At 40.2% G+C, this 72,089-nt stretch overlaps 1 protein-coding gene across 1 annotated transcript; it reads right to left on the minus strand.

Annotated features, from left to right (window-relative positions):
• Nucleotides 1-525: 525 nt before the first annotated feature.
• On the minus strand, nt 526-49,337 carry tp53bp2a (tumor protein p53 binding protein, 2a). Its single transcript, XM_080848468.1, has 20 exons — nt 49,051-49,337; nt 48,744-48,838; nt 40,754-40,901; nt 37,794-37,907; nt 30,777-30,847; nt 28,019-28,120; nt 21,019-21,193; nt 20,169-20,350; nt 19,369-19,533; nt 18,563-18,610; nt 13,544-13,736; nt 10,544-10,651; nt 10,259-10,410; nt 9,015-9,423; nt 7,677-8,491; nt 7,377-7,514; nt 3,672-3,805; nt 3,383-3,549; nt 2,952-3,151; nt 526-1,346 (listed from the first exon to the last, which is right to left on the minus strand). The coding sequence occupies exons 2-20, from the start codon at nt 48,750-48,752 to the stop codon at nt 1,305-1,307; spliced, it is 3,372 nt and encodes a 1,123-aa protein (XP_080704594.1). The 5' UTR covers nt 48,753-48,838; nt 49,051-49,337; the 3' UTR covers nt 526-1,304.
• Nucleotides 49,338-72,089: the final 22,752 nt, after the last annotated feature.

Here is a 72,089-nt window from a genome sequence, read left to right on the forward strand (position 1 = left end):
TCTCTTTTAATCTGTGTTGCCCAACCCTTTTCCTAAGGATGTCTCTGTTCTTAATTGACTAATTAAGCACCCAAATGTGTTTCACCAAATCTGTTACCTACTTGACTTTACCAATGCAGCTGGGGGTTCACTAACTTTTGCACATACACTAATGGCATGTTTCATGTAGTGTTTTGGCTACTCACAAAATTCCTTCTAAACAAGTATATGCAATTGATAAAGATAAACCTGACATTTCATATATGGAAAACTGGTGATGATAAAATAGAAAAATCATGGTAAAACAGAAAAACTTTAACTGCTCGAGGGGTTCACATACTTTCAAGCAGCACAGTCTATCATATATAGATACCATAAACTATGGATGTCCAATGAAGGACTAACTGATGAAATTTTGGTCAGAGTTAGTAGATAGCCAAACATCCACATGTAATTTTTTTTTAATTATAAAATACTAAACACTGAGATCATACAGACAAAATGTCACATGGTAATATCACAAGAAAGAAATGGACGATGGTAGTGTATGAATGTCCTTGGAACAACACAAATTGATGTCCTCAGATCTGTTTGTGTATTTTTTGTATATGAACAAAAACAAAAGTGAATTATTAAGCTTTCACCATCGTTACTCATCCTTCCACTGACCTACTGAGAATGTCAAGGAAATAGATGGACAGAGATATGGTGTCGCAATGATGATTTCATAATTACTTGGCAGTCTAGTGATTTAATCCTTTCCATATTATACAATATACTACATTCAATTATCAGTAACAGAAAACTGAATATAGTGTTGGCTATGCTGATATGCCGTTTCTGAGTATTACAAATGTGCACATGGACACTGCAGAATCAACACAGAAGAATTGAAGTATGGATATGACATAATGCAAAGGCACCAAATGTTAAACAGTAATCAATTCAGGTCAATACACAGGTCTTATATACTGATTGTTCTATTTCTATCCAAAGATCAGCTCTAATAAATGACATACCATAGAAGCTCAGATTAAAAAAATATATACATCCACAACAATGATGATACATTTCTTTATAAAATGTACACATTTGTCATATGCAAAAATACTTTGGATGAGTCCAAAGAGTTTGATTACAAAATCTTGATCCTTCATATATTTTGGTACTGTTATATTCTGACGGAAATGTCCTTTTAATAAGTTCTACTTCAATCCACAGACGAGCACCGCGTGATCCTCCAGTGGGTTAGGGTTAACCCTAGATGTTATCCTCAGTAGGCCCTGTGACCTGTTGTCATTGCCATTGGTCAGTGTCCTCTTCTTTTAGGCCAGACTCCTCTGCCGTGGCTTAATTCTGGGATATAACTGTAGAGTGAAAGGTTACAGATGGTGAGATAATGGTCTTTCCAACAGTTATGTCCATTTCCTTCTGAAGAGGTTTACCATTCTATGATGAGCACATTTGCAGGTCCATGTTTAGGAACACGTACATGATTATTATGGCTTGACCACAGAAGGGTTAAATACGTTCATCTGACACCCATTTTGTAGGCATACCATTACTAGTTAGGCATCAGGGATCTGGGACATTGTGAGCAGATTGATCAATTTAAGGTGGTTTAATGGAATAGGTACTGACAAAAGGCAGCTTTCCATGAACCTCCACTATGTGTAATTTGAAAAGGGCGAACTAAAAAACTAAACATGAATTTCAAAAACAAGTCAAATATTACAAACATTTGTACACTCACATGAGTCGGTTTTTCACACGGGTCGACAAAGCACATTACCCAAAAATTAAAATGGAAAAATGTATTTTCTGCATTTAAATTAGTCACATGACAATACACATTCAAAAGCATGGCACTTTTTGTGAGGTCTGGTGAGGAGACATAAAGAAATACAATTTTTGTTTTCGAGATAAAGAAAGATTTGGCCACTGCCAAGTATAAAGGGGTTTGCCATTCCGTTATTCTTTGCAATTGAAATAAAAGCGCCAAGACTCTTTTTCGTGAACCTTATCACAATGTTACTCGCACACATTCACCGTATCTAGTAGGGGTGGGAATCTCTTGGCACCTCACGATTCGATTCGAAATCGATTCAGAGGTCAACGATTCGATTTAAAATCGATTATCGATTATCGATTTAAAATCGATTTTGTAATTTAAAAAAAAAAAATTTTTTTTTTTTTTTTTTTACACATCCATTTTATGTTGAAATGCAAGCTGCATCGACTATTGCATTGCTCATAGAAAGTCAAAATTGTGACCATTAAAAGCTTTTACTCTAATAAAGCAAATAGCGAAGGTAATTCATCTGTTGATTTTCTTCAATTTAGACTCTGAGTTGCAAACTCAAATGATTCAATAGTCAAAATGCATCGATAATCGTTTTATCGGTTTCGAATTGATATTCGATAATCAATCGATAATTGCATTTCAACATGAAATGGATGTGTAAAAAAAACAATCATCAATTTTAAACCGATAAAACTATTATCAATCCATTTCGACTTTTAAAACATTTGAGTTTGCTACTTAGAGTCTTTGCTACACTTCCTACTTTGTGTTTGATAATTAAAGAAAATCAACAGATGAATTACCTTCTCTATTTTTTATGAGAGAAAAAGCTTTTCCTTGTCACAATTTTGACTTTCTATGAACAATCCAATAATCGATGCAGCTTGCATTTCAACATAAAATGGATGTGTAAAAAAAAAAAAAAAAAAAAAAAAAAAAAAATTTTTTTTTTTTTTTTTAATTACAAAATCGATTATGAACTTTTCTGAATCGAGACAGAATCGTTTTAGAGAGAATCGAATAATCGATTTTTTCCCCCGCCCCTAGTATCTAGGAAACAACTTATAAGGTAATACAGTTACTGTGTGCTCTGATCCATCATGATTATGATATTGAAGAAAACTCTCGTTTTTAGCTCCAAAAGATGGCAATTTGACTTGGCACTCACCCCCAAGAGGTTGCGGGGTATGTAACCCTCTGTGTTGCCAATGCGTGCCCACCACCACTCCACCTCATCCTCATCTTCACGCCGCACAATAGTCATGCAGTCACCCTCCAGGAAGCACAGCTCATCCATACCCTCCTTGTCATAGTCCCACAGGCCATAAACTACTCCTCTGTTCATGATGCCCATCTTCTCCTGAACACCTGTGGGATCAACACCACAGAGTTTCTGTGTTAAGACACCAACCCAAACAGCACTCTGACACATAGAAGAACTAGGAAAAGTATTTTTACATGTTACATGTTAAGATAACAGATCCCCAAGATAGCTCAGAGGTTTCCAAACTTGTTGTGGATGTATATATTTTTTTTAATCTAAACCATAGAGAAACTGGGAGCACTGTGTATAGCCCTCTTCCATCTCCTCACACTTACCATAGAGAAACTGGGAGCACTGTGTATAGCCCTCTTCCATCTCCTCACACTTGTCGGCAGCAGTCTGCATGTCACTGTATGTCATGGCGAACACAGCAGCCCCTGACTCCACCAAAAACTTACAAACCTGTACATTATTACAGGAGGCTGCACAGTGCAGGGGTGTCCTGACAAAGAAAAGGTGATACACAGCGTTACATTCTGTCATTAGTTCATATTATGCCATCATTTCCTTTCATACTTTAACAAAGACCCTGTACAACCGAGCCTATTGGGATTTCAAACTCACCAGCCATCACTGTCAGCTGCATTGACATTAACACCAAACTGCACCAAGAACTTGACTATCTCAGTGTGTCCAGCACAGACAGCATTATGGAGGGCAGTGATTCCTTCATCATTAGGCTGACTGGGATCCTCAACCTGATTCAAAAGAGAATGCAATTAACAATGAAACAATGTTATTTCATTCAATTGTGACTAATTCAGCCTAAAAGGGTTGGAGTGGGGAGAGACCACAATACATTCACATTGCATTACATTCAATTAGCCAATAGTGTACAAGTTCGACATGTTCAATTGAGAGGACAATGTTCCTGAACAGAATGGGAGTGATGTCATTTGGACACACCCCAAGGATGACTCATTCACTCGCTTAGCCATGTTATAGCCCATGTCTGACTTACAGTGGTGGAAGAAGTACTGAAGTTTAGTACTTAAGTAAAAGTACAAGTACCCAGGAAAATGAGAGTAAAAGTAAAAGTAAAAGTACTACATCAACAATCCTACTTAAGTAAAAAGTAAAAAGTACTCACTTTTAAATGTACTTTTAAAGTAAAAGTAAAAGTACTCACGCAATGGGTTGTCTCTCAATGTCTAGGCTGTGCCATTTTGATAAAGAAATAGCGACTGGTAATAAATGCCTCTACAGATGTCACTACTAGTAATAATTATAAGCAACAACATTTGTTAATTGGAAAGGTTGGTGTACTTATTGGGCCTATTGTCTGTAAAACTGTTCACACTCTATTTTCTGCAGATGACAAGTTATCTACCAGGGATTATTTGCAAAGTTAATACCATTAAGCCAAACAATAAAGACACAATTTTGTATCTTTTAATCTTTTAATCTTTTATTTAATTGTAAACGTGTACAAAATGGAAATATGAAACATGAAAAACAAATGGAGTTGTTAAACTGGTCAATGCAGAGTTGTATGCTCTATTGATTGCAGAAAAGGGGAAGAAAAACATATTGAGTAACCCAAGACTAGGCATTACGTTTGCATCCCAGGCAATAACCAGTCAATAAAAAAGGGCAAATCTTCACGTTAGCTTGACAATGCTAAACTACCAGCTTTATCTTACCACTACGTTAAATAAATAATCAAGGTACAATAGTGTTATTTTGATGCTATTGCTGTATGTCAACATGTATTTTGCTAGATAAGAGTTTAAAATCATGTCAGTAACCGCATACGATATGCAAAAGTCATAGACATTAACTTAGCATAGCAAGAACTCTGCATAACTCTACCTGTTTCTCCAAATTTGAAGGCGAATTTTTGAAGGCTAACAACTCCTTTTTTGAGGTTGACAGGAAACGCACTGTAACCTCCACGAGTTATTCTTGGGGCCGGTGAAATTGTATTTGGTTTGCCTAATTTTCCCTCATGATTAATAAAGTATCCATCTTTTTATCTATCAGAGCTTGAATGCCACGACCGCTGGTATGTCGAACGCACCACAAATACTGCAAGTCCCACAATGCACTGTCCCCGCGTTGGTAGCATACGTCAACTTAGGGAGCGCTTGCCCCACTGTTCGTCCCTCGACTTACACTCAACTTGCAATAAGTCATATTCTCATAGATGATCTCTGGTCTGAGTCATATTCTCACCTCATAGATGATCCTCTGTTAGTCATATTCTCATAGATGATCCTCTGGACTAAGTCATATTCTCACCTCATAGATGATCCTCTGGACTAAGTCATATTCTCATAGATGATCCTCTGGACTAAGTCATATTCTTACCTCATAGATGATCCTCTGGTCTAAGTCATATTCTCACCTCATAGATGATCCTCTGGACTAAGTCATATTCTCATAGATGATCCTCTGGACTAAGTCATATTCTTACCTCATAGATGATCCTCTGGTCTAAGTCATATTCTCACCTCAAAGATGATCCTCTGGTCTAAGTCATATTCTCATAGATGATCCTCTGGACTAAGTCATATTCTCACCTCATAGATGATCCTCTGCACTAAGTCATATTCTCATAGATGATTCTCTGGACTAAGTCATATTCTCACCTCATAGATGATCCTCTTTTTTTTACTGAGAAGATTAACCGCATCAGAGCACAGTTCACTGCTCCTGTTGTGTCTGACACTTCACCCCATTTCCCCATTGCTACAGCTACTTTTGATAAATTCCAAGCAGTGTCCTGCACTGATCTATGGGACATTGTAAAGCACATGAAACCATCAACAGAGATCCTAGAGCCATTTCAATCTGGTTTCAAAGCCTGTCACAGCACTGAGACAGCCCTGTTAAAGGTGACAAATGACCTGTTGCTCACCCTTGACTCAGGTGATAATGCCATTCTGGTTCTTTTGGATCTTAGTGCTGCATTTGACACTGTAGACCATGGTACACTGCTACAGCGACTTGAACAGCGGGTTGGCATTAAGGGTACAGCTCTGAACTGGTTTCACTCCTACCTCCATCAAAGATCGTTCTCTGTATCCATAGGCCAGTACTCTTCATCCTCTGCCCCTGTGTCTTAAGGTGTCCCCCAGGGATCCATTTTGGGCCCAGTACTTTTCTGCCTGTATATGCTCTCTCTAGGTAACATCATCAGGAAATTCAATATTTCATTCCATTTCTATGCAGATGACTCCCAACTATACATCCCACTTAAATCTGGCAACTCCATGCAGCCTCTTTTAGACTGTTTGGAAGAAATACAAATCTGGATGGCTAACAACTTCCTTCAGATAACAAAACTGAAGTTATTGTCTTTGGGCCTTCAAAATCCAAAACTTCCATCCCTGCCAACCCTGGTCCCCTGGCCCCCTGTGTGAAATCCCATGCACGTAACCTGGGTGTTCATTTTGACTCTCACCTTAACCTGGACAAGCAAATCGCATCTGTTGTAAAGACCAGTTTTTATGAATTAATAATCATCTCCAAACTTAAGTCTGTTTTGTCATACAGTGATCTGGAAAAAGTCATCCATGCTTTCATAACCTCCAGTCTAGATTATTGTAACTCCCTCTATTTTGGTCTCCCTCTGACACTGGTGGCACGGCTTCAGATGGTCCAAAATGCTGCAGCTAGGTTGCTCACCAACACAAAAAAGCGTGAACATATTACACCTGTCCTAGCTTCCTTGCACTGGCTTCCAGTCCAGTCAATAATACAATTTAAAATACTGCTCCTGGTCTTTAAGGCTCTCCATGGTCTGGCCCCCAGCAGCTACATGGCTGATATCATTCAGCCCCTTGTAGCCCCCAGGTCCCTCAGATCCTCCAGCCAAGGATTCCTCCATGTCCCACGGTCCCGTCTTAAGCAAAAAGGTAATCGTGCCTTTTCTGTTGCCGGCCCCCAGCTGTGAAACCAACTGCCACTCGACATTAGAAATGTCCCCTCAATCACACTTTTTAAAACCAGGCTCAAAACGCACCTTTTTACATTGGCCTTTCCTGTGTTCTAATTGTCTCACCCTGTTATGTCTGTAATTAAGTGTTGTCTGTTGGTGTCGCCTTAGCTTAAATCACTGATTGGTATGTGTATTTATTCCATTTCCATTCCATTTTATTTTGTCTTATTTTATTATTCTTATTATTCTTTCTATGCACTATGTACAGCACTTTGGTCAGTGCAAGCTGTTTTAAATGTGCTCTAAAAATAAACTTTACTTACTTACTTACTCTGCACTAAGTCATATTCTCATAGATGATCCTCTGGACTAAGTCATATTCTCACCTCATAGATGATCCTCTGGACTAGGTCATATTCTCCCTCTAGTGAAGAGTCCAGAAGAAGGGCCAGTGGGTTGAACTTCACCCTCATGCTGTGGTCAATGCGCTCTGATCCATTTTTCCGTAAGTTTGTCCTCTTACCCTGGAAACCCAGACACATGCACACACATGAACATTGTTCCTCTCGGTCTGGCCACGTTCATATAAGATAAACAAAGAACAAAATACCTTTGAATGTTCTAGTCTGGTCTGTAAACAGTGGCTTACCCCCATCTGAAGTGCACATTGTAGTGGGCGTACTTACTGGAGGCAGGATGACCTGGCCTGTGACCTCGGGCGGCTCCATGCTGAAGGTGTCCTCCCCTAGGCTCTCCTGTTCCTGTCCGGTTGCAGTACTGGGGTAGGGAGGGGGTGGGTATGGAGGAAACTCCTCCAAGAAACTCTCAGGAGGAGGAGGGGGAAGACTGGATGGCTGTTCCGGGGCGACCTGTGGAGGCTGGTGCAAGAGAGAGTCCCCTGGACGTGGTGCAGGGTGAGGTGGTGGTGGTGGGGGGACAAAATCTTCCCTTTCGCTCTCAGAGATAGCAGAGGACAGAGGAGGTGGCTCAAGAAGGGTCTCCTCAGGAACCACCTCCTCTAAGGGAGAGATCTCAATCACAGCTGCTGGAAACATGTTGGAATTCTCCTTATCCTCTTCAACCACACCTGGCTGGTAAACTGGCTCAGAGGAAGTGGTTTCCATGGCAGCCAGCGTGGTTTTCTGGTAAAGCAGTTTCTGAATGTTGGGTCCCGCAGGCCCCTCAGGCTCAGTGATGGAGCTGCGCTTCTTCAGGGGGCGCGGCGCATTATACAGCTTCTTGCGCAGAGCCTCCAGGTCCACATCACTTTGGTGCCGGTAGGGGTTGGAGATGAAGGGCAGTAGCTTAGTAGGGCTGAGGGGCCGTGGGGTGCGCTCCGTCTCCTGGCCCTCAGGGGCCCCGTGGCCCACAGTCCCCCCATCCACCTCTGGTTCTGAGGCGCTGCTGCTGCTGCTGCCACTGTGTTGATCCATATAAGGGTTTTCTGGGCACTGGTTCAGAGATGTCTGAGACCCCCCAGAGATGACTGGTTTCCCATACACTACAGAGCAAAGGCAGCAATGGCATATTTTGCATCAAATATAGTGGAGAACAGCACAAACCAACATTCTAAATATGCAACGGATATAACTGTTAAGAAAAGGTACATTTTAAATTAAAAGACTAAAGACATTCCTCACATTCAGCTTTATATTGGTTGCATGAAAAGCAGAACATTGCCAGAGGGCTCAGACACTGATGTCAAGTCAGGCCTTTTAATAATCCTGACATTAGCACTTACACACATATATATCATGCACTATGGCAAGCCAACTAGATCAAAGTCTGAAACCACTGCGGCCAAATACACTTTATACCTAAGGTAATGTTCCAAAGATATGCCCAGCGCGAAACAGTATTCAACATGAATGAATACTGCTTGCCCTGACCCACTTACACACAGAACCATATCCAGCTCCATCTGTGGCAGAAGGCTCAAGATATAGCAGCAGGTCCTAATATATAACACATGCTCCTAAACTAAATGATACAGAAAAGCATCCCTAAAATGAATGCTCACTTACCACTAACAAAGTTGTTGCCTCGGATCTGAGACCTTGATAGCGCTCCCTGCACACCCTGTTGGGATGAGGAGTCTCCTATGTACATCTTATAGATGTAGCTCGCAGCCCCCGACTGTGGTTTTTGAAAGGCGTCTTTGGCCCCAGGGAGCTCCGGGGTGAAGGGACGAACTGTGGCCGCTGGTGGGGCTTCTTGTTTAGGCAGAGGGAGAGTGTTGCTCTGGCATGAGGGGAGAGGCAAATGACCCTGAGAGCCAGTAGTTTGCTGATGGATGGGACCTTTGGCTTTCCCTGGGAAAGTACTTGTTTGATAGACCTGCTTGCCATATGGTAGCTGGGCGCCTGGAGGAAAGTTGACCTGTCTGGGTTTGTTTGGAACTGGAGGAGGAACCTTCACCACCTTTCCCACAATCTAGGCACAGAAAAAAATCTAAATTTCAGATTATTTCTGCAGGTCATATCAGGTTGGATTTAAAATGTCATAAAGCATTGTGTATTGTTTCAAAAAGAGGTGGTTTCAATCATCCATAATTTGTATATAGTCTCATATTTTGCACTCCAAGTTAAAAATAGTTCAACTTTGGAGGTCACTTGACCACTTAATGGATTGTTGCTTAGCTACATGTCTTTGTTAAGCCATGAAGCTAACTACCTAGCTAACTATAGCACACCTAAGAAACAACAAATGAGCAATCAATTTCCACCCGCAATTTTTTTAACACGGGGAAATATTACCAACTTGCCAATAATCTAGACAATGTCAGTGGTAAAGGTGCTATTTAAACTAACAGTATGGTTTTAATTTTAGGGTTCATATTTGTATAGGCAAATAGCTTTGGAATCATCTTAAAATTAATTTTTGATGGTGTATGATCAATTAAAGAACAGATAAATGCACATGTTCACACTAGTTATCCAGGATAAGCACTATGTAGTGCTGGGTTCTAGAACCAGCTTTCACAGCACTACAATGCTTGTAATGCTGCCAGACACTAGTTAGCACGTTAGTTTTATCAGTGCCAACTCGACTTGGTGGTGTTTGCAGGGTTTTTGCATGCCTTTTAAATGTTTGCTAGTTTGCTTGCTAGTTTTAGACCACAAATCCTTACTGCTGATTTATATATAATTTGTTTATTGGATCTTAGCTAACCCCTATACCCCTAGATCTATGATAAATGGGAAATCAATTAAATGGTTAAAATTTGTAAAAGTTGTCCACAGGGTCAAACGTTTGAGTGTGGGCTTACCTGGGCATCCCTGACCAGATCCTCACTGCTCTGGTTCTTCCGGAGGGAGGTAGGGGGCAGCACCGTCGCTTGCGTCTCAATGGACTCAAACATTGAGAAAGGGCGCACTTTCCTGTCCTGCCCCCCTCGCTTTAGTACCTCAGTGTCATCTGCTACAGAGGCAAAGAACATATTGGTACTTCAACAGCTGATATAGAGGCTTGTCAAATGATTGATTACTGATGCCTCCTATGTCTGTAAGCCAGTGTAGGGCAGTGCCATGGGTGGGCAGGGACTAAGGGTTACCTTGCTCCTCTGGGGGGTGTGTGTTTGTCCTGGGGAGGGTAGAGGATGGGAAGCTTGGAGTAGAAATGCTCTGGTCCGACAGGTTGGCCACCTTTGGTGACTGGACACCTGTGAACATTAAGCCATTAGAAAACTACTGACCTCAAAAGGTAAAGTTTTAGAGAGTAGAGACACACTGCAGAGCAAACATCACGCTCATGCTTGGGCTGGAGGAGTGGGGGAGGAGTGGGGGTGGGGAGGTTTACACTGCAGAGCAAACATCACACTCATGCTTGGGCTGGAGGAGTGGGGGAGGAGTGGGGGTGGGGAGGTTTACACTGCAGAGTAAACATCACACTCATGCTTGGGCTGGAGGAGTGGGGGTGGGGAGGTTTACACTGCAGAGTAAACATCACACTCATGCTTGGGCTGGAGGAGTGGGGGTGGGGAGGTTTACACTGCAGAGTAAACATCACACTCATGCTTGGGCTGGAGGAGTGGGGGTGGAGTGGGGGTGGGGAGGTTTACACTGCAGAGTAAACATCACACTCATGCTTGGGCTGGAGGAGTGGGGGAGGAGTGGGGGTGGGGTGGTTTACACTGCAGAGTAAACATCACACTCATGCTTGGGCTGGAGGAGTGGGGGTGGGGAGGTTTACACTGCAGAGTAAACATCACACTCATGCTTGGGCTGGAGGAGTGGGGGTGGGGTGGTTTACACTGCAGAGTAAACATCACACTCATGCTTGGGCTGGAGGAGTGGGGGTGGGGAGGTTTACACTGCAGAGTAAACATCACACTCATGCTTGGGCTGGAGGAGTGGGGGTGAGGTGGGGGTGGGGAGGTTTACACTGCAGGCTCACAGCACACAGAGGAGAAGACAGGACATTTAATCATGACCGCAATTATGTTCAGAAAATCCTCTCTCTACCCAGGATAATTAGTCTTCTCCAACTAACCAATTTGAACTGTAAACAAATGCACAAACAGTGCACAAACTGAATATGCAATCAGGAATATCAAACATTAGAACCCGTAATATCTCGCTCAGAGACTGATGCGACAAATGACATTTCTGACAGCATTTCAGAAGTAGTAACACTGCACACACACCACTTGTGGGGTAGGCACAAGACGGGAAGAGAAGACATCCCAGGAGAAAAGAGAAGAGCTCTCAAACATGGATAAAACAGCACAAGGAACCTGTACCTTTCCTTTTCGCCCGCAACTCTTTCAAAGGTTTAAATAAGAACAGAGCTTCTAAAAAAGCAAGTAAGAGACACAAACACAAAACGTGATGAATATCTAATCAATGAACCTAAAACATAACCAACTGGAGATGAGTGGAAAGTGTGAAAGTGTGGTGGGATACACAGAACTAGACTCATCCGTCGGGCAGATCCGCATTTTTCTGCCCCCCCCGTCTCACTCACTCACTCACTCACTCACTCACTCACTCACTCACTCACTCACTCACTCACTCACTCACTCACTCACTCACTCACTCACTCACTCACTCACTCACTCACTCACAGGGGTAAAAAAAAAAGAAAAAAAAAGAGGTAAGCGTAAAAAAATCCACTGTGTACTATAGATAAAAATACAACAGTGTGGCTGTGTGAATGTTTACATATGAGCTCTCGTTTGGAAGGCTTCTTTGGAAAACATCTGTGTGAGTAACAATTGACTCGTCTCTTTTATTGACACAAAACACTAGATGAGATTCCGGTCCACTTGACTGTTGTTCTGTCTCTTCTTACATACTGCCCTGACTCAGGACTACCAGGTCATTCCAACTCAATACACTTCCTGAAGTGTACCCCAACAAATTTGTTTTTATTGCAAGGGGTAGTTAACCTTACTGAACGTATATGCACCATTCTCTTCCCTATATAATGTGTAACACACTGGACCCTTATGACAACTTCCTGTTGTTCTAAATAATGTGTAACACACTGGACCCTCATGACAACTTCCTGTTTTTCTATATACATGGACATAGAGATTAACTCTATCCGTGGTAGGTTTTTTACAGCCCAGCCCATGAAGTGCACTGTGCTGTACAGTATCAGAAATTTACATTTGAGGGAAAATGGACTTTAACAAAGCTGTGGTACTGACAAAGTCTTTGCCTGCTGGATGCATTCACTGTGGGATGCAATCAAATGTATTCCTGAATGTTTACCTGACCTACATATATAGATATACTTTTACCAAGCGTTTCCCTTACTTCCCAGGTCCAGGTCCTTGTCCTCATTCTAGCTCTTTCCCAGAACCTTCAACTTAGTTAGTGTTTTAAAACAGTTAATGGAAATGTTCAGAACTGGGCTGTGATTCTTTCATTCATAAAGAAGATGCAGAAATCGAAAAAACCCTTAGTAGTGATTTTTTTAGTTTAAAACATCAACAAATGCTGGGCCAATTCTTTTCCATGCTTGAATTTATGCAAAACCATCTACATCAACTATTGCATAAAATCATCAAATGATTGAAATAGAAAATAAAACCAAATATGGAACTAGACATCCCAATGATCAGATATGGTGTGGCAGCCTTCTCTGCAGCTCTACCTTCAGAGCTTAGAGTCACATCAGAGTTGATATCTGTTGAAAATGACGGGGAAATCCCACAATCCACTCCTCCTGATGCATGTATGGGCAGTCAGACAACAATCATGAGCCAAAGAACCCACACACATAACTATGGTATCATCGTGTGTCAACCCTTCAAAACACTCTGGACCTGTATGCTCACTGATAACTTAATGGTAGACAAAGACTACAAACATTTCTCACTGTTACTTCACAAATATAAGGTACTGTATGCTGTTAATGTCCATGTCAGTAATTTGCCATTCGTTTCTACTTTTATTTTTGTATGGTATGATGAGGAGGCAACATGGTAAAAACACAATCAGATTGTCAACAGAAGCAGCCAGCAACATTTAGCACAAATTTGTATTAGAAATATCCAATAGGCCAATGATCTGCTGGGGTTAGTCTGTGTTGAGTGTTTCGTTACCTGTGCTGGCCTTGAGTTCTGGGATGGTTCTCTCTGGTGCTGGCAAGGTTAAAGAGCCATCTGGGTAAGTAGGCTTGACCAACAGCTCGTGCCTCAGTTGTCCACGGGGCATAGTGGAGGACTGAATGTAGGGGCCCACTGCTGCCACACGAGACCCACCGCTCTGCTGTTGGGTTTGGCTGTCAGAGGACACCTGCACAGAGCACAGAAATTATATATGTAGCTTTACGAAAAGATTTAAACTGTTAAATTGTTATTGTGAAATGATTAAATATGACATGTTGAACTGATAAAAGCCCAGCAGAGTTCAAAACACCACATTATTAGGCCCATAGACCAATATGTTAAACAGGCACACTTGAAAGCCAGCCACATAAGGCTTAAGGGAGAATTAAGGGAAATGATTAATGTAGAATATAGTGGCAAGGTAAGTGACGAGCTGAGTATGGGTAGCCTAATAAATGATGGGCAACTGGATTATTAGTGTGCTTGCCCGAAGGGAAGCACAGTATTGTTATCGTCAAGTTTTCTTTATTTATTCTCCCCGTTTTTCTTGCAGCTAACTACTCCTCGCCCGATTGAGCTAGAGACGCCATTCAAACACCAAAACGTCCGGCCCGATCCGGTGCAGGTTGCTATGACTTTTCGTGGCGGTACTTCTTGCCACTCCTTTTTTATTCCTCTTTTTCATCACCTTTTTCTCTCATTGACTAACATGGGGAAGGTTGAGCCATTGTGACGTCACCCGCTCTATCAGTCGCTCTCCATTCAACTGTAGGAATATTAAGAGACACCTTCCAGGGCTCTACAGTGCAAGTATTTCACTCGCATAAATAGGTACGTGCAAACTTGAAAAATAATTTACAAGCACAGTGTGCGAGTGACAGACAGTTGTCAATACGGCGCCAAAAAGTGAAGCATTCCATTGATTTCACATGGAAACAAGTGACAGGGTCGCGACTCCAGGGTTTTCGACGGGACCAACAGCAGCAGCAGCATAATCATCATCTGGATTTACTGACATTTTCGGTATATATAAACACATAATATCAATTGGTAACTGGTGTGTTGTATCCTGTTTATGTCTGATACTTTATAAACATTTATGTTTTACGTTAACTTATTACACTAGGCAGCAGTATTGTGAAGTAGAGCTAGAAATGGCTTTGCTAGCTCCCATATTGTAGCTCACACCTGCAACTGCTCAATTTAGGACAGAAAGGAGTTTGGTAAATTAGCTTGTAACTGTCAATGATAACTAGTTATTAGAATATATTAGCCAACGTTAAGTTGACTTCAAAGGGGCAGTCGAGTGTTTAGGTTGTGTCAGCTAGCTTGGAAAGCTAGCTAATAATTTTTGATTGAAGCTTCACGTTAGCCTCGGTAAACGTTTAGCTAGCTAACGTTAGCTAACTATGAGGTAGCATATCCCAAGTTATACTAGCTTTTGATAGCTAGCTAGTAAACTCATTGCAGTATGGGCTAAAGGACAGGGCTAGCTAATCATTTTCGATTGAAGCTTCACGTTAGCCTCGGTAAACGTTAAGCTAGCTAACGTTAGCTAACAATGAGGTAGCATATCCCAAGTTATACTAGCTTTTGATAGCTAGCTAGTAAACTCATTGCAGTATGTTTCCTTTTACCAAGATAACAATTTCGGACAGGCTACACACAACATTAATCAAGCAAAAAATAAATGAATATGTGACTGGTTTGAATAGCCTTGTTTATTTGGGCAATTGTTATTATAATCATTGACACCACTTTCAACTGTCAAAACTATCCGTCTAGCTAAATCTGTTGGTAATGAGATTTCAAAGCATTTCATATGGAGGATATGTGGTTGATTTAATCTAGACGTGATATTCTCATATATTTGAATGACAATTCTGTTAATCAAGTATTGCCTTAAATTATTATTTACATTGATTTAATTGGAATTCAGCTGATCTGTATCTTGGAGACTAATTGCATCCACAATTTAAGTACTGCAAGCTAGACTACTATGCAGTAGACACAACACAGGAGGTCCCTGGGCCTGAGAAGGGAAGGGAAGGAGTTTAATGTGGCTATAATATGGAATTTTAAATGTGCCTGAAACTAGACTAAATTGTAATGAGTTTTCGAAAACTAGACTGAAACTAAGAAGGATAACTATGACTAAATGTGACTAAAACTAATATGCATTTTTGTCTTAAGACTGAATCTAAAAATAGCTTCCAAAATGAACACTGAGATAGGGGACCCCTTAATCTGCAATTCATGGTTGCTAGCTCTAATCAGATGTACTACCTAGGCTTATAAGAGAAGACTAACTTTTTATGCCAACGAACACCAATAACTAGAACTAATTTGACAGACTATAAACCAATGTGATACACGTGCTCTCTATCTATACAGTAAAAGTGTTGCTTACGTTTGATACTAGACCTACAGTCTAACTCTAACTGCATTAAGTCTAACATATAGGCCTATCTTACAATAAACTTTAAGTAAAGCTGGCTATGTAACCGCATTCATTCCAATATTGTTGCAGAGATGTTTCCTTTTACCAAGATAGCAATTTCAACAATTCACTTAGCTCAGTAAGTCAGTATAACGAAACTCTGAGATACCCTCATATGTCTAAACGTCAGTGGAGCCAAAATATAATGGTTGAGCTTGGTTGCTTGCTAAAATATATTGGAAGAACCCCACTACACTGATTGAGTAGATGTAAATACATGTTAATTCATAGGCACTTGATCTCTCTGTCACAGAGCAAGCACACTCTCGCAGTTCGTTCACGAAACGCATTCTAGTTTTATTCACTGTCTGATCGATGTTGAGCTTAGCTGCATAACCTATGGACCAATGTAGTAACTGAGTGTTCAACGTTATGCTGTCAAACTGTGTGGAGATTATTATGTTGCACCTGCCAGACGTTGAAAGAGGCAGGTTACATTTCCAAGAAAGAACTAGCAGAATATCTTCCTGAAAACAATTTCCATGCAAGGCCTGCCTTCTTGATCAGACTCACCCAAATTAGGTCTACCTTGAGGGCGCTTAGGTCTGTGCACATATTAGTAAATTACTAGGTTTGTCAAAATTGTAATTTTCTATGATTAATTAGCACAGAATAATCACACTCTATGAAACAAACTATGAGAAGGGTTAATCAGGAATAAAGAAAATGTGTTATTCATTAAATGAAATGAATTGAAGTATCTGTTGTTTGCCATTAAAGCAGCCAGGAGTTATATTCCAAAACTAGCACTTACTACCTAAAAGGCATACAAAACCTTGCAAACACCACCAACAGCCTAGTTAACACTGAGAGAAGCTTGCCAATGCACTAACTGGTGTCTTTTGGCAGTACAGCTGGTAGCCTTTTAGCTGGTACACAGAACTAGAACTACATAGGGCATATCCTGGGTGGCTAGTGGGAAGGACACAGGTGTTAATCTGTCCTTCACATGACCATATGCGATCAAATTGAATTTGAGAATGATGCCAAAACTAGTTGCCTATAAAACCATACCTCAAAAAGTGTCAAATTGTTGCAAAGTGTTACTACAATGGATCTGTTGTTTACCAATGCATAGCAGTGTGATTTGTATTAACTAGATTTTTTTCTTTTTTTAATTGCTTGGCAGCCCTAGACATTACCGAATCAATGTGCCCTTGTAATCAAAATAGCTTTAAAGATGCCCTTCTTTGTTGCACATTAGAACCTGTGGTGCGCATCTATCAAATTAGGGCCCTATATTCCTAGTGTATAGACACAATGACAGAGTGATACATCCTCTCTAAACCCTTTCAGAGACAAAAGCTTACATTCTTTCCTCCATTGCTATCAGAAATGATACCTCAACACCAACATCTTTGACTTAAATCCTTACACTGGCTGCAGGTCACAGATCTGAGGCACTGCTGCCTGTTTATAAGTCACTAAATGGGACAGGACCAAATCCCTCAGATACCCAGATATGTTAAAGCAGAACACACCTATTAGACCTCTCAGATCACTAGAAAAAAAATCTGTTGGTAATACCGGTCAGAACTAAACATGGTGCAGCAGATTTTACTCGCTATGCTACCCAGCTCTGCAAACAAATTTCAGATGGCATCAAAGTTGCTCCAACTGAAGCCAGTTTCAAATCGAAGACCCGTTTGGGTAGTCTTTATTTTTTTACTTAGGAAGGTTCCTTACAGAGTGAAATGACCCGGAGGTATCTAAGTGACAGCCATGATAAGAACTGGTCAAATTCTCTAAATGCTTAAGAAAGGAGCTTCAATGTATCTTTTTTTGTATCTCCTTAAGCATAAGGTACACTGGAGCATCCACGAGAGAAAAGGAGAGAGTATTGCCTCATAATTCCTTGCAACAGCAACAACCCAATCAACAACCGATCAATGTGACCCATGTCAATAACATCTGCCTTTCGCATAATTAGTATAGTATCATAATTAGTAATTAGTATCCCAGTGCAGGCGGATTCTCGTAGGACAGCGGTTGTCTTTGCCTAAATCCTTACAAATTTTACTTCACATCTATCCTTGATCTCACAACGTTTTCATGGAGCTAAAGGAAAAGTGGTTAGGAAAAGTGGTTAGCAAAAGACGATACGACGGACAGTCGGACCGCAGCCCTAGTTTATCCCTAGCCATAGACAGATGCTTTTTGCTGATCAAACGCACTCTGCTCTTTATTGATTTTGTTCTATAATGCACTTTACCTTTTGTGTTATGGTATCTGCTTATTTGTAAAGCACTTTAAAATGTGTACGAATTGTGCTCTATAAATACACTTGATACACAATCCTCCAGTCATTTATACAATAGTCAATAGGATGCATATAGACAATGAACAAGATAGACTGAGTGGGGGGGAAAGAAACATCAACACATCTGTACACACACACACACACACACACACACACACACACACACACACACACACACACACACACACACACACACACACACACACACACACACACACACACACACACACGTCATTCAGTTAAGGATTTTTACCTTAGGATGAGAGTCTTTTGAAGCCTTCTCTTGAACAGGAAAGCCATTCTTGAGGGGGGAAAAATACAAACTTAAAACAAACCTAGCCCTGTTTAAACCAGCTTGTTCTTTTGGACTAAAACAAACCTAGCCCTGTTTAAACCAGCTTGTTCTTTTTGACTAAAACTGTAATGCATGAGGAGATAAATAGTGTCAGTTTGGGAGGCTAAATCAACTAGAACCACCGACTGTTCCCAGTCTAAGTGGGCAAGGTTGCTGGTCAGCAAACACTAGTATTCCAGGGAGACTGCAAAACAGACCTAATCCCTTTGTGTCCATCTGAAAAAGGCCCCTTCATTTAAATTCTTTTCAGTACAGCACTAAACCATCTCCCCATAGCGGTGCATGGACACAGGGAGCTTTCTGTCATCTGCCCAGCCACCCTACTCCTTGCGATGACATGCATCAGAAAAAGACTGATCTGGAACCAGGTCTAAATCAATAACATGAGCTAATTCAGTTAGACAAAAGCAAACACTAGGACTTCCTCTTGACAGTTTGTTTTGAGGAGTGCTAATTTATTTGACATTCTGCTTAGATGAACCATAATGCAATAGGTTCACAAACTCATCTATTTTTTAATCACCTCCTCCCCCTCAAATGATCTGTGCGTATATTTTTACTAGCCCTCTCTTAATTAAAGTTATATTAATATGCTACTAATGAGTTTCATACCATCAAAACAGAAATTAAGTATAGGAGTCATGTAAGGTGATTGTGGCAAGATTCTGGACTTAGGAAACTGACAAGTTATTGAAGTGACTCACAGGTAGGTTCTCTTTCTGTTGTAGAGCAGCCTTCTTCTTCCAGAGGCGCTCTCGGAGCTCATTCACACGCTTGTCCATGGCTGCCACCTCCTGGTTCCGTTTGTTCAGGTTCTCCCGTTGATGCTGGAGCTTGACATTCTGGTCTTGGTTTAGCTTGTTCCTTAACTGTAAACAAGACATAGACATGCCAATCTAATCAAACCAATACATTCAAAGGAAGAGTTATTCAACATTATTATGCTGCCAGCTGATGTTCAGTGTAATTGTGTGTAATTCAGCGTATTTGTTCATTTAGTTTTTACTTGGATCTGAATTACGTATGACAAGGTGAAATCTTTTTTTGCACTTTAAAAAATAAAAACAGTGAACAGAACTGATCTGGGACAGCTTTGGCAAAAGGCTCTGAGCCTTAAATGTTTCACAAAGTAAGTATTATCTTGAAAGGAGGTATCCCAGATGTTTTGTTGATGTTATCTTTCACTGGCAAGGGCCTTAATATCACATCACATGCCTTTCTAGGGAACTTCCATGGTTCATACAAAAATTGTTGCGGTACATAACAATATATCTTTCAGAGCAATAATTCTTTCTGTTTTTCCTGATCATTGTTTTAGCTCATTTGGAATAGGCACAGTTATGCTTAAGAACAGCCAATACAACAGTACCTCTACATCCAAGTCATCTAGCAGAGGGGCTGGAGAAAAAGAACAAATGCTGTACATTTTCCTTTGCCGAGGTAGTCATAGGTGGTAAGGTGCACCAAAATCAGAGAACAAGATCAGAAATTCCATTTATTTCACCTGTAATTCTTTGTAAAGGCAGTCCAGTTCAGCCACCAAGCTCTGGTTGTTGTTGAGGGGGTCCATTTTGCCAGTCTTTAGTATCTCTAGCTGTCTGCTCAACTCTTCAACCTTGGACACAGCCACCACCAGCTCACGCTGTTTGTGCTGAAACAGACTATTCATCTGCTCGATCTCCTCCACTGGAATACAGACACAAAGAATTGGACACAGTAGAGTACAATCAGGCAGAGCAAGAGTGACTGAGTGTATCAAATCAACACTGACATATGGTGGGGTGACTATGGGGATGCTTGGCCTACACTGGACTCAGACAAATTCAACCAATTGACTACATCCTGACGAAGTAGTCCCACATCAAAAAAGTACCATACAATTTATGTAGACATGCTATACCCTCTGGTTTGCATCTGTGTGGATGTAATGACCCCCAAAACACACATAAAGATTTCCAAAAACTACTTGAAAACCAAAGAAGACATTGGACTTTCCAGTGATCTGACCTCTACCCCAGTGAACATTTATGTGGACACATGAAGATCCTGTCCAAACCGACCTGGTATATTTAAAAACACATCATTATTTCACTGTTTAGCCCTGCCACACTAAAACAGTGTTTTCCAACACCATAGTTTTCAAAAACCCGCTGAGGTGCCGATCGTTTTGATTTATTCAAAACTTGTTTTGTTTTCTGCATAGCCTTATGATATGTGTTTGTAATGTAGAAAGGTGTGTAGGCCCAAAGGATCTCAAACACTTTTCAAAGATTACATTTCATAATTTGATAAATGTGTCAATGAGACATGTCTAACAGTACAGACTTCCTAGGCGGTACTCTGGCGGTACTCACCCAACTTTCCATTGCTGAGGCGTTTCTGCTCCACCTGTCCCTTGAGGGCCCGCACCTTCTTGAGGCGAGTCTCCTGCCTCTCCACATTCTCCCGCAGTCTCTGCAGCTTCTCCTGCTCCACGGCCTGCTGCTGCTGCCTCTGGTCCTGCTGCTTCAGGTAGCGCAGGCGCTGCTCCTGTTTGGGTGGGGAGGAGACTTAATTAGCAGAGTTGACTTTATCAAATAACCATTGTTATACCTCCCTAGTGTTACAACTATGAAAACTGAAAGCTTGAGTTGTGACATGTTGCAGAGGACCACACCAGTCGCTCCATTGTGTTTGAATCTCCCTCTCTTTGAATATCACTTTTCATTGTACCTTGTGATGTGGAAGGAGATAAATGCTGTTTTAGGGTTAGAAGTTTTACTGTTAGGGTAACAGTTCCATATGTGACACCACTAATTTAATCCCCAAAACATTCTGATCAAACACATTTATTTTTATAGTCTGTACAAGGGGCTTGGTTTTTAATGAACTCATCTGTCATAAACACAACACAGACCCATTCCTGCCTCCCCTGTTTGTGCACATTTTAATTTGGGGGTTATGAAGTATCTAAGCAGATTCCGCCAACAGAATTCCCTCCAGAGGCCTGAGCTGGTGGAAGTGGACTGCACAGAGCACATATTTAACCAGTCCTCCTCTGAAATGACCAGGCCAGACTCTTTCTCCCATTTTAATCTAACCTTATCTGTTCAGTGTTTTCTACTGGATTGAATACTTGAGTATAATCTTGAAACAAGTTTCCTGTTGTCCGTAAATTTATACATGTTAATAAATATGTCAATTAAACTGGCATCACCTGTCTCCTTAGATTTAATCTCCTTATTAAAGTAGGTCCTGGTTTGTAAATACCTAAAGAAATCGAGTTTTTCTAAACCATACTTCTCTGAAATTTTCTGAAAACTATCCAGTTCTCCCTTTGATAAAATTGAACACTAAGAAGTGATGCCAATTCTATGCCAATATTTAAACCTCCCATCGATCCTCGCCGGCATAAAGTCCGGGTCAAAAGAGACCAATCTCAACAGTCTAGACCGTCTTTCAAGTAGTGTTGATTTACATTCCTTAAACCAGATTCTAAGAGGAACGGCAGTCCATTGATTTAAACTTTTAACATGCTGCCCAAACAAAATGTTGCTTCCTAATATGGATTGCAGCGGTATATCTAGCTGTGAAGTTTCCAAGTCTTTCCATTTTGCTATATACATTGGGTTACAGCAACATGCTAGTGGTCTTAATTGTGCCGCCTTGTAGTAGTCTGTCAAACATGGTAATTGTAAGAGCCAAAATGCTGGTCTGTATGTACGTCGTAATGTCTTGTATGTAACACCGGGTGGCGCATGTCCATGACTTGCGTCAGGTATATAGGTAGCACATACAATGTTGCTGGTAGGTGTTTGACCCGGAAGGGCAAAGGGTTTTTGACCGCTTGTGCGCGGCACTCTGTATTGCAATGTGGGAACTGCGATGGAATAATGCTTTACTGGAATAAATTGACCTCCTTTGGATTACAACGACAACATTTGTCCATAGGCGTTTGTTTACCACAGGGCAAAGCAAGTAAGTTTAGCACGCATAACATCCAGCGCGTCGGACAGGCCTTCCCCGGGCTCAGGCACCTCAGTAGTTCAGTATCAGACTGAACTCCTTTAACAGTAACGATCTACCCCCTTTTTCTTTAGGAAGTTGCAGTGTTTTAAATTTAATTCGTGGTCTTCTACCCCCCCCCCCATATGAATCTTGATATCCACTTATCCCATTCATTAAATTGTTGCAGTGGTACTATAACTGGTAGGGATTGAAAAAAAATACAAAAGTCGGGGGAGTACATTCATTTTTATCGTTTCTATTCTATTATGCATATCTAAAGGCAGTTGGGACCACCTGTCATCTGCCTTGATGTTTTTACTTATGGGGCCATAATTGCTATCATATATTTTGAAAATGTCTTTTGGTATTTTAATTCCCAGATACTTAATGACTGATGAGGTCCATTTGAAATTAAATCTATTTAGCATGTCTTTTTGAGGGGAGTAGTTATAACTTAGAGTTTGTGTTTTTTGCACGTTTAATTTGTAATCAGAGTAAGTTCCAAAATCTTTTAGCAGGGACATGAGTCTAGGAATGCGGACCTCTGGTGTTGTAATAAAGAGCAAAACATCATCTGCATATAGACAAATCTTCTGCTCTACGCCTCTAACCATGACTCCTTTTATCACTTCGTCAGCCCTGATTAACTGTGCCAGGGGCTCTATAAATAAAGCAAAGAGGGCGGGACTTAGGGGGCAGCCTTGGCGACAGCCTCTCTCCAAGTTGACAACCTGAGAGAGGTGTCCATTAATCTTTATTCTGGCGTTTGGTGAGGTGTATAGAGTTCTTATGCAGTTAATAAAATCATCCTTGAAGCCAAATCTTCTCAACGCCAAGTACAGATATTTCCAGCGAACCGAATCGAACGCCTTTTCTGCGTCTAAACTAATCACTGTGGTTCCAATATTCCTCTTATTCACATGATCGATAACGTGTAGCACCCTCCTAATGTTATCTTGTGTCTGTCTTTCACGCACAAAGCCAGTTTGGTCTGGGTCCACTAGTTCTTCTATTATATGCTCTAACCTTTTCACTAAAATTGACGTATACAATTTGTAGTCTATATTGAGTACAGAAATTGGCCTATATGCGCTACATTCTTTTCTGTCCTTCCCCTCTTTAGGAATAACCGAAATGATTGCCTCTCTCCATGAACTTGGTGGATCACATTTTTAAAGTGTATAGTTGAAGCAATCAAAAAGCAAAGGCACTATTTCCTTCTTAAAGGCCTTGTACCACGAGGCTGGGAGCCCATCAGTTCCGGGCACTTTCTGAGCTTTTAATCTAGAAATTGCTTTCCCTATTTCCTCCATTGTAATCTCTGCCATCAGGGCTTTATTCTGTTCACCTATAGAGGGTAGATCTAATGACTCCAGAAATGAATGAATTTGCTGAGGGCTGGTTGTATTTGGTTCCTTATATAAGTCTCTATAGTAATTTTCAAAAATATGTTCAATATCCTCTAATTTATGGCATAATTTTTTAGTTACAGGGTCCTTAATTTCATATAGAGCTGTCTGCTTGTTGTTTCCTTAACCTCCATCCCAGAAGCTTCAGGGCCCTTGGTCCATTATCATAATATCTCTGCTTTGCAAATTTGGCTTTTTTCTCTAATTCTTCCTCACATAGTTTGTTTATTTCTTTTCTGACATTTCTTATTTGGTTTAGAATACAAGGTTCCTTACTTTCGATGTGTTCCCTCTCTAAAACTTTAAGATTCTCTTCTAAATCAGACAGCTTTTTATATTTCCTTCTTTCTGTGCGAGGTCAATGCTATACATTTTCCTCTGATCACTGCTTTTGCAGCGTCCCACAGAACACTTGGCGATACTTCTCCATTATTGTTATTGTCCATATAATCTTTAAATTCCTTCTGTACTTGTTCCTTGCAAGTCATGTCATTCAAGATGCTTGTATTAAGTCACCAAAGCATGTTTTTCTTTGTATTATCCAGGTGTACAGTTAAATAAACAGCTGAGTGGTCAAATATGTGTCTGACTCCTATCCTACAATCTTTAAGTCTGTGTCTGTCTGAGTTGTAAGTAAAAAAAATTGTCAATTCTTGAGTATACACCTTGTTGTAGCCGTTTTGGACATTTTTTGTCCGAACTTAAAGTTTGCATTTCCCCTGAGTTAGTTAGGTTGTGTTATGTAATTATACTGTTTCTATGTTTGCCTATTCTATGTTTGCCTATTGTTTCTTAACCTGCATATTAGACTACCATTGTTGAAATTTAGGTTAATTGTTTAATTGTCACCTGGACCGCTGATTAGATGCCACCTGGACGGCTTATGAGTAGCGTCACCTGAATGGCTAGGAGAGAAGAGGACTGGTAGCAAATGTTGGGTCTAGGTGGGTTAAAGATACGTTTTTTTGACCACTTTTCGATAATAGTTTAGCCCTTTTTAGTTTACTGTATTCACAGTTGATTGTTTTATACTACTCGTTTATGTTCACCCTTTTGAAGCCACAATAAATGGATTATTCTTTTAACTGGAAACTACCGAGAGTGCGTAATCCACTACCTGCTGACGACCCACGGCCTTGACAGGATATCGGAATATGGAAAATTAGAAACCATAGAAAGGCCGCCACACACCTTTACTTGCTGAATAGAATGTGAATTGTTTTTCTTTTGGGTGGAAATCCCTCCATACATGGATCAGTCCTAGCTCCATTAGCATTTTTTTTGTTATCCTGGCACTAGGAGTTAGTCTCTTAAATGTATTAGAGGAGTCATGTTTAGGTTGTAGCTGAATGTTCCAATCTCCTCCACATATTAAAACACCAGAGGCCTCAGAAGCTATCAAATCAAAGATTTCCCTGATAAAAGAATGGTCCTGCCCTGATGGATTATACACATTGACTAGTGTTACTTCTTTCTGGTCAAGATATCCTTTAACAAAGACATATCGACCCTCATTGTCACAGAATTTAGAGACCAGTTGGAAATTCACTCTGTTAGAAATTAGTATCGCCACTCCTCTCCTTTTCCCTTTCTAATAAGACGAGTGAAAAGTATTTTAAAAACCTAGTTTTTTTAACTTTTCATGTTCCATGTCGTTAAGATGGGCCTCCTGCCAAAACATTACATGCAGCTTTTCCTTTTTCATCTTTGCAATTACCTTACCCCTCTTAATTGGATTGTATAAACCATTTACATTTAGGGTAATCACCCTATATTCCTGACATTGCATTTAAACCCGCAGTTAAAAAAAAAGAGTTATGAACCTTTGGTGACCAACCATGAACATTTCGTGAACCATAACATGAACTCCACAAGTGAACACAAGACAAAACAAACAAACATAAACTCAGGTTGACCTCCACTTTGAAGTAGAGAACCACTTCTTTTTTTGGGGGGGGGAGTAGTCTAGTTAGTCCCCAGGGCCCCCCTACAGTGCAACCTATAGTACCCCTAACTAGTGGGTGTATTTTGTGCACTTTGTGTCTTGAACCAGAACCCTTACCCAGAATCAGTCTACTATATTCACTCTATGGGCTAAGGGCAAGCCAATGTAATTAAAAGGAAAATAATAAAATTATCTTACGTTCAGTATGAAAAAAAATATATAATAATTAATAATAATAATAATAATAATAATTCCTCTTAGTAGGGTGGACGAACTTGAAGTCGAAGCAACAGAATTTCACGCTAACATAACAAGGGAATACAGTTTCAATCTTAAAAGCAAATTACGTTAATAAGTGTCCTTGACTGGGCAATAATTTCGCTTACTCTAATCCTTGTCGTTTAATCAAAGTAATCGTGTGCCAGTCCGTTACCTCCCGAACCCCCTGACTCTCTATCATGGCCGTCGAAAACCTTGCAGCTTCTCCTTAATCCGCTCAACGGGTCTGTCGGCTGGGTGCAGCTCGCTGCCATGTCCTCCCCATCCTCTCCGGCAGCGCAACCCCACCAGCCAGAAGAAGTCGAAGAAGACTCGTAGCTTGGCTGGCGGTGGTGTTTGAAATCGTATTCCTTTTTCACGCAGAATTCTCCTTATTTGAGCGTACTCCTTCCTCTTTGCCAAAGTTTCAGAGGGATAGTCGTGGTCGAAGTAGATCCTCCTGTCGTTGTGGTAGATCTCCTTCTTCTTCCATGCAGAGTGTAGTACCAGTTCTTTAGTTTTAAACTCCTGGAAGTATGCAATCACTGACCTGGGCTGCGCATCATTAGGTGGCCGGGGGCCGAGCGCTCTATGGCATCGCTGTATATCAAGTTCAGTTTCGGCAAGGGGCTCCAACTCTTTTAAATAAAAAATTATCAATAAACTGTTGAATATTGTTTCCCTCAGCCCCCTCTGGGATGCCATAAATGCAAAGATTGTTCCGCCTCGAGCGTGCTTCCATGTCCGTAAGCTTCATCTGTAAACGTTCCTGAGTTTGTAGGGAGCTACTCAGCGCCTCCTTGAAGTCAGCATTCCACTCTTCCAGGTCGGATATGCGCGTCTCTGCTTCACTCACCCTGTCAGTTGTAGCTTTGAGGTCGGTTACCACTTCGCCCAGCTTCTGTTTAATTTCCTCTCGTACAACAGTTAGCTCCTTTTTCAAATCTTCTCTTATTCTGGTTTGAAAGTTGCCCAATTCGGACTTCATCTCCCTGGCCATATTTCGTATGTCTTCCCGTATAGCGGAGATGTTACCATCCATGTCCACCGTAACAGTATTTTGGGCGCGTCCGCCAGGGCCTTCTTGACGTTCGTCCATGCTGGCTCCTTCAGTCGCTGTTTTATCATTTTTGTCCACTTTCCCTTGCGGCTTGCCCTTGGTTTTCTTGTGTTTTTCCCCTTCATTCATTATTGAGCACAAATTTTAAGTCAAACGTATTTAAATTGGGGAATAAACTAAAAAGTTTTGTTTATGCGACCGTTCGCTTCAGTGTCATCGCTGGAACTCCCCAAAGAAATGCTGCTTGTGAACAAAACTACTATTGCCCCGGTCATGAATGAGGAAGAATTATGACTTCATGGCATGGTTATATCTACAATTTGAATATGAAATATTTTTTGTCATTGCTGTCCTTTTAGCTATAGCTAAATAGAGTTTTGTTTTCCCTTTTTATGGCATTGCTGTCAGTGGATGTAAGCTTTAAGTTAAGTGTATTGGATGATGATGCTAAACTAAATGCCGCTGTCAGGAGCTATTCCTTTTACTTACCAATGGCCATTGTAAAAACTACATTTTGTGATTCAGCTTGTTTGGCAATCGTCTGGAAATAAATCAATTCAATAACTTTTCGGCCACCTTTTTAATCATCCCTCCAAAATCCTAATATTTTTCCCCCCAATCGTTCTCTTTTTATTTTCCTTTCATCGGTGTCTTTTTCTTCTGGGTTGTCTCCATTCTCTCTTTTACCAAAGTACCTTGGAGGCCAGGAGTTGCTGTTGGGCATCAATCTGCTGCTGTTGTCTGGCTGCCATCTCTTGCAGCTCCGCAAGGGTCATGTCCATGCGTGGAGCAGATACCTGTACATGGGGGTAAATAAATAATCAAGAAATCAATGGCTCCTACCAAGTCCATAATGCATTTCTGTATTTTAGAGAAGGAACAGATATTTAGATTTGTTTGAAGAATGTCATTAGTGATATCAATTACAAACGACAGACTGAATTGTGTTCAGAGCCTGGCTGATACGGATTCATCAAAAGCATAGTGTACAGGCTTAATGCGAGTAGGCCAAAGTTCAAGCAGGCCTGTGAGGAAGTACAGTACCTTGCATAAGTATTCACCCCCTTGGATGTTTTACCCTTTTATGGCTTTTATAAATCAGTCATGGTCAATATAAGTTGGCTTTTTGGACAAAAAAAATCACAAAATAGCTCTCTTTAATGTCAAAGTGAAAACATATTTCTACACAGTTCCGAAATTAAATAAAAATATGTAATGAAAATAAGTGATTGCATAAGTATTCACCCCCTTTATATAAACTGACCTAATTCAACAGAGGTCCAGCCAATTGGTGCTAGAAGTCTCACAATTAGTGAAATGGGGATCAGTGTGCAGTGAATGAGTCTCATGTGATTGTAGTATAACGACACCTGTGTCTGGAAGGTCCATTCACTTGTCAGTATTCAGTAATCAGTATTCCTGGCTACTGTTACACCATGAAGACCACAGATCACCCTAAGAAACTCAGAGAAAAGGTTATTGAAAAGTACAGGTCAGGGGAAGGATACAAAAAAATGTCCAAGGCACTAAACATCCCCTGAAATTCTGTTCAATCCATCATCAAGAAATGGAAGGAATATGGCACATGTGTAAATCTGCCTAGATCAGGCCGTCTTTACAAACTGAGTGACCATGCAAGAAGGAGACTAGTAAGAGAGGCCACCAAGACACCTATGACTACTCTGAAGAAGTTTTAAGCTTCAGCAGCTGGTATGGGAGAGACTCTGCATACCACCACTGTTGCCTTGGTTCTTCACCAATCAAAGCTTCATGGAAGAGAGCCACTGTTGAAAAAATGCTCCACTTTGGTCTCATCAAACCACAGAACTTTCTTCCACTTGACCATGGAGACTCCCGCATGCCTTTTGGCGAACTGTAGTCGATCCTTTTTTTCAACAGTGGCTCTATTCCATAAAGCTTTGATTGGTGAAGAACCAAGGCAACAGTGGTGGTATGCAGAGTTTCTCCAATCTCAACTGCTGAAGCTTGAAACTTCTTCAGAGTAGACATAGGTCTATTGGTGGCCTCTCTTACTAGTCTCCTTCTTGCACGGCCCCTCAGTTTGTGAGGACGGCCTGATCTAGGCAGATTTACACATGTGCCACAATCCATCCATTTCTTGATGATAGATTTAACATAATTCCAGGGGATGTTTAGTGCCTTAGACATTTTTTTGTATCCTTCCCCTGACTTATACTTTTCAACAACCTTTTCTCTGAGTTGCTTAGAGTGATTTTGGGTCTTAATGGTTTAACATTAGCCAGTAATACTGATTACTGAATACTGACCAGTGAATGGACCTTCCAGACACAGGTGTCGTTATACTACAATCACTTGAGACACATTCACTGCACACTGATCCCCATTTCACTAATTGTGAGACTTCTAGCACCAATTGGCTGGACCTCTGTTGAATTAGGTCAGTCTATATAAAGGGGGTGAATACTTATACAATCACTTATTTTCATTACATATTTGTATTTAATTTACATAACTGTGTAGAAATATGTTTTCACTTTGAAGTTAAAGAGGGCTTTTTTGAGATTTTTTTTGTCCAAAAAGCCAACTTATATTGACTATGACTGATATATAAAAGCAATAAAAGGGTAAAACATCCAAGGGGGTGAGTACTTATGCAAGGCACTATAAAACAATAGAACCCAAAAATACTACTCTACAACACAGCACACTGCAATGGGGAGTTCCGTTTAACCGTGTTGAAATTTCATTAATTACATGTTAAAGAGTTCTATAAATGCATCAACAAAAGTGGACATGCGATTCCTTGACGTCCTTAGGGACCTTTAATCTAAAGCACCATTACACCACCAAACAAGCAGATAAGTATGATCATCTTGAAAGTGAGTAGAGGAAGAGAAAAGCTTCACAAGTTTAGAGAGTTCCCTCCTTTCAACAGAATTTTTTTCAAAGAACCAGAAAAGAATGTGATGCAGCCGCTGGCACTAAGTTATAGTGAAGCAATAGCAGAAGTCTGAAAGTGAGGGACAGTTTCTGAGCGACTGTAACTGTTGTGCTGCAGGTTGCCTATATCGTCTGCCCAGAGAAGGCATCTCTATTAAGAAATGTCATTCTCACAGAAAATACAGTGAAGGAATTACATTTTTCTGATTTGATGAAAGCACTGTCATAGGCCAAATGCACAGCTAGCTAACTTAATATTATCAGGGGTAGTGATGACCATTTAGAGATGACAGAAGAAATGCAGAAAATAATATTTCCTCATCCCCTATTGCACTGGCCCCCTTCTAAGAAGACCACCTGGCAAGTGGCCTGAAAGTAATTTGAGTTTGAGACCCCTAGGAGAGAAGAACTAACTTATACTTATAAATTAGCTGATAATCAGTTTACAATCAAATGCTTACATGGCTTAAATACTACTAAATCAAGGCAACTTTGACATAAAAAACTAAAATGTTCTGGTTGATAACTCACCCCATTCTCCATCCTTCTCTCCGATGGACCCTTCACTCCATTCTTCTTGTTTTCTGAGCCTCTGGAACCACCTACAAGAGAAGAGTTAGAGTTCTAACTAGATACCCAACAGCACCAAACACCCTCAACAATTGGATCGAGAACCATGAAACAGGCACCCTTGCTGGAATAGGCAAAAATGAAACACGGAAATGTAATATATGCATGATAGAGAGAAGACGAGCTCTATATCCAATTATGAAGGAATACAAAGCGCAAAATGCCAAAGTGCGGTTAGTCGTGGATCGATTGTATATCAACAACGCATTATACAGAGACTCGAAAGTCATGACATGGTTGTGAGTACATCCCCACCTTTTGTTGTTACTCTAGAAAGGTAAGTCAATCATGTTTCAAATGTATTTCTTATATGGACAGACTGCGTAAGACTTTGTTATCGGGCCGACTTTGTGTTGAAGTATGTTACGTCTGTCTATCCACTGTGCATTGTAACGCGTTTTTTCTTCCTCTTAGATAGACATTAGAACATGGTGCAGCGTTAAAAGCGCTGATTTTCTCGCTTTGTTAGACTTTTTGTTTGTTTGTTTGAGCGTTTGTTGCTGCTGTTGTTGTGTGTTTTGTGGAACTTTCTTTTTTCTTTGGCCTGAATGGGTGGAGCTATTTGCATTTGGGTCTGTCGCTCCTATGGTTTGGTGTACATTGGCTCAAGTGCCACTAGTAAAGTGACAATGCCTACTGTTAGGGGAAGGGAGGAATTATCAGGGAGGAAGAGGGGAGAAGATGCCAAATTAAAAAGGTGTAAATTTTGGTTGTTGTATTATACTTCCCATCTCAAATAATGTCAGCCATGATGGAAAAAATAACACGTCCTAAACAACCCTTTAACAACAGATATGGGATCTGAAGATATACAGATTGCAAGCTATAATTGTAATGGTTTAGCTGAAAAGAAAAAGAGAAATCAAATATTTACATGGCTAAAAGAGAAGCAATACTCTATTGTCTGCTTGCAAGAGACACACTCTGTGCTTGCAGATGAAACACTCTGGAGAGAAGAGTGGGGCGGGTCCATTTACTTTTCACATGGATTGAAGAACAGCAGAGGTGTAATGATTCTGCTAAAAAGGCAGTTGGATATATCAATACAAAACGTGGAGACACATGTAGATGGAAGATGGATCATTTTACAGATAACTTGTGAAGATACAAATATTTGTTTGATTAACCTTTATGGGCCAAATACTGATGATCCAATCTTTTTTGAGGAGATTAATAAAATCATTAGCAGATCTAATCTCAAAGGTGATTGCTACATAGTGTGTGGAGATTTTAAATGTTGTTCAGAATAGTGACATAGACCGAAAAAACAGTAGCATAAATTATCACACACAAGCACATAAAGCAATAAGGCTGATAATGGATGAGAAAGAATTGACTGATATTTGGAGATTGAAACATCCTAAGTTGAAGCGGTATACATGGCGTAGGCAAAATCAAGCCAGTAGAATTGATTATTTTCTTATTGATCTCTAAAGTTAAACGTGTTGCAATAGAAGATAAAATGAGATCAGACCACCAGCTTATCTCTTTGCATCTACAATTGACAGAATACCCTAGAGGTCCTGGATATTGGAAATTTAACCAAAAACTCTTGGAGGACAAGATCTTTTTGGAAAAAACTAAAACATTCATTGGTGATTTTTTTTCTAACAACACTGGTTCGGCAAATCCACTTGTAGTTTGGGATGCATTTAAATGCTCTTTTAGGGGCCATGCAATAAAGCTTGCCTCACTAAAACAAAAAAAAACAAAGATGATGGAACAGAATATTAAAAAGGAAATTGACTCGTTGACCCTACAGGTGGACGGGACAGAATCCTCTCTGGAGGTGTTAAGTAAACTTGAACAAAAACAAAAAGAATATGAGAACATTATAAATGAAAGGTCAGATATCTCATATTACAGGAAAAAAGCTAAATGGATGGAAAAAGGAGAAAAATGCAACAAATTGTTTTTAGATCTTCAACAAAGAAATGTTTCAAAGAAAAATATACAGAAGCTTATCAACAGTGACTCAACTACACTTACTACACCGATTGACATTCTAAATGAAATGGAAAAATATTTTGTAGAGCTGTTTTCAATTAATCCGGAGGTACAGCATGACCAAATAGCTGAAAAATCCTTTTTCCCACCAAAAAATATTAAATTATCACCTGAACAAAAACAGTCATGTGAAGGTCTTCTCACAAAGAATGAGCTCCATCAAGCCATCATGTCCTTTAAAAAAGGCAAAACACCTGGGCTTGATGGGATACCAATTGAGATATATCAGACATTTTATGATCAGATCGAAGAACCACTTCTGGAATGCTTTAATTTTTCCTACGAAAGAGGCATGCTCTCAGGTACCCAACGAGAGAGTGTGATTAATTTGCTCTTAAAGCAAGAAGCAAATGGCCACTATAAAGATCCAGTCCACCTTAAGAATTGGAGGCCTCTTACACTGCAAAATTATGATGCCAAAATATTAGCTAAATGTATTGCCACTCGTATAAAAAATGTAGTTTCATATCTAATACACCAAGATCAAACAGGTTTCATACAGGGACGCAATGTTTCAAATAACATTAGACAGATCTTAGAGATAATAGAACACTATGATAACGCAAATAAACCAGGATTACTGTTTATAGCAGACTTCGAAAAAGCCTTCGACAAGATTTATTGGGAATTTATCTACAAATGCTTGAATTACTTTAATTTTGGTCATTCATTAATAACATGGATCAAAGTAATGTACAATGATTCTGCCACTAAAGTAATAAACAATGGACATTTATCAAAACCCTTTTCCCTCTCTAGAGGGGTGAAACAGGGCTGCCCCCTATCACCTTATTTGTTTATTATTGCAATAGAGATATTAGGAAATAAAATAAGATCAAATGGAAGTATAAAAGGCCTGAAACTGGGAGGATTAAATACCAAAATCTCCATGTATGCAGACGATACAACTTTTATGATAAATCCTGATAATGGGTCATTACAAAACCTCATTGAAGATTTAAATACATTTTCTAAATTATCTGGTTTAAAACCTAACTTTGACAAATGTAATATAATGCGATTAGGCTCCTTAAAAAAAAACACCTTTGCCCTACCGTGTGAAATGCCAATTACCTGGACAGATGGCCCAGTTCATATACTTGGTATCCATCTACCAGAAGAGTCGAGTGATATTTCAACGTTGAACTTTAATATTAAACTTAATAGGTTCTCAAAAATAGTGCAGCCTTGGCAAGGAAATAAATTGACTATATATGGAAAAACAATATTGATAAATACTTTGATTGTGTCTCAGTTCACATACTTAATGCTAGCATTGCCAACCCCAGAAGAAGCTTTCTTTAAGGAATATGAGCAGAAAATATTTAAATTTATATGGAATGGGAAAAAAGATAAAATTAAACGTGCGTATTTATATAATGACTATGAAATGGGGGGAACTAAGTTAATAAATATACGGGCGCTAAATGTATCATTGAAGGCCTCACTCATACCCAAATTATATTTTAACAAGGATTGGTTTTCAACCAAATTGCTGGAGAACGTACATCCTATGTTTAAGAAAGGTTTTTTTCCGTTTCTTCAAATACACCACGACAAATATTTTTTAATTAAAGAGATAATCATCAAATTGTCTACTTTTCTGTCAGAAGCACTGATGAGCTGGTTACAATTCCAGTACCACCCACCAGATAACACAGATCAGTTCCTACAACAAACATTATGGCTAAATTCTAGCATAGTATGTGGAAGGAAAACCTTTTTCTTTAAAGCAATGTTTGATAAAGGACTCATATTTGTTAAAGACATTGTAAAGGAAGGGAAATATATGGCATACACTCAAATAAAACAAACATTTGGTGAAGTCTGCACAGTACATCAATATAATCAACTAATTGGATCCCTGCCCCAGACATGGAAAAAAGGCATGCAGACGGCAGCCGGATCATATTTAGTGTGTAGACCTCACATGAGAATGCCTAAATGGCTCACAAGAGTGAAACTTAACAAAGACATGTATAATTTTTATTTGAAAACAAAAAAGTTGGTGGAAATACCATACAAAATTCTCACGAGCTGGGAAAACATTATTGATGTTCCCATACCATGGAAACAAGTATTTCTAAACATTTATAAAACAACAATCGATGTTAAACTGAGATATTTTCAATACAAAATGATATTTAAATTTATAGAAACAAATAGAATGTTATATATATGGGGAAAAGAAGCTACACCAAAATGTCGCCTCTGTCAAGAGGAAGAGGAGACAACAGAACATCTATTCTGGTACTGCGTCAAAACTGCTCATCTGTGGTTAAAAGTTGGGAAATGGCTAAGGGCTGGCGGAATCACCTGGAAATGTGATTTGTTTTCTGTATTGTTTGGCAGTCTGTCAGAAACAGCTGATTCACTGCAAAACATAATAACTCTCCTTGGAAAATCCTTCATTATTAAGTAAAATATCAATAACATAAACTGTTTAGTGAGATTTAAAAACCAGGTCAAACTATACTGTAAAATTGAATGTTTAATGGCACATGAAACCAATGAGTTAAAGTATGCAGACAGATGGGGTAGGTTAAAAGAATTAGAAGGATGGAATGAATAAATATTTAACCAAAACAAACGTTAGAAGTAAATAGGTACTTTTCCTTCTCTTGGGGTGGTTGAGGGAGGGTTTTGGGAGGGGATCTATGGAGGCCTTTATTTATTTTATTTATTTGTATATATTTTCTTCTTTATTTATATATATAATTTAATGTATTATTATATTATTTTATGTTTAATAATGTGATATACAGTATTACCCTTTTCTTTTCTTATCTGTTTTGCCCTTCTTAAGTTGTATTCATTCTGGTGTACTGTCCTTAAGAGTGAAAGGAAAAGAAAAGACTACATAAAGAAGTAAATAAAGAAGTCCTCCTTAGAGGGGGGGGGGGTGGTGGTGGGAGAAAAAAAAATATATATATATATGCATGATATAATAAATATTCTAAAGTTTGTCCAGCTATGGTGATTATGCAACAACCTACAGTTCCACTTGAAAGTATGTGAACCCCTTGAGCACTTAAGAGTTTTCTGTTGTTTTACCATGATTTTTCATTTTTTTCATCACCAATTTTCCATAGATGAAATGTCAGGTTTATGTTTATCATTTGCATGTACTTGTTTAGAGGGAATTGTTTGAGTAGCCAAAAAACTACATGAAACATGGAATTAGTGTATTTTCAAAAGTAAGTGAACCCCCAGCTGCATTGGTAAAGTCAAGTAGGTAACAGATTCGGTGAAACACATTTGGGTGCTTAATTAGTCAATTAAGCAAACCAATCAAATGAGACATCCTTAGGAAAAGGTTTGGGCAACACAGATTAATAGAGAGGAAACCAACCAAACTACTGTAGTGCCAAGGTGTACCTACACAGATCAACAATACCAAGAGGAAAGGAGATATCCGAGGACATCAGGAAGAAGGTACTGACAGCCCATCAGTCTCGGGAAAGCTATAAGACCATCTCCAGAAGGTTCCAGGTCCATCCATCCACTGTAAGACAAATAATGTACAAATGGAGGGCATTCAACATGACCACAACTCTGCCTAGAAGTGGACGCCCATCAAGACTATCACCAAAAAGCACCAGAGGATTAATAAATCAGGTGAAAGCAAACCCACAGATCACCTCTAAAGAGTTGCGGACCTCTATGGCAGCATGGGGTAAATGTACATGGGTCTACAATCCGACGAAAATTGAATAGACATGACATTCATGACCGGGTTGCTAGAAGGAAGCCTCTGCTCTCAAGAAAGAACAAAACTGCCCGTTTCAACTTTGCCAGAGAGCACTTGGATAAACCAAAGGCCGTCTGGAAGTCCCTTCTTTGGACAGATGAGTCTGAGATAGAATTATTTGATCACGATCAAAACCAACAATTTTCGTCTGATTGTAGACCCATGTAAATTTACCCCAGATGCTGCCAGGGAGGTCTGAAACTCTTTAGAGGTGATGTGTGGGTTGACTTTTACCTGATTTATTCTTCTTCTGGTACTTCTTGGTGATGGTCTTGATGGGCGTCCACTTCTAGGCAGAGATGCGGTCATGTTGAATGCCCTCCATTTCTAAATTATTTGTCTTGGATGGATGGATGGAGCTGGAATCTTTTGGAGATGGTCTTTCTAGCTTTCCCAAGACTGATGGGCTGTCAGTACCTTCTTCCTGATGTTCTCGGATATCTCCTTTTCTCTCGGCAATGTTGATCTGTGTGGGTACACCTTGGCACTACAGTAGTTTGGTTGGTTTCCTCTCTCTTTTAATCTGTGTTGCCCAACCCTTTTCCTAAGGATACCTCAGTTGATTGGTTTGCTTAATTGACTAATTGAGCACCCAAATATGTTTCACCGAATCAGTTACCTGCTTGACTTTACCAAAGCAGCTGGGGGTTCACTTACTTTTGAAAATACACTAATTCCATGTTTCATGTAGTTTTTTTGGCTACTCAAACAATTCCCTCTAAACAAGTACATGCAAATGATAAACATAAACCTGACATTTCATCTATGGAAAATTGGTTCTGAAAAAAATGAAAAATCATGGTAAAACAACAGAAAACTCTTAAGTGCTCAAAGGGTTCACATACTTTCAAGTGGCACTGTATATGCTACAGGTTGCTAATGCTTTGTTATTGGTCATCCGCATACTGACGAGGAGTCAAAATACACACGCAACTAACATTTCTTTGAGACTGGGGGCAGGGAGCAGTCTAAATCAGAACTTAACAGTTAGGCAACAGGAGGATGGTGTCTGGATAACAGTGACACAGTTTTGTGCTTTTGAACACCATCCCATTTAAGGCACTAACTACCTTCCTAAATACCCAACCTCACCGTCACCTTGTGGGAAAGGCCTAGAAAATAAGGAGTGTCCGTCCCACAGAAACCCATGCAGCACTGACCTGACTCGTGACTCGGTGCTCGGTCATGGCGCAGGAGGAAGCGCACCTCCGCTCTCTGGTGCCCCCAACGCTGCAGAAGCTCCAGCATCCTCTCCCCATCACCCACTGGACGCTCTAGTCATCACAGTCACAGTGGAATCATTCAACATGTCAGTCTTATCCTCTCCCCATCACCCACTGGACGCTCTAGTCATCACAGTCACAGTGGAATCATTCAACATGTCAGTCTTATCCTCTCCCCATCACCCACTGGACGCTCTAGTCATCACAGTCACAGAGGAATCATTCAACATGTCAGTCTTATCCTCTCCCCATCACCCACTGGACGCTCTAGTCATCACAGTCACAGTGGAATCATTCAACATGTCAGTCTTATCCTCTCCCCATCACCCACTGGACGCTCTAGTCATCACAGTCACAGTGGAATCATTCAACATGTCAGTCTTATCCTCTCCCCATCACCCACTGGACGCTCTAGTCATCACAGTCACAGTGGAATCATTCAACATGTCAGTCTTATCCTCTCTCCATCACCCACTGGACGCTCTAGTCATCACAGTCACAGTGGAATCATTCAACATGTCAGTCTTATCCTCTCCCCATCACCCACTGGACGCTCTAGTCATCACAGTCACAGTGGAATCATTCAACATGTCAGTCTTATCCTCTCCCCATCACCCATTGGACGCTCTAGTCATCACAGTCACAGTGGAATCATTCAACATGTCAGTCTTATCCTCTCCCCATCACCCACTGGACGCTCTAGTCATCACAGTCACAGTGGAATCATTCAACATGTCAGTCTTATCCTCTCCCCATCACCCACTGGACGCTCTAGTCATCACAGTCTAGGGCCAATGGTTTTCCGCAATAACGGAAAACGGACAGAATTCGCGGAATGGACCATTTGAAACGGAATGGACCATTTGAAACGGAATTGCAACATTTCAAAAGGAAACATAATTTTGTGCATGAAAATCACCCAAAACCCCCTGTATTTTACCCTGTAACAACGATCGCAACGATGATCGAACATAAATTGAAGAACAAAAGCAGTCAGGAAATTTCACGTCTGCGCTGAACTCTGCTCCGGCCACGCACCCCTTTTCAACGGTTGTAGGGCCAATAGTTTTCCGCGAAAACGGAAAACGGACGGAATACGCGGAATCGACCATCTGAAACGGAATGGACCATTGAAAACGGAATTGCAACTTTTCAAACGGAATCATAATTTTGTGCATCAAAATCGCCCAAAACCCCCTGTATTTTACCCTGTCGGACTGAATTTCTTTCATATAAACACAACAACGATTGCAACAATGAACAAGCATTAATTGAAGAACAAAAGCAGACAGAAAATGTCACGTCTGCGCTGAACTCTGCTCCGGCCACACCCCCCTTTTCAACGGTTGTCACGTTCATTTGCTCATCTTCCCAATCGCATTCAAAACAAAAAATGTTAAGTCTTCTGTTCTGTTGATGGCTGGCAAACAACAATCTAAGAAGGGCACGTATTATTCACTGAGTTACCAAAGCAGTCTTCTTTATGGGGACTAATTAGCACTGCACTGAATTACATTAACATGAGTTATTGCCACACAATAACAATTACACAACTAATATGACTAGATACATATAATAGTGGACATTACACTAGGCAACATGGATCTCATTCATATCTCATCCAGTCGAAATCTTAATAGGATTGAACCCATCTTTATTAAAGCGTATCAACATAAGAACAGAACATAGCCTAGCTAAATCTCCGCTTAGCATGCTAACCACTACTAATAGCACTAGCAGGTAGCCCAAAATGTGGTATTTAATACACGATTTATCACAGTAGCAACTTCATGAAAACCCTTACTTTCATTAGGTATGCACATAATGCCTCACATACAGGTCGAACAATGATGATTTAAGCATTGGAAATGTATAAGGCACAGTACGGTCAACTACTTGGCCACTAAATTAGCGACAAACTGAACCAGTCACTGAGAGCTGCACCCACATAGACAGCGTTGCTAGGCAACATTACTATCAACAGAGAGTATTTCATACAGTTAACGTGCAGAAAGGCATTTTACGGCTGTTTTTTTTTTTTTTGACGCGGAAAACACGGAATCACCCAAACTGACAAGGAATTTGCTTTTTTTGACGCGGAAAACTAAAAATGTTAAGTCTTCTGTTCAGTCGATGGCTGGCAAACAACAATCTAAGAAGGGCACGTATTATTCACTCATTTTAAGCCATCAATCTTACCTCAGGGTGAACAAAAAAAAAAATTTAAACGGAAAACTATTGGCCCTAACAGTCACAGTAGAATCATTCAACACTTCAGTCAGTCTTATCCTCTCCCAATCACCCACTGGCAGTCTAGTCATCACAGTCACAGTGCAACACTTCAGTCAGTCTTATCCTCCTTTAAATTCACACAACCACCATCAAACTTCACTACAAACACACAAACCCTTCAAATTGAATACAACCACACAATCAAGTTTACAACAGAAACAACAACAGACCCAAAGTTAAAACCACATCAACATTAGTATCTGAAACCATGCTCAACAGCGATGACCTATTCCCTAACATTAATTCATAGGTAAAATGCGATATCCTTTTGCCCAGCTTAAAACTTTAAACAAATGTGTTTCAATGTTGGTGGACACTTTCAAATGCAAAGAAAAAAAACAACTTCTGAGGGACAGAATACAGTACCATCCTGTCAAACGACTTCAACAACCCCACACGGTCAAATATGCATCAAACATTCTTTTGATATGTAGTCATCAGGGCAAGAACAAAGACTCTTTTAAACTCAGTTTCCGGTGGCAAACATAACAAGACACGTGTAAAACCAAGACAAGACACATGTTCAAATATAGAGCAATACAGATCTTAAAACGGACTGTCTGGAAATCCTGAGTGTCATGCAATTCCCAATGACCCAAATGTACCTGATCCACGCCACATCTCTGCAAGGTGACAGTCCATCTCTCCAGGCTCTTTGCAGAGCTCCACCACATCACGGCACACAGTGTCAGGAGTGATGGGTACTTCTGTGAAATGTTGGTCATTGTTGCTGAGGTACACAGTCAAAAACATCTGTGGGGAGAGGTAAAACACATCTCAATTGGCTATACCATCAGTGTATCTACACTAAAAATCGAATGATTCCAAATAATTATCTAGGTGCAAGTGCTGCCACTCAGTGAGGGTGACTGAGATGTTGACAGCTCAACCATGTGCAGCCCTGTGTAATGACATAACTGAGATAACACACATATGCCTAGGCAACCAGAATGACCTCTTCAAGGGTTAGCCCAAAATTGATGATGTGTTTATGATAACATGACTGCTGCCACTTTTGTATATTGGGCAAGCCAAAGTTGACACACTGCCTCTTCATGCATCTCATGCATTTAAAAACATTTGAAACCTTGTTCAGTCAAAGTCTCTGATAGGATCACCACCTTATTGTCAACAAATAGATTCAATGATGCCCTTATTGAAGTCAGGGTTTTTGTTGAAGCTCAAACTTCAAGTAATGTTCCAGTGCAATTTTCTGTGTGGCTAAACGACACACCTCTGCTTTACCAGAATGTGTAGGGCCTAACGTTACTCTAATAAGCACTACATTCAAATAATAACTCCATACATTAACTGTGCATTTTTATCGGGTGATGTATAATAGTACGTTTTAATCTCACAAATTTGAGTTGATGCTTACCAGTAACGTTTAGAGGACCAATAACACTATCAATACAATTAAAACATGAGAACATTTCAGATGTGTACGAAATGAACCAGGCAAAGATAAGTTAGCCCCATGTTTTGTATTGGCCTCATATTCAAAACAAAACAACCAACAATTCATCATTCAGACCCACAAATAGATTTGAAAGGGTGTGACTGTGAAATAACCAATCTGATGCAAGAATAAACGGTCTATTATGACTGCACTCATTGGGAAACCTGGCAAAGAAAATAACCTAACTATTACGACTGCACTTATTGGGAAACCTGGCAAAGAGAATAACCTAACTATTAAAACTGCACTTATTGGCAAACCTGGCAAAGAGAATTACCTAACTATTATGACTGCTCTTATTGGGGGAAACCTGGCAAAGAGAATAACCTAACTATTAGGCCTAACTGCTCTTATTGGCAAACCTGGCAAAGAGAATAAATTACCTAACTATTACAACTGCTCTTATTGGCAAACCTGGCAAAGAGAATAACCTAACTATTATGACTGCTCTTTGGGCAAACCTGGCAAAGAGAATAACCTAACTATTATGACTGCTCTTTGGGGAAACCTGGCAAAGAGAATAACCTAACTAATATGACTGCTCTTACTGGGAAACCTGGAGGAATGTATTCATTTCACAGAAAGCCTTTATAGACGGAATACAGCTACCACAAACTACTTGAACTTAAACATGTTCCAGGACTACACATTTATCACCAATTTTCACCAACCAGAAAAAAATGCGCTCTTTCCGGTCCTCATTCCAAACCACTTGCTCATCATTATTTCAAGTTTTGAAGTACTGCAACTGTTTGTTGCTGATTCTGTCTTAGTTTAATATTATAAATGAATTGAAACTTACATACAATCATTCTGAAAGCAATGAGGTATCCTTATAGTTAGCCTACAGTACGTAGCAGACGCTTTTGTCTAAAGCACCTTACAAAACAATGAAGCAAAAACATTTTGTATTGTTACCAGAATCAGAACTATTATTATTATTATTATGATCTGATATTTAATATTGCATTTTGTTGCATAATGCTTCATTTCTGAACCATTACTCATTCAGCACGTGGGACTCTTAAGTGATGTCCATGGTCACCACAATCAGTAAAGCTAGCTATAGTTAGCTTCTATTAACAATTAACACAATTGGTGACACATTTGGTTAGTGTATAGCAACAGATATTTTAGAGATATAGTGTGTCATTGTGGATATTACATACACATCAGTGGCGGCTGGTGGTTTTTAAAGTGAGGGAGGAAGGACTGTGCGCCTGGTTGCCATTGGCCTGCTTATTCCGTTGGTAGCATAAGTATGTGAGATACAAGTTGTTTCAGGGTGTTTTTGTGGACTACAGTACTACAAAATAGCAGGCAGGGATACAATTGATACAAAGCCACCAGTGCGGCACCATTGTACTTAAAAAGCTGGTGGCAGCATGTCTTTGGACAAGACAAGGCCAGAAGGAAAGGATGCAAAGCCAATTAGTCAAATCAGGCCTACTCTTGATTTGAAAAACTACATTCTAAATGTTGGGCCTACCATTTGGCCTATTTTCCCCCTCAATAACTAAAGCTATTGGTTATTATTTGACTTATTTATTTTCAGCTGCAATTGTTTTAAGAAAAAATAAGACACAAGACCAAAAGTGATGCCATTTAAAATACTCTGAATCATTCACTAACATCCTTTCCACAATATTAAACAACAAGTTACAAAGGCAACAAGCAAGAGAACATTATTTCTGAACTATTAACATGGGCTGTTAGCCTAACATTGTTTCAAATGTGGATGTTAATGGATGTTTCAGAATGTTGGTCAATGTGTTGGCTAATTAGATACGAAACATATCGCATTCTGAAACATTCATTAACAATTTCCATTCAGAATGTCAGCTGAAAGTGAACAGTCAGACTAACAATAGGCGTATGAACGATTTAAAAACAAAACAGTAGCCTATTCGATTGTTTTTTTATGGTACCAGTGAGCTATAAGTATTTTGCATACCAGTTAGCATTAACGGCAGCGGTTTTACCATTGGGTTTAGTGACTTGAATTTTTGGAACAGGTTTCCCTGTTGTTTTGATACTAACCTTCTCTCTGTAGCTCAATGAATGAAACGGTTTGTTCAATAAAACATGAACAATATCTTCGTTTTCCATTGCACATCCTCTTTAATTTGCCATCTTTCTACAACAATCTTTAAGGGTGACGTGTTATCTATATCCTTCTGCAGAGAATTGTATTAATGTCTAATCCCCTCCCTCCAACGCCAAATCCGTTGTTTATTGGTTAAGCGATGTTGGCGCAGACTCAGACGCTAGGGAGGTCTTTCCTCCCCTGGCCAATGTAAGTGAATGAGCCCCAAGAACCGCCAGTATCAGAGACAGATTACATTGATCTCAATGGGAGCCAAAGGGAGGACGTCCTCCGTGCAGTAATTTCTTGTTACGATAGGGGGTGCTCATGTTATTTTAACTCAGGGAAACAAATTTGAATATGCATAGTATTAAATACTGTTATCAAACTGCATTTTTAAAGGAGTTTAGTCAGTTCAATTACAAAAATACTTTTCTCAAAAAGTTTGGGGAGGTTCTTCCTCCGTTTCCTCAATGGAAGAACCTCCTCTGATACACATGCATTCTATTGAGCAGAATTTAATGTGGGGTATTTTCTACTAGTATTTACCAACTACGGGCGTTATTTTGTCAATTTTCTGAAACCCCTTTTAATTTTACAAAGGGAATATTGTCCAAATATGGGGAGTCTGAATCACTCAATTAAATAATCATTTAACTGAATAGAAAGTCATCACATGGGTATAATATGCAATTAGTGCCAACTAGCTCTAAGCCACACAGACATTGAATCAAATAATTCAGTATCATTCATTGGAGCCTTTCCTTTGGTAATGCACAACAAAATGTGACTCAAAATTAGTATTAAGTTTCTATTTATATATCTGCGAGTCAGCGCAGTACATCAAACAATGCTATAGCCTATGGACTGTGTTGCTATTATAGGAGTTTTAGCCTTTTTTGTATATTATAGTAGCCTACATATTGCACATATTTGAGTATTTTCAAAAAAGCTAAAGACTGTAGCCTACCTGTAAGTGTTTCTAACCATTTTTGTATTGATTTGTGTTGCCTAAATGATATGTTGTCCAACCCAATGTCAATAAGAGTAACACTGATTTGCATTATGATGAATTTTACACTTAAGCAATAAGGTTTGAGAGGCAGTACGGTAAGGCAAACCCTCGAACTAGGGATGCAAATTATCGATTAATTAATTAATCATTAGTTGATAATCTTATCGATCGACTTTCGATTAATTGATAAGCGGCGTTTTCACCTGAGTTTCAGTGCTTCAATAGGGCCTTTAAAAATAGGCCCTATTATTATTATATTACATTACATTACGATAATTCTATTCTATTCTATTATACATTCCTCAAGTAATTATGCATTAGGAAAAGAAAGCAGAAAAGTTTTTTTTATGGTATAACAAAATCCATTCATTAATTTAAAAAAAAAGAAATAAATTATGGACTGGCTCAGTTCTTGCATTTGAAACAGACATAAAACAAAAAAAGAATAGAAGAAATTAAATAGAGCCAAACAGAATATTATTGAGCCTATAGATTATGAAGAAACTGCATCTAGGCTATTACAAGCTAAATAGCCAACACAACTCTCTGAAGTTTAACTCGCGCTCACGGTAGTGAGGGATAGAGTAGTTACATTCTTAATGACAAGCCTATCAAGCTAAATAGCCAACTCAACTCTTACTTACTTACTTACTAACTCTCATGAGCCAAACTCGCTGGCACACGTTAGCGCGGAAGTAGACAGAGATATTCACATTCATAGCAAGGTGAGCTAGCCCGCTAACGAGCTAGGTAGCTAACTCTATGACGTCTCAGTGAGCTAGCCCGCTAACGAGCTATTAGCTAACCTGAGTTTTAAGACTATAAGCCATAACTCGCGGCAGTAAGCGAGAGAAGGTATAATACAGTGTAGCTGTGATTTTAGGTTGACCAGGTGAACTGGTGGTGTCATGCAGGACAGCAGCATGCACAATGTTCAAATGATAACTGAGTGAGCTAGTGGAACTATTGTATTTCAATACCGCATTACACAGAGAACATTTGTTTTCAACCGGTCTCTCGCGCTAGCGCCCTCTAACGATTAATAGTGATTAATACATTTTGATCGAGCAACCTCTTAATCGACAATTAATCTAAATCTTGCATCCCTACCTCGAACAAGTACATTATTGACGATACCGTACTGACTCGAGTACCTTATTGCTTTTATAACACGGTTGCCAGCGACTTTATAAATATTAAGTAAAATTAAATTATAAACAGTAAGCTGCCTTTCAGCACAAAAAAGTTCTAGTCACCAAACATTGTGTATCGCATTTCAGTAGCCAAGAGAAAATAGTCCCCCTTTGTGTGGCTGTTGCTATGCAACAGACAAATAGCATTGGGAACTTCACGTCTGTAAGCCTAGCACAAAAGCTACGTGTGTTTCAATGGGTTTTTGGTCTAAGCGTTTGCAGTCACCTACAAATTATATTCGAGACTTTCAGTAAAGACTTACAATACTCTGCAACATTTCATGTAGCACAGAAACAACTAACCAAGTCAATTTAGACATATAAAAAGTCGTGTAGATAGCTTAATTCACATGAAACATTCCCCACTACATTAGCCACAACACGCCGCCATCTTGGTTAGATATTTTCTTTTGAGTGCGCACTGATTTGGAATGTTCAGGTAGATGAAAACAGGTCGTACAGTTACTATACCGTTGAATATAGCACACCCCGGAACTCACTCTCAGAATGGTTGATTCCATCTACCCGTGTTATAATTCCATCTACCCGTGTTATAATGGCAAATAATGTGTAATTCATTTACAATTCATATGCGATTCACTCTGGACACTTGTGATTAATCGTGGTTCAAAATGTTTGCCCTACAATGCATTCATGATCAATTCTTACTGTATTTGCTACAATCTACCTACAGTCTAGATTTGAGAAATATTATCCAACTAGGACAGGGATCTCAAACTCTGGCCCTTAAAGTTCCATTGATTAGAAGAAAATGTAAACGTTCCATTGATTTAAATGAGCCACCCCAACATTTACCGTAAAAATCTGGCCCCCCAATGACCAGACTGGCCGCTCATCGGCCCCCGGGTAATTTGAGTTTGAGACCCCTGATCTAGGACAACCGAAATGTGCATGTGTGTGAAATGCGCTCCTCTTGCCTACTGCACCCAGCTCAGTTCACACTGGCATTAGTGTCTGGAAACCCTCTTCGGAAAAGGAATAGCGTAGCCATTCTGAAGGGCGGACCAATCAGCGACCAGTCGGGCTGGCTAAGTCCAATGACTTGAAATGAATAAATGAATGTTGAAAATTAAGTTGGCAGCATTGGCAGCAGTGCTACAGACAAAGCGATACAAACACTAGTAGCAGCAACGCTAACAAACATCAAAGAATTGAAGCCGAAGCAAGAAGAATGTAATATTATTCAGAGGGCAAAGACATTGTTGCCTTACCGCAGACAGGATTTGAGGAAAGACAATTTTATCAGCTTTCATTGTTGGTGTAAAGTAGGAAGTATAGCAATACCATAGCGGATAGGTAAAAGGCTGGTCCAATGTTTCACAATCAACCCCAAGTTACGCCCATTAGGATACATCAACTGTACACAATCCCCAGGGGACACTATTCCCAAAGTGAATTTGGGTCTAGATATACCAGGCTACAGAAACATGAATTGCATAACTGCTAACAAATATCTACTGTACTTTGACTCTAATGTATGGAAATGATTCCATTACTATGTCATATAGCTAAAGTCTCGAGTACACATTGTTGTGAAATGAGAGGATAGGTACCGTATGATTGTATGGCATAACTCTATTTCCAGGAAACCAGGGCAAAATCCATCAGCTTGAGTTTTTAGAATGTCTACTAATGAACTACTAAAAAGGCATTTGAGGCACGGAGTTCCAGGAAAGGCATGCAGAGCACCGTGCAGCAGTACAAGGAATGTCAGTCTCATCAGATCCTGGCCCCTATCCAGTGTTTATACCCACAGTACTGTGGGGGTATGTGCCGTTTCCCTCCATCTCAGGGACATCAGAACACAGAACTTGGTGGTTACTGAGCATGGAAACATGAACCAGGCAATTTCTGACAAGCTTGCCATTGCAAATGTGTGCTGGGAGAGACATTTAGGCAAATATGAAGGCACTGCATGAAGTTGTCAAAAAGTGAAAAAAGCACTCATACCAACATAAGGCCTACTACATGAATATAATTCATAAGAAATACAGAACAGATAGGCCTACTGTTTCTCAACATCGCTTGCAATCTGCGATTTGTTTTTCTAAATTAGGTAGGCTACCTTCCATGGTTATGCTGAAGATGCTTCAAATGAAAACACAACGACCGATATATAAAAAAAATGTATGGAGAATGCAAACTAACATTGGTATGCAGTCATGTTTTCAAAAGCCATCACCCTGCAAATAAACTCGACACAACGCAGCAAACACAAATTCTGAATCACCAGTGGACAGAAAAAAAAACATCAGTTCAAAACTCTAATCGGAAAACCATTTGGATCAATCTGCCAAGGCAGTAAGAGAAGTGGGACGCCTAGGAGGTTACACTGGTGTTTTATTATTACTGGGTATAGAACTGCGCAGAACAGAAATTACTACCATTAGGCAACATAAAGGATAGATGGTTTCATTAGTTGGCTTAGAGTAGAAAATCAAAAGAAAAGTGTATCATCTAATTTCGATCGAGCGTGATTTTCATTGCACTCGAATCCGTCCCGGTCTTCTAGCTAAAATAGTTTGGTAGAGACGTTGGACTTCTCTAGTTAAATATGCAACGACGTTGAGATAGGCTACATGCTGCAAAGATAATGTTACATTAAGCTACCTATTGGTTTAATCAACGTTACCTAAGGTTTCTTCTCTCTGTAACAATGTCCTATTACTGTCAGCAGGCTGACGCCGTGTAGCTAGTTTACGCTAGCTTTCTAATTTGTAAATCCTGCCTTTATTTTATTAACTGAGTGACATGTCATATTCAAATGTATGCTAAGCTAGTTAATTTAGTCGAGGAAACAGTATCATGGTATTAAACTCACCGGCATCATCTTGGCGTGGAGCAGTAAATTATTTAACCTTTGACAAATAATTATTTGATCCTGGCCCCCAGGAAATCTTCTTGTAACGTTAATCCCTGTAATCCGACAGTAAACTGAATTCGTTCATTGCGTTAAGCAAAACGAGGAAGACTTTTAAAGGAAATTAACAGTGTGTAAAGTGACGTGATCCCATTTAACAATTTACATTTCAGTTAACATAATCGAAACATCTATAGCTTAGATCAAAAATGAAGCAATTTGCCCGTTTGTTTATTGGACACTCCGATTATTTTCAAAGAAGATTGACCTGTTGCGGAGAAATACGAGACTACGTTGCCAGAAAAGTTTTCCAAGGCAGTCCTCTTGCTAGCGTCATTTATCTTAGCTAGCTATCAGCTAAGCATCTCAATGACGTTCCAAGTTTTGTCAGCTTTCAACAACTTTCGCCTCTTTCTAGATCCAAAACTACGTACTCGTATTTTTAAATCGTGGGTAATAATCCAAAAACAAATAAGAACAAATCGTTATAAAACAATGATTCAGTCATAAAAAGATAAACTAAACCCAACAATAGCGACGCATGAGAGATTTCGATGTGTTTCAAGAACCTGCAGTCCAACCCAGAGTGACGTACTAGAAAATTCATCCCTTTGGAATTTGAGCTCCGCCTCTCACACCTTAGGGCCTGCCCATGGAAGAACTCTCCTTTCTGCTTGTCCTGTATCAGCGAGACAGCAAACCTCAGGAATTTGGACAGCCTCACGTTGATATTACTGTATGCTGTTTTGTTGAAGCTGAAATAAGTTATATGATCAAAGTTATTATTTATATCAAAGGTTGCATAAGACCACCAAGCTTGTGAAGACCATTTGGTAAATTTGTATTAAGACTTTAAAGGGTCCAATTGCAGTGCGATTTTTTTTTTTGCACTACTTGGCGTTTTGAAATAGCCTGGCTCTAGTGCAGCTGTACACCCTGGCTGAAATAGCCTGGCCCTAGTGCAGCTGCACACCCTGCACTCCCTATAGTTACGCCACTGCCGCTGGGGCCCCACCAGCAGATGTGCTAATTAGATAATTCAATTCCCAGTGTAACAAGTAATATGTATATCTTTTCTTTTGTAACTGATATTGTTGCATGTTTATTACATATGCCAACGGAAGCGCTGTCTGATACATTCCAAATATCTTCCTGTACCTGTTGAGTAAAGGTCAGTAGCCTAATGCAATCTGCTTTTGTTGCGCATGGGACCAGCCCCTCAGTGCCTGTTTAACCAATTTGGTTGAGAACAAGTTAAGAAGACATTTCTTCTGAACTCCACTTACTCCGTTCCCGGGAAAATTCTGGCATCCATGAAAGTTTTCTCATCTGGGATGCGTTCTTAATTTAGACCAGAATTTAAGAACGCTAAATAGCTTCTTAAGAGCTGAATTTGTGAGGAATCGTTGGTGATTGGTTCACATCAATTCTACAGACATCCTCGGATTTAAATAATTATATTAATAATACATACAAGAATATTCGTATCATTAACAATTATTTTCACATTTATTGTCATGATTCTACAAGCATTGTGATGTTCTAACATAAATACAAGCATTGAACGAACACTGCACATGTAAGTGAATAAAGAAAACAAGCACTTAACTCAATCGAGTGGATATAGCTATAGTGGAATAGACTGGACACATCTACATTCTGCGACAGTACCTCCACCTCTGCACCGGTGAAGTTAGGTCTGCTACTGACCTGTGCATCGGTGTTTGTATAACCCTGTTGAATTTCATTAATAGTATAAATATAATAGGTTTATAAATAGTATAAGGTAGAATAAATAAATTCATGATATAATAAATAGCATTAAGGTTAAAAGGTAATTCATTTAAAATGTTTATTATTTGAGGTGTAATGCATTTGTGAATATGAATGTATTTTATTGCTGTACTGTTTGATTATGAGCGAATTGACAGATTGCGAAATTCCTCCCTAGAACGGCCCTTGTCCAATCATACCTTAGCAACCGCTACTAAGAGAAGAGGGTCCGACAACTTTGAGGTCTGAGCAGCATGGTTAAACAGTGTGCCTACGGGACTTGTAGGTATGACATGAGGTACCCTGAGAGATTAGAGGGATACGTCGTTTTTTTTTCGCTTCCCCAAAGCCCAAAACACAGGCGCAAAGGTGCCAGCTGTGGATTAAACAGTGTGGTCACCCCACACCCAACTCAATATATCGCAAAATACACATATGTCTGCTCCAAAGTTTTTTTTAAATTAAGCTGCTTGCTGCCAGCTGGCTATCGCTAGGTATGATGGCAAACTATCTAGTTAAGAGAAAATCCCCAAACAGTTATGGTTCATGAATACTTGTATTATTACCACTTAAATAACATAACTAGTCTCTCCAACTAAAGTGTTCATGTTAAAAAATGTATATGTTAATGTATGTGACCGTCTAAATGTCAATGTTACTGCCTGTATGGTTGCACGCAGAGCTGTCGAAGCTATCGATAGCAAACGCCAGCATTGAACAAACTTTTAACGAACACTTTTGTAGTTTGTATTTATGCCTGATACAACATTGAACAGAAATTTTAACAAACACTTTGTATGTATGCGGCTGGCGTTCGCAATCGCCAGCTTTGAAATTTACAAAAGGTTTTACTGACGGTAACATCAACATTGCTAGCTAGGATAGTCACCATCCTAGCTAGCTACATACCTCCAGAGTCTCTCGCCAGAGACGGAATAAATAATAAGAATAATCTTTGGAGGTTATTAGCTAGCTTGAAATATTATATACAGATATTACCCAGTGGTGAAATAACATGACTAGTCTACAAGGTTGTGCTGGTTGCATTTCAATGAAGAGGTCGTAGGGTTTCTATTTTTTTTTTATTGAGACCTGTATGCCTTTGCTTCAATTATTGTTGTGTCGACTTCGTTGTTGATCTTAATATTTTGGATATATCCTTCCACTGCATATTGCAGTCCCTTTTGGCTTGATATGGAGGATACCACGGAGGTATTACTCCAAAAATCATCACTCATACTGACAGTTATAGCGCTTGTACTTGCCATGGCTTTTAGGTTGACAGTTCCGTGAATTGTGTCGGACGTAGCAACAATAACTAGGGGGCGGAGCCCTGGCGATCGGTCAATTACATCTGAGGTCAAAGGACAGGGAAGTGGGTGGAGTAGAGGGAGACGTTAAGAAAACGGGAGAGTGATGGGATAGCGTGGAGTGAACAGGTGGATAGAGAAGAAGGTTGTAACGGTATTGTGGAGAAAGAAGTGTTTATTTAAAGTGTTCACCAGTAAAGTTAAGTGAGTTTGACTAGGACTCTTATTACTCCAAAGGATTAAAAAGAGGAAACGGACCTGGGTGACTGCAATCAACCAGCGCAGGCGACAGCAAGGGATATTTTACAACCTGGCGGAGGAGTTGCGTTTTAACGCTGCAACCCATCGATCGTATTTTCGTATGACACCAACGCAGATGGACCACATCCTGTCAGTGATTGGTGCAGATCTCCAGCGACAGGACACCAATTACAGACTGGCAGTCGAACCCAAGCAAAGACTTGTGGTTACACTGAGGTAGGCCAACACACAAGCTTTTGCCATGATTATTATGGTTTTGGGGAGAGAGCAGGGTGGTCCTCAATGGGCCTCTATTTGGAGGCTCAAGGCCCAGGGGGGCATTGCACCACCTTAACTTACTCCATCAATTTCAGACAAACTGCATGGGCTTAGGTGTTGACAAGTTACAGAGAAACACAAAGGAAATATTGATTAAAATAGACAATTTATTGCACTATTAATACTATAAGTCTGTGTAGTGAGGAATGGGTGAGGGCACAGTACTCTCACCACATTCCCCCCAAGTCTCCTCACTTCGTCTGTACCTCTGTGCCTGTGCATGTGAGGGTGGTGCATATAAGAGTTGGGGTTGGCGGCTCTGGTGGGATGGCTGGTGGCTCTGGTGGGATGGCTGGCGGCTCTGGTGGGATGGCTGTGATGTCTGATCCCATGGCCTAATTAGACCAGGGCCCTGCATCTGTGCATTACTGGTGCCCTTGGTCCAGATCATGGACACCCTGGAGCCCTTCTAAAAGAGCAATCTTTGCCCTCAGCTTACCCCAGCCACTTAATTTGTTCAGCAAGGGCACCAGACTGAGGGCAAAATGTAACATCTCATCTTCAACTTGGTCTAGGTTGCTTCTAGAGCTAAAGCATAAATGACATGCACAATGATTTATAGTCTAAGTAAATGTATGCTGATTCTTAAAATGAGAAAATCATTTTAGTTCTTTTAGAACTTGTGCTATATGTAAAATCGACGGGAAGCACATTCAAATTCAAGCACCCAAAAAATCATGCAGCCAGTTTTTTAATTATAAAAAAACATTTTCAATAATCTTGTTGGCCCTGGTGGATGCGGACTCAAAATTTATAATCATACAAGTTGGCGATTTTGGCCGTGCAAGTGATGGTGGGGTGTTCGCTCATTCAGCACTGGGGAGGGGAATGAGTGAAAAGACTTTGAATGTGCCAGAAGACAACCCCCTGCCTGGTTATGGTCAGCAAGGTGACGTGCCATACATGATGGTAGGGGATGCTGCGTTTCCCTTGAAGCGGTACCTGATGCGACCCTACCCTGGCAGCAACCTGTCAAGGCATAATAGTCACTTTAACTACAGGCTGTCAAGAGCTCGCATGACAGTGGAGTGTGCCTTTGGCATTCTTGCGGCCAGATGGAGGGTTTTTTTGTCAAGAATATCCATGCTGCCGTGTCATATAGACATGGTAGTCATGGCAGCATGTGTGCTACATAATTATCTGATCAAGCCTAAGAACAGAGATATGGTAGAGGGTCAAAGGGATGGAGAACATGGTCTGCAAAGTGTCAGACACATGGGGATTAACAGAGGACCCAGGGAAGCTCTTCAGACTCGGGAGTTCCTCTGTAATTTCTTTGACTCCCCAGAAGGAGCTTTAAATAATTTTGTAAATAATGTAGTTTAATAGGTTTGGATAACATGATGATCATTGTATATATATCTTTTTGTAAATACAGCCGCGGAAAAAATTAAGAGACCACTTCAAAATTATCAGTTTCTCTGGTTTTACTATTTATTGGTATGTGTTAAAGTAAAATGTACATTTTTGTTTTATTCTATAACCTACTGGCAACATTCCTACCAAATTTCAAATAAAAATATTGTCATTTAGATCATTTATTTGCAGAAAAATGACAATTGGTCAAAATAGCAAAAAAGATGCCGTGTCTTCAGATCTCGAATAATGCAAAGAAAACAAGCTCATATTCATTTTTAAACTACACAATACTAATGCTTACACTTAGGAAGAGTTCAGAAATCAATATTTGGTGGAAAAACCTTGATTTAAAATCACAACTTTCATGTGTCTTGGCATGCTCTCCACCAGTCTTTCACATTGCCGTTGGGTGACTTTATGCTACTCCTGGCGCAAGAATTCAAGCAGCTCGGCTTCTTTTCATGGCTTGTGACCATCCATCTTCCTCTTGATCACATTTCAGAGGTTTTTGATGGGATTCAGGTCTCGAAATTGGGCTGGCCATGACAGGGTCCTGATCTGGTGGTACTCCATCCACACCTTTACTGGCCTGGCTGTGTGGCATGGAGCATTGCCCTGCTGGAAAAAACATTTCTCAGAGTTGGGGAACATTGTCAGAGCTAAAGGAAGCAAGTTTTTCTTCCGGGACAACGTTGTACTTTGCCTGGCTGAGGTTTGTAAAAGACCATAAGGATTGAAAAAAGCGGACTGGAGGGTCTTCTAGTTCGTCTTCTCTGATGAGTCCAATTTTCAGCTTTGCCCAACACATGGTCGTCTGATGGTTAGACGGAGACCTGGAGAGGCCTACAAGCCAGAGAGTCTTGCACCTACTGTGAAATCGGACTCATCAGAGAAGACGAACTTAGAAGAACCTCCAGTCCGCTTTTTCAATCCTTATGGTCTTTTACAAACCTCAGCCAGGCAAAGTACAACGTTGTCCCGGAAGAAAAACTTGCTTCCTTTTGCTCTGACAATGTTCCCCAACTCTGAGAAGTGTTTTTTCCAGCAGGGCAATGCTCCATGCCACACAGCCAGGCCAGTAAAGGTGTGGGTTGGAGTACCACCAGATCAGGACCCTGTCATGGCCAGCCCAATTTCGAGACCTGAATCCCATAAAAAACCTCTGAAATGTGATCAAGAGGAAGATGGATGGTCACAAGCCATGAAAAGAAGCCGAGCTGCTTGAATTCTTGCGCCAGGAGTAGCATAAAGTCACCCAACGGCAATGTGAAAGACTGGTGGAGAGCATGCCAAGACACATGAAAGTTGTGATTTTAAATCAAGGTTATTCCACCAAATATTGATTTCTGAACTCTTCCTAAGTGTAAGCATTAGTATTGTGTAGTTTAAAAATGAATATGAGTTTGTTTTCTTTGCATTATTCGAGATCTGAAGACACTGCAACAATTTTGCTATTTTGACCAATTGTCATTTTTCTGCAAATAAATTATCTAAATGACAATATTTTTATTTTAAATTTGGTAGGAATTGTTGCCAGTAGGTTATAGAATAAAACTAAAATGTACATTTTACTTTTACACATACCAATAAATAGTAAAACCAGAGAAACTGATAATTTTGAAGTGGTCTCTTAATTTTTTCCGCGGCTGTATATATTGATATTTTGTAAATAGATATTGATTCACTGCAAAAAATGCCCCTCTAGATTTAAGACAAATAATTACATATTTAAGCAGGATTTTGCTTAAAACAAGCACATTTGGCTGCCAGTGCGTGAAGCAAATTTGGCTTGTTAAGATTTCTTAAAATAAGTAATATTTGCTTGAAATAGGTAAAAATAACCTTACCAAGAAAGCACTAGGTAAGTACAATTTAGCTAGAAACAAGACCAACTAGATTTTTCATCTCAATATAAGAGTAGCATTTTTTGCAGTGTTATCAATCTCTCTCTCGCTCTGTCTGTCCCCCCCCCCGCTCTCTTTCTCTGTCTGTTTCCCTGTCTCTCTCTCGCTCTGTCTGTTTCCCTGTCTCTCATTAGACATTCTTGGTTCCAAATGTATGTTGATTAAAACGTTTTTGTTGACACCATGATTCATTTTACATTTTTAATCTGTTTCCACTTAAAAATACACTCTCAGGATAAGCACTATAGACTAAGTAACACAATTTTTAAGTAATTGTAGGAGCAGAATTGCCCCATGAATTTTGAGGAACTCTTAGTTTGTTTTTGTTTTTGCTTTTGTTGGAGCTTTATTTTGACATGGTCTCAGGTCACCTGATCACCTTCAAAATGTCGTCTTCCATGTGCTTGAGGCTGAGTTAGACAATGGAAGTTAGCTATGGAAGATGCTGGAAATTAATAGTTTTTACCGCTTCACTGCTTTACGCTTAACTGTTTTACCGCTATACTACATTAAGTCCGAATCTCGATTCTTCCCCTTGCCCCTTTTGCTTTGTCTTGTCTTTGTCTTAACCCTAGCACTTGCAAGTGTAAGGGCCAAGGGCTGAAAACTTTCCCCTATGAAATGAGACGCCACTCGGTTTCGGGTACGTCACTTGGCGTCGCTGGATAATACAGGATGGTACATGTAAAGCACAGGTCGATGTCTTCAAACAAGTGCTGTCATTCACAGATATCAAACGGAGTTCGCGGATAAGTTATCTGTAGACATGCGTGACTGTATGAGCTATGAAACTAGCGATTTAAAAAAAGTTTCAATTATGGTTGCAAACAGTTGCGGCTCGTCCATAAGGGCGATTGGGGCGACGCACTGCCTATGGGAAAAGGAAGTGCATAAAAAAATAAAAAATGATAATTCCTGATGAATAAATTCAATTGCATGACTACATGTAAATGTAAATTTCATATTTTTTTTCTGTCGGATTCTACCACTAGACCGTCTGATATGCCTCTGTATGTCTTTGTCGAATCAGATAACAGTCATTCAGTCAGCCTAGAGTCGTGATTCAAATGGCCCCGCCCCTTCAGGGCGATCTTGGACGAAATGAAAATCGCCCCAGACCTCTCCCATTGACTCCCATGTTAAATGTGTTTTTTTCACAAAACAGAGCTCTCAATGCATTCTCTATGGCTTCCGGGAGGGCGAGCCCCTCCAAGTCTAGTCATAAGTAAGCGACGCAAAAGCCTATGGTAAAATGCAATGGGGACGTCACACAGCTTCGACAAAGGCATGTCAAGATGGCACCTGTTCAGCACAACAACTCATCCGCTCTTTGACAGAAACTTCTTTTTAGTCAGCGTAATATTGAAGATAAATTGACCAAAATACCCTAGACCAAAAGTATCCATTCAACAGTTTTCTACAAAGGGAGGGAAATTGGAACAAAAGAAAATCGCGGTCATGAAGTTACTAACGCGGTCTGTATCTATATACCACTGTATAGGTATAGGTAATAGGTTTCACAGTGTGAACTAACTTTAAATAATGTTTTATGTGATGACTTATTTTGCTTTTGTAAGCCAATACTTTCAAGATCAGTCAATAAATATCGTTGGTTTTGACGTAAGTTGCCCCCTTCTTTATGTTGTTAGTGGACATATCATGTGTCCTGTTCAGCTAGGTTACATCATACAACATTTGAGACATGTGGATAATGAAAAAGTGGGATCATTTAATGTGGAGCCACATCATGTTTGCTTATGAAGGCTCCTGAATGTAACTTTCTTCCATAGCGTACCACTTGTATCTTGCTACTCTAGCTATGTAGAAAGAGGGGAGATATTACTGTTGGTTGCTGCCAATAGTGGACAAAAAGGTTTTGCTGTATGAGTAAATCGGATAACTTAATGTACCTACTGAATAGGTATAGAGCACAAAACTAGACTGTCGTAATTGTTTTGTGGACGGTACATGTAAAGCACGGATCGATGTCTCCAAAGCAAGTGCTGTCATTCACAGATATCAAACATAATTCGTGGATAATAAAGTTATCTGTACACATGCATGGAGTCAGGCTAGTCCTAGCAGGCTACCATATAATCCAATGAAGTGGTGGCATACGCGCTAATGGTAACCTAAAACTACCGTTTGAAAGCTTCAGTTAAGACCTACAATACTATGCATAGTTCGTGTAGCACATTTCAGATCAAACCGAGTCATTATAAACATATAAAAAGTTGTGTAGATAGCTTTATTCATGTAAAATATTCCTCGCTTCAAGCAGCCATTTTGGCGAGCTGGTTTCGCTGTGTGCTCTGGGATAGCTCTTGGAGGAGCAAGGTAGCTCTCCGATCAGCTTAAAAACGAGGGCCATACGAGGGCCATACACCACTTAATCTTACCCCTTAATCTTAATCAAATTGGGTATTGAGACACCACTAGCTCTCACATGAACGCGCAACTTCAAGGGTAAGGGGAAAGATAAGGGGTAAGGGGAAGTATTGAGATTGGGCCTAACACTTCATTACTTTATTGCTTGAACGCTTTAGCTTAATTTTGGACATTTGGAATTACCCTTTGTTTTCACTGGACTACCCTTGGCTGTTTATCCCCTGCTTGCCTGCCCTGCATACCTCCCTTTCCCTGTCCTTCTGCCTGCTGGTCTCCCTGCCTGCCTACCATCCTGCCTACCCCTGGATCGACCTGCATGCCCTTTCCCTGCCATCACAAAGCAAGTAAGCGCGTTACACTCCCCAGTATCTAACAGGAACTTTGAAAAAATTTTGACCGTACATTTAGTAAAAACTTATTTTTGGAGTGCTTATAACTGGATTGGACTTGGAATTGTTTGAACTGGAATTGTTTGATGGAAGTTTGGATTACGTTGTATGGACTGTGTTTAACCTCTGCTGCAACTCCCTTTGTCTCAGCATTTTGGATGTGTTTGAATTGCAATTGTTTGGACTGTGTGCTTCATCTGTGCTGCAACTTACTGCTCTGAATTGTTGAACTTTGATGTCGTATTTGAACTCCCTTTGGGTGTATATTGTGTGTTACTGTGTGCTTGTTCAATTGTGCTGGAAATGTCTTATACGTCTCAATCGGTGTCAGTTGTGATAGAGCCTGATTCCCAGGCTGAGGCTACTGACATAGCCATCACCATGGAAAAAATATTGAGTCAGTTCATTGCAACCCGAAGGGGGAAACTGGGTGTTTGTACACGCAAACAAAATGAATTGAAAGAACATATGATAAAGGGCAATGTTGCCGATGTGGAAAGGGGTATTCAAGATGTTGTTCTTGCTCTGAGTGAATTTGAGAAAGCTCATGTGTCTGTGCAGGAGCTGCTAAGTGAGGAAGAAAAGGAAAATGACAATGCTAACTGGTATGAGCCAAAAAAGAGTATCTTCATGTCATTTTTAAAAGATGTTGAAACATGGAAAAGTAACTCAGCTGAAACCCAGCCAAGTGTTACATCCTTGGATAGTGTTTCAAATGTGTCAAGGAAATCAAAGAGATCTGGGGCCGAATTCACAAAGCCTTTTATCTTACCACTAGGAGTGCTCCTAACTTGCGCTAAAACATTTTATGTAGGAGTTATATCTTAAAAGTGATTCACAACGCCTCTGAGACCTACTCATACTAAGGATAATACCAACTCCTAAGCTTAAGATAAAACTCTGTTGCTATGGATGACGTCAATTCTCATGCACGAGTTTAGAAGCGGTGCGCACGGTGATTGGTTGCTGACAGGCGCTCTCATTCAAAACTCAGTCCTAACATCCCCCTAACGATCCCACTAAATCAACAGAAAATAAGAGAATAACCTAGGCTTCAAATTAAGTCATATTAAATAGTAATGGACAGTGCACTTAGCAGAATGCACACGCATGATGACAAGTTTGTGCATCCAACGAGAATGACGCTTTGCAAGTTAAGAGAAAGAGAAATTGCCGAAAAAAACACGGAAATTGCATGGAATCAAGGAAGTAATAATTAAAGCACCCTGCAAACTATTAGGTAATCAGCATATTTCCAGCCCTTAAACACTACAAATATCAGTCCATACGGCTCTTTAAGTCCTCCTGTCATAATGGACGAAACGAGGGCGAGACGTAAGAGAAAGCCGAACTGGTCCCAGGACCAACTGCTCCTGTTGGCCCAGTGTGTGCTGGAGAGGAGGGGGGTAATAAAAGCTAAATTTGGCTGTGGGGTGACCACAAAAAAGAAGCGTGAGGCATGGGAGGACATACGTGTTAACATAAATGCTTCATTCCCCAGAATTGCGCACGAAGTGATTACGGCACTGGCCCTGTCTGGGCTAAGCCTCATTTCCCCACACAGGACATGAAAGCGGCGTTTCAGCTGCCCGATTCCTCTTTCCACAACATTGCGTGTATTCTTGTGCGCTCTACAATTCATGGAAATAAACGGTACACAATAATTAACAGAATTAACAAAGAAAAGGCGACAAAGAGCAAATACGATTTTGTTCCAAGTTTGTCCACATGAGCGTATTTCAATTGTGTCACCAAAATAGGCCTCATGCGTATAATTACATGTTGTAGTTCAACTGTGCTCCCGGTTGTGGATTGCGGAAGGGTGTCAAAAGCCATGTCTTGCATGGATAGCCACTGTCACCCAACAAGTGGCATCCAGCAGGTACATGGTGCCGCTCAAAAAGCTGGCGCAGACCGCTCTCCATTAAAATGCGCGAATCGTGAGTAGATCCAGGCCACTTCGCAACAATATCCATGATTATGAAATTTGGATCAAACACTATCTGTGTATTAATTGAATGTACCTTTTTGCGGTTTAAAAAGACGTCCTAATATCTGGATGGAGCAATTATTTTAATGTGTGTTCTGGCACCCACGACACCGGGCATTCCTGCAATCGCCATGAAATTGACCTTGATCCTTTGAAGTAGGCGATTGTCCAAAGGGAACCGGATAAACTGTTGTACAATGTGTGGTCTACAGAGTGCGGTGATTGTTTGATGAATGAATCGGCTTACTGATGATTGCGACATTCTGAAGTCGTCTGCGTTGCAAAGTTGCATTTTCCCCGTAGCCAAAAATCTTAATGTTATCAAACATTTAACTTCCGGACTGATTGGGTTGTTTCGGTTAGTTGGAGACGTGATTGCATCCCGCACTAATTCTAGTAAAATGTTGATTCCTTCACGGTTTAAGCGATATCTTCTCAACAATCTGTCTCCAACACGTTGCGTCTGGCTTCAGCCATTTTAAGACTTTTTGTGAATAGGTCTTAGTGACTTAGGAGTCCTCATGAGGAGTTTTAAGCTGTCCTAGACTTAGGTGCTACTTTTAGGGATAAAATATTTTGTGAATTGCTCTTAGTAAAAACAATTAGGAGTCCTACATTTAAGACTGACACGCCCATTATTTTTAGGAGTTTCTCCTAAATTCGCCACTTATGAGCTACTTTTAGCCCTAAGATTCTTTGTGAATACGGCCCCTGGACACTCTTCAAACTCTGGTGCTTCTTCAATTTCATCAGCACGCATAAAAGCTGAAGCTGAAAAAGCAGCTCTTATGGAACGTGCTGCTGGACTTGAAAGGAAATACTCTCTGGAAATGCAAAAGGTGCAACTGGAAAATGCAATAGAACAAAATGCTTTACAAACTGACTTAGTTGCTGCAAAAGCTAAAGTCCCAAGTTCTTTAGAGTTATGAGAAGCAGCTTGAGAGTTCTTATATTGGATGTGTCTCAGTCAACGCAACCTGAAGATGGCATGCATTCCTACTTAAAGGCACAAGGCAAACAACTAAGGGGTACTTTCTTGGATGCAGAGCCATCGATTGAATATGCAAGCATACATGTGGTTCCAAAAACTTCACTTCTGCTCCTGCTCACCCTAACCCTAGATCAGTAACCAGGGCCGCTTGTATTACTTGGAGCAATACACCTCTGGCCAACCAAGGGATCTGGGGCCGTATTCACAAAGCCTTTTATCTTACCACTAGGAGTGCTCCTAACTCTCGCTAAAACCTTTTACGTAGGAGTAATTTCTTAAAAGTGATTCACAACGGCTCTGAGACCTACTCATACTAAGGATAATACCAACTCCTAAGCTTAAGATAAAAACTCCGTTGCTATGGATGACGTCGCTTCTCATGCACGAGTTTAGAAGGGGTGAGGACGGTGATTGGTTGTTGACAGGCTCTCTCATTAAAAACTCATTCGTGACGTCTCTCTAACAATCCCACTATATCGACTGAAAATAAGAGAATAACCTAGGCTTCAAATTAAGTCATATTAAATAGTTATGGACAGTGCAGTTAGCAGAATGCACAGGCATGATGACAAGTTTGTGCATCCAACGGGAATGACACTTTGCACGTTAAGAGAAATATAAAGCGATCAATATAAAATATGGCAATTGCATGTAATCAAGGCAGTAATAATTAAAGCACCCAGCAAACTGTAAGGCTATTATATTTCCAGCCCTTGACCACTTCAAATATCAGCACATGCGGCCCTTTAAGCCCTCCAATCTTAATTGATCAAAGCAAACGAACGTGAAACGTAGCCTAAGCGAAAGCCTACTGGTCCCAGGACCAATAGCCACTCTCACCCCAGCGGCATCCAGCTGGTAAGTTCTCAAAAACCTGCCGCTCTCCGTTGAAATGCACAAGTCATCGGTACATCCAACTGTTGGATGATGTGGGGTCTACAGTGCGTTGATAGTTTGATGAATTAAACGGCTGAATGATGATCCCCAGTGTCGTCATTTGCGTTTTCCGCGAAGCCAAATAGCCTATCTTTATGTTTCCAAACATTTCACTTCGGGACACATCGTTGTTTAAAGGCGTCATTGCATCCCGCGCTAATTCTACGACAATATTAATACCTTCACGGTTTAAGCAATGTCTTTTATCAATTCCAAGTCGGCTGCAGCCATCTTACGATTTTTTGTGAATAGGTCTTAGTGACTTAGGAGTCCTCATGAGGAGTTTTAAGCTGTCCTAGACTTAGGTGCTACTTTTAGGGATAAAATATTTTGTGAATTGCTCTTAGTAAAAAAAATTAGGAGTCCTACATTTAAGACTGACACGCCCATTATTTTTAGGAGTTTCTCCTAATTTCGCCACTTATGAGCTACTTTTAGCCCTAAGATTCTTTGTGAATACGGCCCCTGGTCAGGAGTTGTCTACATATGGATGCTCATGAGGGATACGAAGAGGCAAAAAAACTGTTGTAATATCACTTTGGTGATGAAATAAAACTCACTAGTGCATACTTGGATAAAGCCTTAAATTGGACCAACATTAAACCTGAGAATGGAAAGGCATTATCCAGTTTTGCACTATTTCTGAGAGGATGCTGTAATCTGTCACAGAAACTGACTGGCATGGAAGAGCTCAACCTAGCCTCTAACCTACGGCTTCTTGTTTCAAAGCTCCCCCACAAGTTAAAGGAGAAGTGAAGGTCCATAGCCTTTGATATCATGGAACACAAGAAAGGAAGAGCAACTTTCCTTGATCTGGTTAACTTCATTGAGAAGCAGGCCAGAATCATGCAAGATCCTCTTTTTGGTGATTTACAACTCTCAGTTCCAAGTAAGAAGATTTATCAGAGCAAGTCTGTTCCAGATTCCAAACTTTCCTTTCAAATGAATAGCAAAGGCAGTAGCTTTGTAACAACTGTTGCGGACGCACCAGTCAGAACTGAGATTCTCAAGGCACAAACTGTAAATGACAAACCAGTCACTTCAAATCTCTGTCCCATTTGTTATGGTAGACATGTCATTGATTCTTGTGAAGAGTTGCTGCGTAAGTCTCATAATGACCGAGTTGGATTGCTGAAGGCAAAGGGTATTTGCTTTGGCTGTTTGGTAAAAGGTCTAGTGATGATCACTGCACACTGGCAATTGTACCCGTTCAAGTGAAACTAAGTAACTCGAATCATATTGTTCAAACGTATGCATTCCTTGATCCAGGCAGTTCTGCTTCCTTTTGCACTGAAAATCTCAGAAAACGGTTGAATGCAAAGGGTAAACGACACAGGATCCGTACTATGGGCCAGGAGAAAGCCGTTGATAGCCTGGTCATCAAAAGTTTAGAAGTAAGCAGTCTGGAAGGGAAAGACTTCTATGAGTTGCCTGATGTTTACACTCAGGAAGAAATCCCAGTCAGCAAAGATCATATCCCCCGCCAAAAGGATGTGGAGAAATGGCCACATTTGAAAGATGTCTGCTTGCCGAGTATTGATGCAGACATTCACCTGTTGATTGGAATGAACGTGCCCAAGCTTATGGAACCATGGAGGATAGTAAATAGCACAGGCACTGGGCCTTTTGCAATTAGAACCCTGCTGGGCTGGGTAGTGAATGGTCTCCTCCATGGTGAGCACACATGTCTCACTACACAAAGTCAGCCATATGTTCATGTCAACCGGATTTCTATTGAAGATGTGAATGAGCTCCTGGTCCGACAATTCAACCATGACTTCCCTGAGAACAGCTACGAGAAGGTAGAGATGTCTCAAGAGGACCTGCGGTTTCTGCAAATGGATGGACACCTCTGCCAAGCATAAGGATGGACACTATCAGTTGCCACTGCCATTGAAAGGAGATCCTGGCATGCCCAACAACCGGCAGATGGCGGAGCTGAGAGCAGTATCACTAAAGAGGAAGTTGAACAAGGACAAAACCTTTCAGGATGAGTACAGGCTGTTTATGGATACCATTCTCCAGAGTAGACATGCTGAGCTTGTACCCAAAGATGAACTTCAATTGAAAAATGGCTAAATGAACCCAGCAGATTATGCATCACGCGGCTTGAATGTTGCTCAGTTCCTGAAGAATAACATCTGGATCAGTGGACCCAAATTCTTGAAAGACTTATCACAGCATTGGCCCAATTCACCATCTTAGCTTGCAATCCCTCCAGATGACCCTGAGTTGAGGAGAGAAGTGATTGAAGTACATGCCACCTTTGCAAGTGACTGCAATGCCACCAGCACACTAGGGCTGTCAACGAATATTCAAAGTTCGAATTCGAGTTCGAATATAATCCAAAAACGTGAATTTGAACGTGAAAATTAATATTCGAATGTGAAAAAACACTCCCGCGGTACAAGCGCCTCTATCTGCTTTGTGAATGAGCCTCTGTTATGTCTGTTCACGATGTCCCTCATGTAATGTTTAGTATTGATCTTATCAGGACTCTTATTGTGAAATGATGCGTGAACCGGAAACTAGTGTAACCTACCTGAGAGTGGAAGACGGTTGATTTAATAAAGACTCCTGAACTTGCAGTATATGTGGATAACGGGTAATACTTTCTATGATAAAGTACAAGTCAATACATGGTGTCAGAAGTGGGATAATATTCGAATGTGAAAAAACACTCCCGCGGTACAAGCGCCTATCTGCTTTGTGAATGAGCCTCTGTCTGTTCGTGATGTCCCTCGTTTTAAAGTAAGGAAGCAGTGCTGCTTGCGATGATCGTTCTTATAGCCTAATGTTTTTTTTTCATTGAGAATAACCCAGCAGTTTAGCCACGGTTGCACTACATTACAAAATCATATAGCCTACGTTCATCATTTTAGTTTTTTGGCGATTTCAATTTGGTTGTCTGTGCAAGACAACAGACATGGACATTTATTCTTTCTCATTAACTGTTCTGAGCTGGACTTACACAGGCTATGCCATTCAATAAGCATCCGAAGTAGAGCTCAGGGGAGCTAGTAGTCTGGTTGGTGAAAGCTGCTGTAACGCAATGTTCTCGGCAAAGTCTGAGACAGCTTTTTTTCGCATTATTGACGTATTGATGGCAACTGCGTAAAATAGGCAACCAGATATTCGAATAGTTCGAATTCGTGATTTTTTTCCAAACGAACATTCGAATGTCATTTTTGAGCAATTTTGACAGCCCTACAGCACACTGCTTAACTACTTTTCAACATGGAGCAAACTCAGAAATGCTGTTGCATGGATGCTCAAATTGAAGAACTTACTTGTCCAGCATGTCCTGAAAAGGAAAGACACCATTAAAACATTGAAGCCTTGTCGTATGATGTTGTCCATCCAGGACATAGAAGATACTGAAGAAGCCATTGTGAAGTTCTGCCAAAATCAAGGATGTCCACGGGAAATGGAGAGACTGCGATGGAAAGAATGTAGACAAGAAAAGTTCCATCCTCAGGCTGGATCCGATAATTGACGATGGCATCTTAAGAGTTGGTGGTCGCCTCAAGAAGATGGCAATGCCAGAAGAGCAGAAACATCCTGCCATCTTGCCCAAGCAACATCATGTGTCAAAGCTCTTGCTTCGTCATATCCACCATCACATTGGGCACAGTGGAAGAAATCGCATGTTATCGACTCTACGAAAAAAATATTGGATCCCCTGTGCCAATTCCCTGGCAAGAAAAATCATAGATGAATGCGTGCCCTGCAGGCGGCAACATGCATGTGCAGGTGAACAAAAGATGGCTGACCTGCCAATTGACCGTTTGACACCTGACCTTCCTGCTTTCTCACATGGCGGAGTGGATTACTTTGGACCGATCGAAGTGAGAAGAGGGCGCAGCATGGTAAAGCGATATGGTGTGATATTTACTTGTCTCACCAGTAGGGCAGTTCATCTGGAAGTGGCACACTCTTTGGATACAGACTCTTGTGTGAATGCCTTCAGGTGCTTCATTTCCAGAAGAGGTCAAGTAAAGGAACTAAGGTCAGATAATGGAACCAATTTCATTTCTGCTGAAAAGGAGATAAGGTAATCGCTGAAGTCTTAGAATGTGGAACAAATTGAGCGTTGTCTCTTGCAAAAAGGTGTGAAGTGGACATTCAATCCCCCTGCTGGTGCCCATCATGGAGGCGTTTGGGAACGACTAATCCGAATGGTCAAAAGGATTTTGTTGTCTGTCACCAATCAACAACATTTGGATGACGAGGGTCTTGTCACAGTGATGTGTGAAGCAGAATTTATCTTGAACAGCCGTCCTTTGACAACTCTTTCAGATGACCCTAATGACTTGGAACCATTGACACCCAATCACTTGCTTCAGCTGAAAGTCCAACCCATACTACCACCAGGGCTATTTAGAAAGGAAGATCTGTACGTCAGGAGGCGCTGGCGACAAATACAATACCTTGCAGGTCTCTTTTGGACACACTGTATACGGGAGTATCTTCCACTCATGCAAGAACGACAGAAGTGGTCCCGTGTCAAGCTGAATTTCAGTGTGGAAGACATTGTTGTGGTGGCTGATGCTACAGCACCACGAGGCTCATGGATGATGGCAAGAGTCGTTGAAGCTTTGAAGGACTCTAAGGGCCTGGTTCATAGTGTATGACTCCAGACTAAAACAAATCAGCTCCAAAGACCCATCAACAAGATATGCTTCTTTGTCGAGGCTGGAAACAAAAATGAAAAATTAGATGACTCTTTGAATGTGCACGTGCATCTTTCTGCATCACATACACATCTACTGATATTGGCATTCACCTTCTTTAGAATTAAAATTAGAATTTCTTTTTCTTTGATTATGAATAATTAGCTCCTTTCTTGGATATTTGTTATAGCATGCTCTATGCAGTTGCTATAAGGGGCCGGAGATGTAGGAGCAGAATTGCCCCATGAATTTTGAGGAACTCTTAGTTTGTTTTTGTTTTTGCTTTTGTTGGAGCTTTATTTTGACATGGTCTCAGGTCACCTGATCACCTTCAAAGTGGCGTCTTCCATGTGCTTGAGGCTCAGTTAGACAATGGAAGTTAGCTATGGAAGATGCTGAAAATTAATAGTTTTTACCGCTTCACTGCTTTACGCTTAACTGCTTTACCGCTATACTACATTAACACTTCATTACTTTATTGCTTGAACGCTTTAGCTTAATTTTGGACATTTGGAATTACCCTTTGTTTTCACTGGACTACCCTTGGCTGTTTATCCCCTGCTTGCCTGCCCTGCATACCTCCCTTTCCCTGTCCTTCTGCCTGCTGGTCTCCCTGCCTGCCTACCATCCTGCCTACCCCTGGATCGACCTGCATGCCCTTTCCCTGCCATCACAAAGGAAGTAAGCGCGTTACACTCCCCAGTATCTAACAGGAACTTTGAACATTTTTTGACCGTACAGTAATGCTATACACATAATGATTTTGAGGAACGTCCACTATTATGAATAATAATAATTATTATTATTACTATTGGCCAGTTCAATAGCTGCTTATAGTATAGTAGTATAGTATAGTAGTATAGTATAGAAGTTACTCACCAGTTATGCCAACTGCCTCCGAAACAGCTCTCCATCCGGCATCTCTTTGACGTTTATCCTTATGTTTCGGGTCACTGTGGTCGTAAAGCTGTACTCGTTTTTCAACTTCATGAATTAATAAATAATCATCCATTCTTGAACTATCAACTATCTAGGCCTACTTGCTATCTATATTCTTACACTGTCTACATATACTATCTATCTTACACACTGTCGTCTTCAAACAGAAAAGTAATGTTTTAATCGTTAAAAACGTTAAATCTCCATAGTAACAGCTCTGGAGGGTTTGGGAAATAATCAGATTTATTGATTCCCTGATTATTCACAGCAAAATATATAATGGTTTTCATTACATTTCATTGATTTATTACCATACTCTATGTTAAAAGGCCCAAGCAAACCTCGCGGAAAATAATAAAAATAGAAACCAGTCTATTTCTTAATTTTCCGCGCGGAAATGTCGGCGCGGTACATTCAGTTTCAGCGTCTGGTGTAGCCACTCTCATTGCTTTCGAATTCTGCTGCGTTCACACCCCGTCCGCAAAGCAAAATGTCCGCGTCTGGTGTAGCCATGGCCTTAAGTGGATAACTCAACCGTTAAATAAGTAGTTTAGCTGCTGGACATCATCTGCCTGCATCGTCTGTCATCCATCGTCTGACTCTGCATCGGGTGACGATACCAGTTGACTCTTATCATCATCTGGATCCTGGGATGGTCTCCACCTGCTGCCGCCTTTCCTCCGCTGTGTGTGTGGCTACACACACAGGCTCATTGAAGCAAGGTACCATAACGTTTTTATTTTGCCCTCAAGGTGAAGCAGCCATTTTGTTTTTGGCTTCAACGAACCCAAGCGACGTTCAGGCTTGCACCGTTGAACTGGGGTAACTGTAGTGTTTCATGTTGCCGGCTGTTTTATTTTCTTTGGGCCCATGTGTTGTACAGTATTGAATTGATATGTGCTGTGTATTTGAATTGCTAACTGAATTACTGCATTTGTTTATTAAGTAAATAGTTCGTTTTTTTAAACAGTTGTGTGTGTTAATTTTGCATAGCTTAAGTTAACTAAGAAGCCACACCTAGAGTATTTTAAGAAATCAGGTTAGCCACCTCTCATAAAAGCTCCACTAAGCTAGAGAGGCGCTACATAAAATGGAGGCATCGCTGGGATTATAGTGTGGGTTTCTTGTTTATTGTATATATATTTCCAGGGAAAATTAGCATTTTTGAAGCTATAAATAATAGTTTTTGAAGCATTGAAAATTAGTAGCATTAACAACTACTGGTAGAGACTGAAGCGTTAACATGGCAACTTAAGCATTTGCATTAGAGTTAAAGGGATGGTGCTGTGGCGAGGCATTAGATGAGGCTCATGCAGTCCTGGTTATCACTCAAGAAGATGTAAATATAACTGAAACACATTGTTCTCAACAGAAGACGCTGCTGCTAGGTCAACAGAGGCCATTTTGAGAGCTGCTAGTGATTTGCTCGACAAAACAAAGTCATCTGGTGAACATGGAAGCTATCGCCGCCTACGAAGTTTCTCTGGGCTGCTGCCTATCCCAGCAGGAGAAGAACAGTTTGAACACTGGCTGGGTCTGTTGTGATATGTTAATAGAACTATAGTACAGCTATGCGGAGTGATACGTCACCGCATGAGCAGTTGAGTTCAATCATATATCTAAGTCCTCATCCTTGTCTCCTAATAACACTTCATGGTGGCAGCGGTAATGGATTGCCTCTGAAATCTACTCCAAGATCGCTCTACGCCGACGTGAGTCTCAAACGAATTGTCCGAGGATAATTTGGTAACACTTTCTATGAAGCCCAGCGTTATAAGGCCCTATAAGGACATTATAAGGGCCTTAATAATGACTTATAGCGATTGCTACAATGACTTATAGCTACTTTATAACTACGTATAATGTCTTCATGATGACTCATAATCACCTTTATGATACATTATATCAGTTCATTATGAATGGTTATAATTAAAGACGGAATAATGCATTATAAATATGTGACTGTCGGGTAACACTTGCTATGAAGCCTGCCTTTATAAGGTCCTATAAGGACATTAATGATGACGTTTAAAAGTAGCTATAAGTCATTGTAGCACTCTTTATTACTATGTTTAGCATCTCCACAATGACTCATATCCACTGCTCTGACACGTTATGTCAGTTAATTATTAATGGTTATAATCTAAGATAAAATGATGCATTATAAATATGTGATCATAGGTTTGTGTGGGTAATCATGAATCCTATGAAGCCTGCATATATGAAGCACTATAAGAACATTCATAATACCTTTAAAAGCTAGTTAAGTCATTGTGGCACTCATTATAACTATGTTAATAGGTCTTCATATATCTTTGTGATATATTATGCATATTCATTAATGGTTATTAGTATGATGACTAGGCTGCTATACAGACATAGAATATTATAAACTTTTAGAAGATCCTATAAGTGGACTTTGTCAGCTTTAAGTAAAGTGACAAAAGGGTGGTGTTGTCATGAACAGATATAAGATTCTATTAGTGTACTTTGTCAGCTTTAAGTAAAGTGACAAAAGGGTAATGTTGTTTTAAACAGATATAAGATTATTATAAGATAAGAGAAGAGAAGATAAGGCATTATGAACTTGTTAATAGTGCTGACAGTAAATACAACAGGATACAGATGAAAACCCTTTTATTTAAAACTTTCTAGAGGTGCTTAGACTTTATACAAAAACACATTGTAAAAATTTCGGGCTAAGTCTTTTGAACTTCAGAGTTGCTATTATTACTCCAAACCCAATGTCCCTACACAATAAATACTGATAGTTGCAGAAACAAGGAAATATTAAAGTTGTCTACATAAAAGCATAACTTTGACACCGCACGCTTTTGGACCAATGAAATCTGTTCATCAACCAGTCAAGCAAACGTCGATGGTAATACAGCTTTCAGACCTGAGATAACGCTCAAGACGGTAGAAGACGTAGGACTGAGAAGGTAAGAATGAGTGCCACAATGCCTTAACTAGTTTTTAAAGGTATTAGGAATGTCCTTATAGTGCTTCATATATGCAGGCTTCATAGGATTCATGATTACCCACACAAACCTATGATCACATATTTATAATGCATCATTTTATCTTAGATTATAACCATTTATAATTAACTGACATAACGTTTCAGAGCAGTGGATATGAGTCATTGTGGAGATGCTAAACATAGTTATAAAGAGCGCTACAATGACTTATAGCTACTTTTAAACGTCATCATTAATGTCCTTATAGGACCTTATAAAGGCAGGCTTCATAGCAAGTGTTACCCGACAGTCACATATTTATAATGCATTATTCCGTCTTTAATTATAACCATTCATAATGAACTGATATAATGTATCATTAAGGTGATTATGAGTCATCATGAAGACATTATACGTAGTTATAAAGTAGCTATAAGTCATTGTAGCAATCGCTATAAGTCATTATTAAGGCCCTTATAATGTCCTTATAGGGCCTTATAACGCTGGGCTTCATAGAAAGTGTTACCGATAATTTTTCTATCGCCAGATGTGGTGAGTGAGAGAGCTACAGGCAAGCTAGCTAAGCAAGTAGCGGGAGCGAGCTAAGCGGCTAGCGTGAGCAAGCTAAGTGAGTACAGACGTCTATTAACTACCAAAACTAAAGACGAAATGGCATCGCATCTACCAACGATGAACTGGTCCGACCCAGATCTAAGTGAGGCTTTATCACTGTTCAGACAGAAAATGTGTCTCTACCTAGATGACGAGGAAATAGGAGATGAAGCTAAACAGGCTAGGAAAATCTGCCGTGGCATAGGAGATGAAGGGCTAAAAAGATTGAATGCTAGTGGATTGAGCGATGATGATAAGAAAAAACTTGACAGTTTATGGACTTTTTTCGAAGACCAGCTTAAACTTAATGTGAACTTTAGGATACACAGACTCCATCTTATGCAATACAGACAAAGACCGGATGAAAGTATCGATGACTTTGTGACTAGAGCTAGAACTTTAGCACTGAAATGCCAGTTCACTGAGGGGGAGCTAAACGAACGTCTCCTCGAGCTCATCATTGCTAGCACGCCACACGATGCACTGAGGAATGACCTATACGGG

The sequence above is a fragment of the Sprattus sprattus genome (assembly GCF_963457725.1).
Source record: "Sprattus sprattus genome assembly, chromosome: 12".
Lineage (NCBI taxonomy): Eukaryota > Metazoa > Chordata > Actinopteri > Clupeiformes > Clupeidae > Sprattus > Sprattus sprattus.

Coding starts and splice junctions, on each gene's coding strand:
- tp53bp2a (XM_080848468.1), bottom strand. Junction 10,652..13,543: donor AGAACTCAAGGCCAGCACAG/GTAACGAAACAC, acceptor TAATGTTCACAG/GTGTCCAGTCACCAAAGGTG. Junction 10,411..10,543: donor ACACCCCCCAGAGGAGCAAG/GTAACCCTTAGT, acceptor TTGCCTCTGTAG/CAGATGACACTGAGGTACTA.